At 34.1% G+C, this 72,089-nt stretch overlaps 3 protein-coding genes, 1 long non-coding RNA gene and 1 pseudogene across 4 annotated transcripts; 3 read left to right on the top strand and 2 right to left on the bottom strand.

The window, feature by feature from the left end:
- The window catches only part of LOC113705946 (two-pore potassium channel 1-like), a 1,121-nt pseudogene extending 192 nt beyond the window's left edge, over positions 1-929 (top strand).
- Positions 930-14,762: 13,833 nt separating this feature from the next.
- LOC113706498 (uncharacterized) lies at positions 14,763-20,627 on the top strand. The gene is made up of 3 exons (XM_027228411.2): positions 14,763-15,139; positions 20,023-20,172; positions 20,284-20,627. The coding sequence occupies exons 1-3, from the start codon at positions 14,909-14,911 to the stop codon at positions 20,359-20,361; spliced, it is 459 nt and encodes a 152-aa protein (XP_027084212.2). The 5' UTR covers positions 14,763-14,908; the 3' UTR covers positions 20,362-20,627.
- Positions 20,628-42,905: 22,278 nt separating this feature from the next.
- On the top strand, positions 42,906-43,510 carry LOC140013823 (uncharacterized). The gene is made up of 2 exons (XR_011820638.1): positions 42,906-43,254; positions 43,361-43,510. It is a non-coding gene; the product is annotated as an uncharacterized lncRNA (long non-coding RNA).
- Positions 43,511-44,879: 1,369 nt separating this feature from the next.
- LOC113706312 (uncharacterized) lies at positions 44,880-48,685 on the bottom strand. The gene is made up of 4 exons (XM_027228185.2): positions 47,159-48,685; positions 46,646-47,057; positions 45,597-46,549; positions 44,880-45,519 (listed from the first exon to the last, which is right to left on the bottom strand). The coding sequence occupies exons 1-3, from the start codon at positions 48,641-48,643 to the stop codon at positions 45,759-45,761; spliced, it is 2,688 nt and encodes an 895-aa protein (XP_027083986.2). The 5' UTR covers positions 48,644-48,685; the 3' UTR covers positions 44,880-45,519; positions 45,597-45,758.
- A 1,028-nt stretch (positions 48,686-49,713) lies between these two features.
- LOC113706522 (uncharacterized) lies at positions 49,714-53,689 on the bottom strand. Its single transcript, XM_027228444.2, has 5 exons — positions 53,353-53,689; positions 53,151-53,246; positions 52,435-52,560; positions 51,324-51,363; positions 49,714-50,103 (listed from the first exon to the last, which is right to left on the bottom strand). Exons 1-5 carry the CDS (start codon positions 53,506-53,508, stop codon positions 50,030-50,032), a joined length of 492 nt encoding a protein of 163 aa, XP_027084245.1. The 5' UTR covers positions 53,509-53,689; the 3' UTR covers positions 49,714-50,029.
- Between the last annotated feature and the right edge of the window lie 18,400 nt (positions 53,690-72,089).

Raw genomic sequence — 72,089 nt, 5'->3', positions numbered from 1 at the left:
AAGGTTAGCTACAAGTCTGCAATAGTATTTATCTTTTTGCTGGTGCTAATAGGAGTTGGGACAGCCTTCCTGACCATAGTTGAGAAACTAGACATTCTTGATGCCTTTTACTGCATCTGCTCTACCATCACAGCCCTTGGTTATGGGGATAAAAGTTTCTCAACCAAGGCTGGGCGTATTTTGGCAATTTTTTTGGATTTTAATGAGTACACTTTGTTTGGCTCAATTTTTCCTTTATATTGTTGAGCTGAACATTGAGAAAAGACAGAAGGAACTGGTTAGATGGGTCCTTACTAAGCCGGTGACTAACGTGGATCTTGAAGCTGCTGATCTTGATGACAATGGTATAGTTGGGTGAGTATATCTGCTGCCTAGAATTGATTCTGCAAACTCTTATTGCTGGTTCTTTTGTCATTGGGCTCCTTATTTACTAAGTTGTTGCCAGATATTAAGGGGCTTTATTTTCTGATTACTAATTACCTTTTCTTGCTTGTATGATAGTGCTGCTGAGTTTGTCATATACAAGCTCAAAGAGATGGGAAAGATCAGCCAAGAAGATATCTCAGTTGTGCTGAAAGAATTTGAATATCTTGACGTTGATCAGTCTGGAACTTTGTCAACCTCTGATATATCTCTTGCCCAATCATCTTAAAACTGCGATGTGATCTAATGATCCCTACAAACTTTGTGCACAGGTGGAACCAACTGAAGATTAATGGGGACTTCGTGGTTATGACTGAAGCTTGGAAGCTATTGCAAGTTCTTTCAACTTGTTAGAGATGAGAATCTTTTAGTTTGTGCACAAGAGAGTTTTTCAAGTTTATGCACATGAGAATCTTTTAGTACTTGTTAGGGATTTGCTATGTTAGTACTTGTTACCAACTTTTAGTTCAACAAATTATATTTGAGCATTGACTTTTGCTTTTAAATTACTATATGCATTCTGCTCTTTGGAATAATTTTACAAGTCCTTTGGGTTTCTGATTGACGGAATGTACAGTAGGGAGCACTATCTACAGGTTGCTTCTGTATCAAAAAAAAAGAAAAAAAACTCTTGGCAATTAAAAGTGTCAGCATAGCTCAACTTCTAAAGCAATATCCTAATATGGTACTACAACTATCTTAACACTTTCGATTATCAAAAAAAGGGATTTTGGTTGGTAGATGGGACGCTATAACAGCATAATTTTTCTGACACATTTGAATGCTACGAGCCTATCCCCACATTGGAAGGGACGACACTCATTCGATGTGTGAAGAAAGGTAAAGTGTTAGTTTAGATTATTTATACTGACACCTTTAAATGCCGTTAAAGGTCATTTTTGTTGTAGTGTATGTCCAGTATCTTAGTGTAATCCAAAGTGGAAAACAAAGTATCTTTGTATATATGGTAACCACTGTATCCAAAATCAAGCCTAGCTGCAAATTTGATGTCATAAGTTTTGAAAACTTCTTTGGCTCTACCCCCGTTAGAAACAAGATAAGAACTTGTTGCACCAACATGGATTAGCAGAGACGGACCATAGCGGGGAGCCAAGTCCTAGAAGGAGTTGTGTAATATAAAAGTGAGCAAATGTATATGTCCTGGTGTAGTAGTGGAAGCATAGATAATGAAGAGATTTCATGAACACGTTCCAAAGGAGAAATGCTACAAGAACAAATCCCAGACATGAATCAAACAAAGACAAAAAAAAATAATGAACAATTGGATAAAATCAACAATATTTGATTAATAGAAGTAAAGACTTGATACAATAAACTCTAGAGATATACCTATTTAAAAACTATAAGCACTAGTATGATAAGTTATTTAACTAATAAGAAACACCTAACACATCTACTTAGAATAGGAAACAAAATAACAACGGGAAAAAGGAACGTAAGATGAATATAGTAAAAATTGCCAATGATGATCGATGTCGAACATGGTATCGGAGTTGCTTTGGAGGCAATTCGCGGAGGTAAATACACTAGTAAGGCCGTATTTTTGCTAGCCCACTTTGTCACTAAAATTCTTTACACATGTAGCTTTTTCTCCTGCCTTCTTTTGCATACTTCTTTCTTGCTCCAACAATAATTATAATCATAACCCTACTAAACAAAAACAAAATTATAGAAAATTAACCTAATTGAAACCCTTAATCTAACTATTATTTATATAGATGAAGGACACAAGAAATAGGGGACCCTTGTTCCACATCATGGCTAATAACTGTTAAGGCTGGTGGACTTGCAAGAAATTCAGTAGCTCTTTTTTTTTAGTTCTCTTCATGAACGACCAATTAAATTGATAGATAACGAGAAGATGAAGAAAATGAAGATATGAAACTGGGCAGCCATGATCATAAGGTCTTTTTGAACTGCAAAATCAGATAATGATAGGCACCAATAAGTATATGTTTATACTGTTACAGGACAAGCTCACCTGTTTCTACAAAATCACCTAGTACAACTTCTCTATTGGCCTATCACATACATTTACCTTCTTAATTGATATGAAAATTTCTTATTAGTTGACAAAAAGACATTGATCAAATATTTAATGTATAATATATATATATATATATATATATATATATATATATATATATATATATATATAGACACACTAGTCAATCAATTTTGAAATTTGATAACTCTAGTTAGATGTCTTAGATGAAGTCGTCTATTGGACAAGGTTGGATGTTAAGAAATTAGTACAAAACAATGGGCTTGTTCCCGGTTTATTATTTTAACTAGTTATAGATTCTGATTTTATTTAATCATTTTTTATGATATTCTTGGTTACTTTTATATTCTAATTATAGATTTTTTAATCAGTAAAATGGTTAAAATCCATAACCATCTAAGGAGTCATTTTGCTGATTTTGATTATTTTCAATAATCAGTTTCTAAAATAAGATTTTGTAAAATCTAATACAACCAAGAACATAGCCAATATCTAGATCCAAAAATAATTATTTGATTGGCTTTAAATGAAGAATGATGCTTTGATCACATAGTTTTGATTTAGTAACATCTCCATTGTGTGTATATATACTAGTTGTAGTAAGATCTCATGCATTGTGTGAGGTTGCCAGACTAATGTGTTTGTTGGTGGGTATTATAAATCAGAAATAGTTAATTAACACGTAAGTAGTCTGGTTATATTTACAGTAGTCTCTAATAGGTTGATTGTATCACAGTGCTTGTGTATACATTTTTGTTTATGATACATTACTGGGTAGGCTAGTGAGGATTCAACATCAAATATTCTCAGCTTCAAACAAAAGACTATGCAATCTTTGGTACAAAGGTTAACATTACAAAATCTAGATTAATGTTCATTGGAAACCTATTGGTTGTTCTTTTTTCTTCATGTTATTTTTGGAAGCTTATTATCTGCATTGTGGCCTTGGTCTAGTTTTCTGTTCAGTTGCAACTTTATTAGTTCTACTGGATCCTCGTCGATTGGATGGTTGATTGTCATTAAAGTGGAGTCTTGCTTATATTGTAGTAATGTGAGTTGTTAAAGGTTGGTGCTTGTGATAAGAATGTTTCATTTGTTGAAAGTTGCAGTTGTAGTAATGGATCAAGGTTGGAAAAGCATCCTATTGTGTTATATCTTGAGATTATGGCATTACCAATGTTATGTGTCAATTTTCTCACATTAAGGGCCATGATACTGTTACTAAAGCTGTTGTTGATAGCTAATAACGTGTCTAATAACTATGTAGTAATACAATGGAGAACAATTATCTTCTTGACAGTTAATCTCATAAGAGATTCACAAAAAACAAATTCAAGGTATAGCCAATATTAAATAAACAGATAATAAACTTAACCGCTTAAATTGATTAAGCAAATACATAACCTCAATAATTATTTAATTCAAGTAAGAACAATAGTCTAATTCAATGTAACTACTTTTGCAACAAAAGACAAAAATAATAAAGATTAGAAAGCACTAACCTTTTATCCATTAGGCCCACTAAGTATTTAGACAGGAATGATGAACAAAGTTGAAACAAAAAACAAGGAAAAATAAGCCTTAAGAAGATATATATACACTTAATTATTATATTTGAAAAACAAATTTCGGACTATGTACATATCAATCCATGTGCTGAAACAAATAAAATAAAACAAGGGCAATTTAGAATCAAGCAAAATGCTAAAACCACCTAAACTCATTACCATACAAAAAAAAATACTGATAAATGGAAATTCAATGCCTTAAAAAAGAAAATTACTATGCAAAAACCACATGTAAGTAACATACAAACTTATATAATCAAAAACCAATTTTAGACTTCATATACACGAGTCTATGGTATTATTATTTCAAAATAAACAAAATCTAAAACAATCAAGTATCAAGGACTACTATCCTAGTTCATAAGAGAAGAAACATGATAACAACCATTATTTATAACTTTAATTAATAACAAAGCAATCCAGAAAAGATTCGACATTGATAGAGCCTTCATAAATCAAACTAAATATTATCACAAATGAACTTTTTGGGCAAGGGCAGCATTCTTCATCATACTTGACTTGAAAAATGAGAGAAAGGATGTCCACCAACATGCCTAGAAGATCTCTTGGGATGTAAAAATGTTATTTCTTTCAAAAATAAACTTATGGTAGCTGTAATAAATAGTCAAAGAAAAAATAGATAATCTTGAATTCCAGTTGCAAACAATCTATCCACTATATATTGTCGAGTTGGAATTTTACACATACAAAATAAAATGCAAAATAAACCTCAAATAAACATAGTACTTGAAATTCATGGACTCCACAACACCAATGTCCAATTGATTTGTGCATGAGCCACAATATTCTTTATATATTCATTATATATCGTAAGATTCTACATTATAAATCAACTAACATAAAGAAAGCAATATACAACTTAAAATGGCAAGCAAAGAACAATTGAGTAAGCACTTTTCCTTTTGAGTTGCTAGGATAGGATATGCAAAAAATGAAAATATGTTTTGAGAGACAAAGATCCCTTTGCCACCAGCAACAACTTAATTTCAACAGAAGTTATAAACCTACACATCTTTATCGGTCATAACTTATTCATTCTCACTATGACTTTAAAAACTACTATCTTATTGATTTGTTTCATGAGTCATTATTTAGTTAGTTGCAAAATACTTCAGGGAATAGTAGAAACTAATTGTCAGAAAAATTACTCCTAGTTCATACCAAAATAACATAATTATTTTCAATGAAACCAATACAATCAAGACTATATGAAGTCTTGACACAATTGCAAACATGTAAATAAACAAGAGAAAATAATAAAAGTAAACAAAAGAAATCAAGATCAAACTTGCTGTAAGAGTGCCCGTATTTCTTTTTTCTTCAACCTAGCTACTTAGGCTATAGACGATTCACCACCATCAACATCAAGCCTCAAATATTGCTGCCACATATTTTACCTATTAGAGAACCATTTCTGATTTTTGATACTTTAATTTTCACTATGAAGAGAGGTAATTTGAGGATATTTGATGCTTTAGTTTCAACCTTAGAGGTAAGTCGGGCATGATAAGTAGATGACAAACCAATTTTTAAATCAAATTTGAAATTAAGAATCAAAATTTTATTGCACATTTTTATGAGAGAGAGAAAGAGATAGAAATTGATTGAAATTTGAGAGAACATTTGCTGAGACAGCACAACTAAAGATAAGAAGAATCAGCACGGAAAATAAAAGGGAAATGGGGGAAGAAGAAGTGGGCATGAGAGTTGTAGTGGCAGAGAATCTCGATAAGCCCCCTCTATCAGTCTATCACTATGGTGGAGAGGACTGAGAAGTGACAGAAGAGACGAGCAGAACAACACAAAACCCAACTCAGTTAATAGTATAATTATAGGATAAGGGTACAACAGACACATAAGGGTAACATGATAACACCATCATCCATCTAATGTTTAACCTTTTAAGCACAACACACAATTTCCTCAACATAATAAAGATATGTGAAATTATAGGAATAAACACAAGGTGTCCATAGGGGATAAGAGTTACTGTTTACAATTCTAACTCCCCTTTTCTTTTTGTTGGAATATATTGGAATAGATCTTCCCACTAGAGACAAAGTCGTGGAGTACCTTTTTTAACTGGTCGTTCCAAAAGTATTACCGGCTACTAACTACTTTAGAAAGTTGAGAAAACACTACTAGTTTTTGGTCTGTGCATTAAGGTTATGTAATTTTTTTTGTTAATTTCCTTAATTAGAACTAATATACCTAATGTAGAAATATGAAATTAAGGTCAATGGATATAAGCAAAACCTTTTATTTTTGTTCACTAGAAAAAACAAAATCAACCTACAAGTTTAGTTTGTAAAAACTCATATTGTGCTTTATAATATACATACATATGCATAATATATAAAAAAAATTCCATTTTATGTGCCTTTTAAAAATACTTGTACTTTTTAATAAATCTTATAAAACATGTAATAAACTTTTATTTTTCGTTGATAGTACTTTAACTTTTGACAAGGCTTTAATTGTTTTGAATAAGATAATGACATATCACTTGAATCATCTACACACGAGTCGTGATTTATATCTTAATTTATATAAATATATACATATGAAAATAGTAAGATAATAAAATTTTAATCAATCTAATGTCATGTACAAGGATAAGGGATTAAAAAGTTATTAGTGCAGCATAATCTTTAAGCATTAAATTATATTTATTCATATTTTTAATTCAATGAATTTCAAATATATTCATAATATCTAAATATGAGTTTATGTTCGTAATTTTGTAGAACCCATATTTTTGCACCAAAATTTAAACTGTACTTTCAAAAAATCATATAATACACGTACATAAAATGATTCATATGATAAATGTCCTATAGTTTACTAATTATACCTACAAGTGTCGTGTTAGATTAGCCTACCTATTATTACAAAATAAAAGAACCCCAAATATGGCATGTGGAGCATAATTGGTGCTACTAGTACCACTTTTGAAGACATAGAGCTTTGGTAATTGTTAATTTCAAGTATAAAACCATACATACACACGTTTGTGTATATGTCGCAGCAAAAATAAACATGGTAATTGAAAATATATAAGAAACTAATGCTGATTGGCAGTAATAATTGAACTTATAAACTCTTTTTGTTTTTAAGAAAGACTCCAAATAAGAAATCCATGATTGAGCACTATTAATTTGATCCATCTTTGGTGAGGAATCTTTTCTATACTTGTCTTGTTTCTAAAGCTCTAAACCATACAAAAAAAAAAGCATATTCAACAATTCCATTTGTCAGTGGATTTCAAAACTTACCCTTTTTTTGGAAGTTGTTTCAAGCTTATTTACTGATAAAAATGTGAGGGTTACTACTAGTCCCACAGCAGGATATACTTGTAAAGAGTGAGCACGTTTCCCCCTCTAAATAGATGATTGTAGAAACCATCGAAGAAAATATTATGACAATAATAAAATTGACAATCATGAACCTTATTACCTCCCTCTTTATTTATATTGTTTTCCTATCCTATATACTTCATCACTCATTTTTTGAAGGTAAAAATGAAGTTTATTGACATAAATTTACTGTTGAATTAGAGCTTACATCATTGGTCTTTACAACTTGTAACATTGTTCTTTTTTGTTTAAGCTTCTTCTCTCTTTTTTGTATGATTCATGATATAAACATGACTGCATTGGCATGCTCTTTGCTTTTTAGCTAGTTAGGATTCAGATACTATGATACCCTGGCGGGACAAATGATGATACAACCACAAATTATTGAAATTATCACCTTATTTGAAATAATATATAAGCTTCATTTTTTTACCAAAAAAATCTTTGAAGTGGTCAAGTAAAAAAATTTGAATTAATCTTCTATACACTGATTGTATATTCACAATCATCATTGAATACATGACAACTAATTTAAATTTGAATTTGAATTTAAAATTCAATTTTTGCATATCTATCATGTATTCAACTGTGATAGCTTATGCACTATTAGTGTGTATAAGGTTAACTCAATGAAGCATATGGCAGATTCACGAGTTATTGACTCGAAACTGATTGTGACATTTTTGGCATAGCAAAATTCAAGTATGGATACTCGAGCCAAGATAAGTTTGACCTTGCAATTATATGTTGCTCTCCCTCCTGACCCTATAGTATACCCCTTCCTTAGTGGCTTATAGTATGTGTTTCTCAAAGTAAATTTGTTAGTATGTAATAGTCTATAGCCTTCTTCATGGCTAAGGAAACAAGCATTAATTTATTGATAGTTGCAATGGATCACAACAAAATATAGTCTAGTTGGTAAGACGTTTTATTTGTGGTCGATAGGTCACAGATTTGAATCATCAAAGGGTGTAAGTAGGGAAAACTCTATGATTAAAAAAGACTATAAAATAAAAGAAAAAAAAGGCTGCAAGGGGTGAAAACTCTAAAACTTTATCATAAAAAAAAGGGTTAAAAACAAAAAAGCCCCCTGTGATAAGCCTAATACACAGAAAAGCCCCCCATGGTTTCAAAATATACAACACGACCCCTCATGCTTTGAACTAAATTGTAAAGGTGACGGAATCCGTTAAACTTAACGGAAATGACTTATTGGAACCTAAAAAAAATTTTTTATACCTAATTTTTATCAAATATACCTATTCTACCCCTTAACTCTCAATTCTCTCTACTTAAAAAATAAAATAAATGATTTTTTTGAGCTGTCTTTTGTTTAATTATGTAAGGGTATTTTGGTCATTTTGACAATTTCCGTTAAGTTTAACGGATTCCGTCACCTTTACAATTTAGTTCAAAGCATGAGGGGCCGTGTTGTATATTTTGAAATCATGGGGAACTTTTCTGTGTATTAGACTTATCACAGGGGGCTTTTTTGTTTTTAACCCTAAAAAAAAAAGAAAGAAAAAGGGCTGCAGGCAATTGAAAAAAAAGGCTACAAGGGATTGAAAAAACAAAAAAGGCTACTAGGGAATGGAAACTCTATCATTAGGAAAAAGGTTTCAAGGGATGGAAAATTTTAAAACGGTATTGTAAAAAAACAAAAAGAAGAAAAAGGCTGCAAGGGATTGAAAACTCTAACACGACAAGATATTTTAAGCAGAGGACCAAGCCTATTCTTCTATGTTTAGCTTGTTTCATACTACATCAAAATCTAAGGGCTAAACAAGCGTGGCAATCACTCCATCAATATCAGTCAAAAAACCCAAAGATGCTCTAGGACATTGTCTTAATCCAGTAATCCACTATCAAATGGCAAGTTCTTGAAATTTTGGCCAAGAGTCCACTTCAAATTGATCATTATGTACTTGGGACTATGTTATGAATGAAACAGGTATAGGTCAAGTATCATCTAGAACCAATCTAGATCTGTTATGCTTTTCTTGAGTTTGAATCTAAATTCTTAAACACAAATCCTAACCATATCTAGATTGTTTGAGAGAATCATAAATTTGGGTATGATCTAATTTTGTATAATCCATTTCCAAATTTAGATCCAGACTCGAAATATATATTTAGACTTGAAACTGTCGATGATAATAAACCAAAAGGATTCATCTTGTGCTCTCATGTTTTTCTCCTTTTGGTTCTTAACACATAGCTTGTAGTTTTTCCTTTTATCATAATAATAATACAAAAACATATAGGCTATGTTAAGTAACATAATCTATTGAGTCTTTTTTCTTTGCTTTTGTTGATAATAATACATTTCAGTATAAATTGCCATTACATTAACACTCTTTTGAACTTTTTTATCTTTTACTTTTCACATAAACTTTTATTATTTCCTTGAAAATATAAACTAATACATAGCATGGGTCAGAATGCTAACATTGAAATATTTGCAACTACCATTATTCTTTTTGTCTACTTCATTTTCCTATTATGGCTGTTGAGGTTGAGGCTAGGGCTATAATAGATTATCGATTTTCACTTTGCTTTTCTAGATGCAAACACCTTCAAATATCATTTTCTTTTTTCTTTATTCTATTTTATTTTCATACTATGGCAATTTAAGTTAAGAATATTTTGAAATGAGAAACAAATTCAATGTCATGAGATTTTTTTCTCCTTCAACATTTACCTCTTAGATTTTATGGTTGAATATACATTCAACTATGATTTCATTGAGAGTTTGTCACCTTTTATTTTGAAATTTTATCAAAATAACTAAATCTAAAGCTTAAAATTGTGCTCTTTTAGAGGATGTTTGTGTTAAAAAAAAAAGGATATTTGTGTTTTTTGTAGCAAATTTGCTTTATTATAATGTGACAAAAACGAACATGCTTGGTCATACTTTTAAGTAACTCCCGGAGAAATTACGACTCTTGGATCACTAGAGTAAGAATATGTCCATCAAGTTATTACTACATTTATGAAAGTCCTAACCAGATCCTGCACAATACCAGTTCAATTTCCTAGAGCAATGGACAAGATGGTCTGGTAAGCAAGTAGACTATAATGTAAGTGCCCACCCCATTGTTTTTCATATGTCATTTAAGAATATTTTGAAGTTTTAAGGGCAGAATAGGATATAAGAAAGGATGTTTGCAAAATAGGAAAAATGATAGGCCACGATTTGGTCGTAGATTTGGCTAAGAGGCCGTAGTAAGGGGTTGAAGGAAAACAGGGTCTGGACATGGGAGAAGAGAGGGGAAGTTAGGAAGGGATGTCACGTAGTATATTAATGCCAAAAATACACTACTAAATAGTCAATGGTGAGTCATATTTTGTTGTTTAAGTAATAGACAAAATATGTCCTACAACCAATATATAGTGATGAAAGATTTGTACTTATACACTATCGGCAGTCCAGCTAGTACATGTGAAGCATGTAATACCTTCTTTTTATAAGTACAAGGGTTAAACTGTATGTAATTGGTAATAAAGTTGTTTAAATTCGATATTTTTCAATTTTTTTGACAAGATCAACATCAAATTACCATCCATAGTTTTTTTTGGAAATCTCAAAATAGTTAATTGGATTTCACTGGAGAACTAGTAATTCAATAAATATTTGAAACATCCAAAATTTTCTAAAGAATATTTAGTACTTAGTAATTTTATGCTATGTGCGTAGACTAAATTAAATTGAAAAATTGGATTTGTAGACCAAATTAATAGATTAGCTAATAATAGTACATTAATAGTTTATTAGTACTTAGTGCTCATCAATTATTACTTAGTTATCACTTATTAGTAATTTCGTATGTATATTAATATATCTAATTTTGTTATAACTAATTTAAAGATTTTGGCATTAATTGATTTCTCAAGAATCTAACTCAAAGTGTACTTTACAAATTATTTCAACAAATATCAAATATTAGATATATTTTTGTTTTATCAAATTCCAATTTATCTGAACTAAATCGGTTCAACGGTTTTCATTTTTGTTTTCCAAATTATGAACAACCCTACTTAGAATGGTCAAGAGGGAATGAAAAAGTTTGAGAGTTAGAATCAAGAAACTAATAAGTTAGAGATTAATGTCCACACCAACTAAACTAAATCAAAGAATGATTGGTTTATTGATTCTGGCTACAATAATCATATGTGTGGTAAAAAGGAAATGTTTTTTGATTTGGATGAGTCATTTCAAACTTTTGTGAGATTTGGAAATGATGAAATGGTGCCTATTCTTGGAAAGGGTAAAATTAAAATTATTCTACAAAACGGTTCCTCTAATTATGTCTCTGATATGGTTTATGTGCCAAGTTGTCATCATAATTTATTGAATTTGGGGTAGTTGTTAGAAAAAAAATATATGATCTGCATTTTAAATATCATGATGGTACAATTAGTAACGATAAATTGGGATTAATTTCCAAGGTAAAAATGAAGTAGTTCGTGGCATCTTTCTCTTAACTATGGAGATTTACCTTGCTTTGATCCTATGATTTTTGGTGATACTTGGTTGCGGTATTTGCATTTTAGACATTTGAATATTGCAAGTTTAAATTTTCTTGCAAAGAAGAAATTGATTTCGAGATTGCTTTTTATCAATTATCTTGAGAAGTAGTGTGAGTCTTGTATCTTGAGAAAGAAACACAGAGATCTTTTTCCTAAAAGCAAGGCTTGGAAGGCGAAGCGACCATTGGAGTTGATTCATTTAGATTTGTGCTCACTTGAAGTTCTTTCCATTGGTGGCAGTAGGTCTTTTATCACCTTTATTAATGATTTTAGCAAAAAGACTTGGGTGTATTTTTTGAAGAATAAATTTGATGCATGTGATGTGTTTAAAAGTTTCAAAATGTATGTGGAAAAGCAGAGTGGCTACAATATTAAAATCTTGACAACTGATAGGGGCACTGAGTTTCTTGTGTGTGATAATTATTTGGCAAACCATGATATTAAACATCAATTGACAGCTAGATATACTCCTCAACAAAATGGTATAGCTAAGAGGAAGAATAGAACTGTGATGGATATGGTTAGAGCTATGATTCATGCTAAAAATATGCCTAAAGCTTTTTGGGTGGAAGCTATTTCCTGTGCTATTTATATCTTAAACAGGTGTTCTATAAGAAACAATTTTGGGAAAACCCCACTGGAGGTTTGGAATGGTAAGAAACCAAATATCTCCCACTTAAAAAGTGTTTAGTTGTCTTGCCTATACCCATGTTCCAAATGCTTTGAGGAAGAAATTGGACGATATGATAGAAAGATGCATTTTCTTGTATATAGTAACGAGACTAGGAGATACAAGAAAGATGCATTTTCTACAACCCAGATACAGGAAAGGTGATTGTTAGTAGAGATATCACATTTGATGAGTAAGGATCTTGGAATTGGGCAAGAAAAGAGCCTGAGACATCACTAAAGAATCCACTTGTACCTCCATGTTTAGCAACAAGTTTGAGTAGACAGCTTGAAGAGTAGATTGCGCAGTCACACATTGATTCTTCAACTTCTACTGCACAACCTAAAACATCCAACCTGATAGAAAAGAAAAGAAGAGAAAAGACAAGTTAGAAAGGAAAAGAAAAGAAGAGAAATGATACAAGTTTCTTTTCAAGTTGTTTAATTGAGAGTTTAGAAAAGAAAAGAAGTAAGTAGTTTTTTTTTGTTTGGGAGTTGAAGACAAATGAAAAGAAATGACAGTTAAATAAGTTAGTTTACAAATATGCCTTTTCTATAAGTAGTAATCTTTAGGAAACTTGTTCATTTGCTTCCTTATCCATCTAAAATTATTGCTGGTAATAGATTTATTTTATGAGTCAATTAAGTAATAAATTGATAAAGTATTTAGTAGTAAATTTATTCCCAATCCATAATTCTCATGCCTTTAATGCTTAAGTCAAACAAAACTAATGTGACCCATAGAAAGTAAAATAAGAATGAAAGAAATTTGATCACTAACTTATGAAAGAAAAAGAGCCCTAAAAGGCCACCTACTTCTTTGACGGCACCAAAGAAGCAATTAAGTTCTTTAGAAAGGAGGAGAAAATGTGAGATGATGTTTTCTAGTGACTAGGTTTTGTTCAAAAGAGGGATTTATCGGGGATTAAATACTTTTGCATTACCTTTTTAAGGATAAATTTATCATATTTGAAAATTGCACTTAAATCATTCTCTTTCCTTTCATTTCAGCCCAATTTTGGGCAAAAAGTTTTTCGAGGGTGAGAGGAAAGTAAAATTGTGTCCAATCCTTTCTTTTCATCACTTCTACTCCCCCAACAACCAAAAGAGCAGGGCATTCGTCCAAATCCCTTCCTTTCTATTCAGTTCCTCCCTCCCAAACTAGCTGTTTTGAAAAACAATATGCTAGATGTCTTGGCTTACAGATGGACTTCAAGGAAAAATTTACAAAATAGCTCCATTGAGACTTTGAAAATTGTATCTTGGTGTGAAATAAATTATAATATGACTCTCAAAGATTCAAACTATGCATTTAGGCCCAATAAGTGAAGAAAATGTTGATTGGAGCTCCTATGAATTTAACAAATTGGTCCAAGAGGTCAATTGAACAAGAAGAAAAATAAAGGAAGGTCTAAAAATCAAGTTACATGCAAAGGTTCGATAGGACAAACTATCAGTAAAAAGTATAAACACATATTTCAATTTATTTTTATAATTTAGTAAAGTCCAGATTACCGGGCATCACACAAATTCACTTAATATTCCTTAGTTTTCTTCATATAATTACTATAATCATTAAGTAGTAAAGTCAATTTGCAACCTACAATATTAAAATTACACATAAATTAGCAAAAAAGTGCATTAAAGGTATATAAATCAAAAGTTTTCCAACAATAATAGTGTCTAATATTTTTAAATTACATGAAAAATAATAATAAAGCATGATCAGATCAAATATAATAATAATAATAATTGGTTGAGCTTTAATCAAGTTCAACCTATAAAGGTACAAACTCGACTTATTTTTTAATTGGGTCTCAGTTCTAGGTTGAGTTCTACCCGACCCAATTATAATAGGTTCAATCCTTTTTCTTTTGGGTTGAATGGGTCGAGCACCGATTGGCCAGGCTCTTTTCTTTCAGGCTGATTAGGTCGAGCTCCGGCCGACGCGGCCCTAAGGTGGATGTCGGGGACAGAATGCGTATCCTTCCAATGGTAAATGGGCTGATGCTGAATAAATCAAATCAGCTAGCCCACACTAAGAGTCGGGTCAGACATTAGATCATATATTGTGCAGTAGTTTCACGTTTTTAACCTTTTGCGCGTCGCGTGATTGGATCCAAAACACGGACGACAAAACCAGGTGCTTCTCATGTCACGCACAAGTGCCACAAGTCACAACACGCAAATACTAGTACATGATATTCTTCTTCGTCTTTTCTTCCTCTTCTTCTTCTCTTTTGGTTCTTTCCGTTTCAAATTAAACTCTTTTTTCTCTTTCCAATTCGGAAATCTTTTTATGAACTAAAAAAGAAATGGCAAGTGGGTGTTGTTGGGGTGGTGCAATAATTTCATGCCCAAAATCAGGTCCCAGGAATATTCTTGTAGATTTTGCATCAACAGGGAGCAGAAGAAGAAGAGTTGAATTGGGAAGTTATGCAAAAACAACGAAGCCCCGTTTTGTTGTGAGAGCTGCAATGGTGGATTCTTATGAGGGCTCTTCCAATTTCATTCAGCGCATGGAACGTGCCTGGTTAATCTCTCAGGTGAACTCCCCATCCCACTTTTTCCTCATTTGAATTTTTTCTTTTGTGAATAATTTTTGTGGGTTTTTGGATTCACCCTTTTTCATTTCTGTGGAGATGCTGAAGATTAGAACAAGATGTCAAATGGATGGTGCTTTTTTTTTTAATATATATAAATAAATTGCTCAGCTAGTCACGTCGATGAAGTAATTTTTTTTTTAAATCTCATTTAGCCATATGATTGATGAGTTTAGCTGGATAAGAGAATTTTTTCCAGGAAAGAGTTAATTTTATTATTGTTGTTTAGTAATTTTTGAAGCTCCAATTAGTTCGTGGTATAGATTTAGTTGTAGTATGAAGCTCTTAGCCTTTTTTTTTTCTTTTTTTTTTTTTGTGTAATTTTGTTGAATCATCATGAAATTTTCATTTTTCTGTTTCTTTTATTATTATTTTTTGTCTATTCATCATTCACAATATGTTTAATTTGCTACGGAAAGTTATGCTTGACAATGCTCTTTATCCTCATCTAGAAGGCACATTTGTATTTTTTTTTTGGGGGTGGGGATGGGGGGTGGGGTGTGATTGTTGTGTGTGGGTGGTGGGAGAAAATCTTTTGTGGAGTTATTGATTGGTTACTTTTGGGGGGAAGATCACATGCTTGTCAAAATTGAATGCATCACCGTATCCCTTCTAAAAAGGAGAGTTATCGATCGAGCAAATAGTTTTGATGGTAGAACTTCAAGAGTCAAAAGCAGAATATGTTCATCTGCTGTGCTTTTTCAGGTCATCTGATTGGAGCTCTGCTTTTTCTTCCTTATATTTCAAGTTTAATAATTCATCTGATCCTTTAGCTTGCTACAGATTACTGTCAATACAACTTTGACTTTGTTAAACTATATTGTTTGTGGAGCATTACATTGTATATTTGTAGTAGATGTTGTGAGAACTTCTCTGGAGGAACTGACTGATAGGATAGGAGTTATATATACTAACTTAAAGAATTATTTGTCTGGCAATTTAACTGTCAAAAGCAACTTAGTTTATATAGTTAGATTGTATTAACTCCCAATTGCTAAAGGCACTTTCATAAAGTGACTAATCCAGAGGTTAACATAACTTTATGGTTGCCAATCAAGTATTTTCTACTTCTAAAGGAATTGGCTGGTTTACTGTTATTCTTCTACACCAGCTCTCACACTTTCATAGATCAGAAAGTTACTTTCATGTTTTGTTGCCTTTCTTCATTTTGAGGTCAAATGACTTGGTAATATCAATCTGTTTTTATCTAAAAAAAAAAAATTACCTGCATGTTCGTCTTTTCTCTAGCTAGTCATAACTCATTTGTTTGCTGCTTGAATTCCTTTTTCTGAAGAGGAGCTTGGATCATTATTGAGGTGGATGAGTTTCATATAGAAGGGAATACAAAGCAACTGTGTTTCACTAATTGTGTGAGTTCCTGCTATTTGTGAAAATAAGGAGGTGAAAGGTAGTAAAGGGTTGAATTTCACATACATTTCCCACTTCTACTTAGAAGGAAGGAGTACAACTGTTCTGGGACAAATTATTTTGAGCATTTATGTATTGGTGGTAGCCAGGTTGTCATTAAAAACCTGAATGGAAAATAATTATGCAAGTTTGTGAGATGTACATTATAATTACATTACCCACTGTGCATTCTCATTGGAAGTTCACGTACTTGATGGGAGTTCAAGCTGTTTCCAAAGCTCACAAATTATGGTATTGACAGGAGTTAAAACTGCCAGGAAGAATTGTTTCTGGAAAAAGAAGAAGGGCCTGTCATTTATGCGGCTAATCTGCTTTCTCCCCTTAATAAGCATTATGTATCCCTTGTTGAATTATTAGGATCACATCTGTTCAGTCAAACTAGTAGAAACAGTGTTCAGTCTATTTCTATTCAGATTAGGAAGATTTGGAGGAACAGGTTACATCCACACAAGTGGTCAGTACTGGCTGTGAGAACTTGGTGGTGGAACATATGGGTTCAATCTATGAAAGGGTAATGTTGTAGGTTTTTCTTTGTGAAAATATATAGCTTTGGTGAAGGTGTAATTGCCAGACTTTAGTTTAATGTTGGGAAGAAGGTGGGCAAAGGTGTTGAAAGAAAGAACACTTTACAAGTTTGCAGTGAGAGTTACAAGAGTAGAATATTTTTTTAGGAGTTTCGATAAGCAACAGTCTGTATTTTTTGCATCCTTTTTGCTTCTTGCCTTGTAATTTGCATGAAAATAATACGTGTAATTAACAGATTTTCAACTCAGTACAATACAAATGAATCAGTCTTTAGTTGTTCATTGTTGGCAATGTTCACAGCAAAGAACCAAGTGATCGATAAAGTTAATTATTTGATGGTAACTTTCATGACATCATTGTTCATGTACAAATATCAATGAAATATACCGTGTGAAGAAGGTACAAAATCTATTAATTATGAGGCATATATCTGTCAACAAAGTATAATATGGATTTGACAATGTCCCAATATGTTGGGCGCAGCTATATTTAAGGTTTTAACACATCTTACATACCTGGATAGTTCCATTGAGGGCATTGGATTTGGGTGAAACAAAGGGCAGGGACATGGTTGAAGCAAGCTGATGACTCACGCTTATTAGCAATTCCTTGTTAAGGACCAGCAATAGATTGAGTTGTTCACATTTACTCATCTGGATGAACCTACAGATTATTGCCATTAGGAAAAGGCTGCATCTAAACATTGAACTAGCTGGTTATCTGTATAACGCATGCTGGTTTTGTTGGTAGGCTGTAAGAGTGATTTTGGCATTTCTGAACACTTTATGTGACCTCAAAACTGGTGTTGAGATTTGTGGTGAGATAATGAGGGAAAAGGATCATTTTTTAAGATGGAAGAATGCTGTATAACATAAAGTTGTGTAGCATATTCCATATAACCAAGTAAATTTGCACCTCAAAAGTACATGTATCTTATAAATGGTAGTGTTTAAAGAAGGGATATGTTCTCTCTCATTTCTTCTTCCTCTTTTGCTTATTGCAAGCATAAAGTGAGACAAGGTATGTGTGTCTCTCCAAAGGGAAAATTTTCATGGAATCTCCAGTTTTTGCCCCTTTTTGGATCAAAGTTGAGAGTTAGTATTGCTTAAAAGAAAAAGTGTTGAGTTAATATTATTTACATATAAAGGTAAGGTATTTTGAGCTTGCTTGCCTTACTATTTTCTAGTTGGATATTGTGTCCTTTGGAAAGAAAGAGTGTATGTAACATGAAATTTACAACTGTTAAGCTATGGAAACTTGCACTCTCTCCTGAATCAATACCTGGTTTTGACATTGTTTCAGGACTAAAGCTCAAACTGCCTTAGGCCCAACTGCCATTTTTTTCGTTTGTGAATGCTTTTTGCTGATAAAACTCCTTGTAGATAATTAGAGATGCTCATTCACTGGAATGTAGGTTACAATGAAAAATTACCATTTGGAAAAGAATCAAAACATTGTTCAGTAACCTTATACAGAGAAAGGTAATTTTCATTGATTTTGATTATTATAGCATCATAATGTAAACTGACTATTCCACCGATGTCTAACCATTGCGGTTTTTGCCTATTACTAGCATGGCACAGTAATTTGCATTTAGTAGCAAGAAAGTATCCTTACTTTTGCATTTCCATTTTTAACAGAAGATAGATTAGTAATTCGGGAGTTTGCCAGCTTGCTAGATGAATAAAGGCGGGTGCTGAGTGAGAATTCCCAATTTGCAATGAGTTTAATGCCTAGAGGTTCAGGAATGGAGCTGGTTGCTCGGAGTTTTCTCTACTCTGCAGCTAGACGAGGGTTTCTAGGTTGTGTATGAACCTCTGATAACCCCCAGGGTTTAAGTTTGTTCAGATGAGTACTCAAGAAAAAATGTAGCTTACTTTTCAGTAGGAATTGGAAGAGTAGGAGTCTTAGGGCTGTATCTAGGGTCAAAAAAGAGGTTTAACCGAAGCAGGAGTGCTAGTAGGAAAACATAATACATGAAAGAAGAGAATGCAATAAATGCAGAGTAGTTGGAATCTTGGGGCTCTATAGAGGCTCTAAAAATCAGGTCTGAAGATAGCAGTGCAAGTTTTTGAGATTGGGAGGAAAGATATGAGAGAGAGAGATATGCAGAGTAGTTGGAATCATGGGGCTCCTTTAGGGCTCAAGAAATCAGGTCTGAGCACAGCATTACCAGTGCTGCAGGCTTGAAGGAAAGATAAGAATGTGAGAGAGAATGGTTTTTTTTTTTTTTCCAGGTGTTTTGTTTTGGGGGGCGGGAGGATGATAAATATTCTTACTTTGTGCAGATTTTCTACCTTAACATGAATGCCATGCCCTGACTGCAAGTTTAAAACTCGCTCACTCCATAGGTGCTTAGCTTAGATGTTGCTTATCATGGTGACTTAAGTTTCATCATGTTTTCTATTCTGTTAGTAAACCTTCTGAAGCTGGAAAAGCTAATGTCACTTCCTCTAGCTGTAATAAATCTGCATCTTTTTTTTTTTTGGGTAGGTAAATAAAAGGTTTATTGGTAGCTTCCAAAGTCTAAGCATTGAATGGTCATTTTTCTTGCTCATATATTTAGCATAAAGATTGAGTAGGAATGGAATTTTTTGATATCAATCACATTGGCATGTCAGCTTGCAGATTAAAAATGTTAGAATGCTTTGGTCTGATTATGACAGAATCAATTGACAAACAACAAAGGAAACCCTTATTGTGAAAATTATTATATGACTCCAATTTTGTAGCAGATATTTTCATCGAGCATGACTCCTGATTTCTGGAGAAACTAGTCAATTTGATGTCTGTTCAATGGATTCTTTTAGTTATGCTGGAGTCCTTGTGTCTGTATTTGAGTTCTTGCCTGATACACCTACTCTCGCTTTCAGCAACCAAGGCCTGTGGCTTGCTCTTCTTGCAATTCGAATGGGCATGTAGACTGCAAGTGGTGCAATGGTACTGGTTTCTTCATTATTGGTGACAACATGTTGTGTCAAGTACCATCACGGAATACTAGCTGCGTTATCTGTGCAGGAAAGGTAATTTATGGATTCTGAGATCTGAATATGCTGACTTTTAGATAATGTAATTGTATTTTGTGCTTCCAAAATCAATTATCACCTTACAGAATGTTCATCCTCGTGTTTCAGGGTTCCATGCGCTGCTCTGATTGTAAAGGAACAGGCTATCGTGCGAAGTGGTTGGGGGAGCCTCCCATTGCCAAGTAGTATGGCTTGATTTTTGGCTGGTAAACAATGCAACAATGCTAAGCAGCTGTAGAAATGGCTGCTACCATTACAAGAATTCAGTATACTGGTTGGAAGATGGGTTTTAACAGGAATCTCATTTAACTTTTGATTCTTTCATAGAATACATGGCAGTTGACGGAAGGGCCTTAAATAATTTGACTATTGACTTTACAGTTTTAACAACATATATGTTTATAGGAATGAGTCCTATATATCTCATATGATGGTAATTACAGTTACTTTTACGTAGTGTTTTCTCTCCTCCCGTTCATTAGAGAAGAAAAAAACTATCTCTGTATATCATGTACATCAATAGAAGAAATTAAAGAACTTAAAATCTTCCCCTATTCTTGTTCATAATAAGCATATTTTTAATGGGATAATTTTTTTTTTTGTTTTTTTGGGGAGGGGGGGGGGGGCGTTGGGGTGTTCGTGACAGTGTATTATACTTTCCCTCGAATTTTCTTGGAAAAGATTTATTTCATACGCTACATTTATGTATCGATCTTTTTTTTAAATCAATTTAAAAAGAAGGATTATGTGCTCATAAATATATGCCATTTCAGTTTTGGCTGAAAAGTAATTGCTTGGGCGATCAAACCAGCCTTTTTCGGGCTTTGAGGTCAAATATAGTTGTGTGAAGCTATCATATATACATTCTAGGATTATACAAACAAACAACTCGATATTTTTCCCACAAACAAATCATAATAATGAATTTGCATCAATTCCATTTTGAATCATATCAAACACAAATATGTAATCGATAAAATAAAAGTTGTTATTCTTCAATAATTGTACGAGCTGATTGATAAGTCTTTTAGGAAACTAATTAATAACTCCGACACTGTTGATATTGAAACCAGGCGAAATTATCTGTTTATAAAGTAATTACTGAATAGATGGGGGCTCTATGAAAAAAAAGGAACAGAATAGATAGGGGAATAATATGGCACAAAAGCTACCGGGCGAATTTATAAGAATATTGTTAAAATTGAAAAAGTTCAAAAAATTGGGGGTATTCAGGAGGGGTTCTGGTTTAAGGGTCACCGCATTTTAGATAAGCGGCTATGAATAAAATTAGAATTAATTTATATTTATTTTTAGTTGCTGTAATTTTGTATAATTTCTTCAATTTTTTTTTTCCTCCAAGCTTTCGCTGCTCATCAGATGAGCGGCGAAAGGTTGCCGAAACTGACGATGACTTGACAGGACGTCTGGACTACTTTTTGACTTTTCTTACTTGAGATGTCAGGACTATTTTTTGACTTTTTCTGCTGAGGCCCAAATTATTTGCCTCATGCGGACAGGAGGCATTCAAAATTTTTTTTTTTATACTTTAAAAAGCTGACTTTTCCTACTCGACTTGCGGCGTCAATTTTTTTTTTAATTGACGCTGCAAATTTGATTTGCGGCATCAAACTTTTTTATTTTTTTCCACCGTTGTGATGTGATCAACGGACGTTGTCGGCCAAAATATTTTCTTTTAAAGTGAGAAGGCTTGATTTGCGCAAAAATTAATTTTTTTAACTGAAAAAGAATATTTTTAAAATAAAACTGCAAATCTCGATTGCGGCGACAGTTTTTCCACTATCAATACCACCTATCCAACATATCCAATAGTTGTCATTAGCGCTCTTATTATTTCTTTATAAAAAAAGCAAACGGCTATGCACTAATTTTTTTTTACAGTAAATTAATCAAAGTTCAGTATTTAGTCAAAAACAATTTGTAGTCAAAGTAGTACTACAATTATTTGTTTGTCGACAATAACTATTCTGCCTCATCTTTACGGATCGGATAACCTTAACTTTTCTCTCTTCGCTATATATTCACTTGAGAAAACTCACTTCTTTCACAACCATTCTCTTTCTAGTGTGGTTCTCATCTTCTTCTTCATCGTTTTCACAAATTTTTCTTAGATTTTTCTCTTTCTGGTGGTCCTCATCTCATATTTCTCCTAGATTTTCAAGGATAACTAATCGATTAAGGCGAGGATTCAGGAAAGCAACATTACAATTTGAGGGGTGGATCGAAAAGAAATTTTATAAAGAAACGATATATCATTGACAAGGTTAGTTTATTTAATAATTTTGTTAATAATAATTTTATAATATTTGCAGTTATGTTAAGTTCTGAATATTATGCTGCTTTACATTTATTTAATTTTCGAATGAGACATTTATTTATAGTTTGCAGTAGTCTTTTATTTATGGTTTGCAGTAGTCTTTTGTTTATGATTTATTTATGATTTGCAATAGTCTTTTATTTATGATTTATTTATGGTTTACTGTAGTCTTTTAGACGAATTAATAATGAATACTAATAGTAAAATATACTATTAAATGATTATTTGTTGATATTAATGGTCAGATGAATAAAAGGTGATAGTTTTTAAAATTTAATAGTCATTGACAGGAGAATTAATATTTACATTTAAGATGATTTAATAGTCAGATGATAAGGTTAGTCTTTTATGGTTATTAAAGAAGTTTTTTAAAGATTATTTGTTGACGGATTTTAGAAATAATTTTATAGAGGCAGTAGTCTTTTAGGCGAATGAAAAATAAAAGGTAAATAATGGTAAATGTTAAATAGTAAATAGTAAGTGGTAAATAATAAGTGGTAAATGGTAAATGGTAAATGTTAAATAGTAAATAGTAAATAATAAGTGGTAAATAATAAGTGATAAATGGTAAATGGTAAATGGTAAATGGTAAATGATAAATAGTAAAAAGTAAGTAGTATTGTAAAGGCAAATTTTTAAGAATATTGTCAAGATTGAAAAAGTTCAGAAAATTGGGGCTATGTGGGGGTGGGGGATTGCCAAATAAACGGTCGCCGCAATTGAGAGGTAAGGCTACTAATAAAAAGAGTTTTAATTTTCATTTATTTTGGTTCGATTTTTTTTTTAAAAAAAAACGCTTCGCTGCTCATGAAGCGGCGAAGCTTTTGTCTTTATGTGTCACCGCTCATCTGATGAGTGGCGATACATTCTTGTTTTTTTTTCGAAACATTCTTCCTACCTTTTATTATTTCATATGTAATTTTTAATAAGTTATTTAATTCATATGTAATTTTTAATAAGTTATTTAATTCATATGTAATTTTTAATAAGTTATTTAATGTTCAATAAAAGGCAGCGCGACCAATTTTTTTCCTACCATTTAAGTCCCGTAACCTTAAATACGTGTAATTAGGTTTTACGTTTTACATGAAATACTAATTTTCAAATTACAATGTAACACTTTTCAAATTAAAATTATTAAATCATACTACTAAAATTCTATTATAAACTAAAATTATCAACAATTTAAAATATGATATTAGAATAATGTTAAATTTATAAATTAAGATGATAATCGAGTATGCTATTAAATTACTAATTTTATTTACATAAGTCATATTTTTAAATTTTATAATATTATTATCGCAATCAATAATGATAAATAATACAATATTTATAGAATATAATAATTAGTATATAAACTTAAATAATAATAAATTAGGCTTAATTAGAGTTTAGGATTTAAATAATTGGTATGCTATTAAAAACACTCTAAAATTTACTTAAGTCATATTTTAAAAACTTTTAATGGTAATGCTAAATTGAATAATGATAAATAATGCAACATTAAACAATATTTATAGAATTTAATAATTACAATAAAATGAGAGTTTCGATAATTATTTGAAAAAAAATATTTTTAAAATCACCCATCAACGCGCCTTTTGCCCTTATCTCGCGGGGTGGTAGAACAATCACATTTTCAATGAATTCTCCCATGTGGTAGATCTCATCCTAATTGTAATTGTTCGGACCGGCGAGGTAGTGCATGAACTTGTTCAGGTGTTTAATCATCGTCATCATCAACAGAGGGATCGAATACCGGAGTTTGACCGCATCTAGAACAAGAACCATTTATAAGCGCTGTGAAAGAAGCACTAATGGAAACACTATCATCGTTCATATGCAAAGCAAGTGAGAAACCAGTCGAGATCCCTAGGAAATGGTGCATTTGGTCAAAATTATCCTGAAACTGAATTTTTGGACACATCGTTGTAGCAAATATTGTAAACGATGGTGCAGCAGTAAACGTATAACCAAATACAGGTATGGGAGTAGGTGTATCACTGAAATGACCTCCAAAAGCTGGCACAGTAGGAGGTGTGAAAAAAGCTTCATTATGAGAAAAGTGTGTGCCAATAGGTGGATCGTAACCGAATAGTGATGAAGTCTGCGTTATATCTTCGTCCGACACATGAATAGCATGTGTGGAGATGCTCCCTCAGCGACATCTAATTGCTTGTTTCCTACCATGGACTTCCTTAGATAGATGCTCGACAGACATCTGAAAAGGGCCAGCAGAAGAGGCAGATTGACCAACATTTTGACGGTCGAATGGACCAACTACTGTTTTATGTCCTAGATTCAGGTAATGTAATGCCCCAAATGCCTCCTCACAAATGGCTGTTAGTCCCACATGAGCACACTGCGTTGGATTTGCAGGATTGAGATACATCCCACAGATCGAACCGATCCGAGACATCGAATCAACCTAAAAAAAAGAGAAATTTGTATATTGTAGTCATATTATATGTTAATAAATAAACATGTAATGGAATTTGATTACATAAAAAGGGAAAGTGTTTAATAATTTACCAATTAGTCAAACTGTCCCCCATCTGGCCGATGAGCATCATCTACTGCTTGCCGCAAAATAGGAGATGCTATATAGCGTACAGTAATGTTCTGGTACCATACAATGTACTTATATGAAGGCATTAATGGATCGCTATGATATCCACCAACAAACGATTGAGCACAACGTTTCCAGTATTGCACCCAATGATTATGGTACTGGGCCCAATCCTTTCCGAAAAGGCTTGAGCGACCTAAAGAATGTAATTTCTTACCCATGTCTGTGTCAATGGAGGCAGGTATCGGTTGAAATAACCCAAATTGTCGCAGTATCCGTTGTGAAAAGTGAAATTCCACAACCTCCCAATATATCAACGAAACTATTGACTGCTATACGTGCTGTCCGGCTAAGCAATAAGTAGGGAGTTGTGCAATAAGGTCAGTAGAATATGACTCCCAAATAAACTATGATAATAAATTTGTTCAACTAAGTGCGATTGTAAATACATATTGAGAGTTTGCTATCAAAATTGTATATTAGTTTGAGTACCTCGTCGACTCCCATCTTGGTGAGTGCATCACGGAATAATGAGACAACATGCGATGACACGTATCTAGTCGTACGTTCTCTTGCCCAACGACTATCTCTAGAAAAATTATCACCTTGTACAACAGGAAACAAGACGGTCGGACGAATGTTGGGCATCCTCTCCCAGGCCCATAACTGTAAAAAAATATGAATTTTTCACTAAAAATCACTATTGCATTTAAATGAAATATGGACATGCAATGATTCCAAAATTATGCATGCAGTACCTGCAAAAGCATGTACGGGCCAGCTGTGCAGCTTGTGGTTGCGTAAGACGCTTTACACAGATGGGAATATAAACAAGTAAGTGTGGTGCTGTCCCAACTGAAATTACTCAATGCCTCTAGGTCTCGTAAGTAATCCAACCAGTGACAACTTACAACATTTTCACACGTGTCAGCAAATAATTGTCCAGCAAATAAGATCAAAATATAGCATCGAACATGCTGTCAAACAAATTCCTCCGGTGCATCGTCTAGAAGAGGCTGGTACAAAAAGTCAAATATTGGAACAAGTTTCAACCTTCTATCCTTAAAGTGTCGTGTCTCAAATCTAAAACCTAGAAACTCCTCGATTAATTGCTTCTTGTGTGTAATATTTCTATTTCGATCAACAAGTGTCACTGGTAATTCGTCGACACATAGACCCTATAATACCTCCACGTCCTGCAAAGTGACTGTAGCCTCACCAACAGGAAGATGAAATGTGCGGGCCTTTTGCCTCCATCGCTCAATAAGCATTGTAATCAACCCATGATCAATTTCCAAATAGCCTACTTGTACGATCCCCCAAAAACCTATTACACGAAGGTAATTTGCTATTCGAAAATTCAGCTGATTTCGTACAAGATTCCAAAAAAAATCGTCAGCTCGTTCTATATCGAGTTGACTCTCTTGCCCTAAAAACAAGGCCTTCGATCGATGTGTATCCTGCAAATATAATACGCCATCTTCGTGCGGACCATGTATAGGATCGAGACTCTATCTTGGCCAATGTGACATGTTTAGGATAATCTGCATAATCAAATATTTATTAATAGTCGACATACAGTCTCAATTTTATTAAATTGTACGTCAACAATAGACATACAGTCAAAAACTCGAGCGAACAACTAACATAACACATAATCAACGACTATACAACCTTTAACTAATTTTTCATCCCGTTCATGCTTTTACACATGAAAATGACTAGAATAAGGGCAATTAGAGACGTTGTGGTATGTTTGTGAACAGTGACTACAACGATGAGGCGCATCGGGACATCGACGATTCATTTGATTATGTATTCTAGCAATGGTCTTATGGTCGGGTCTCTTTTGTTTAATTCTTCCTACATCATAGTTAAGTCGCAACTTCGAAGGGACTCAATAAGCCGAATTCGGCAGAGATTGAAACTATCCTTGAAGGAAAGATTGTCAGGCTGAAAATATGTGCACGTGACTTACCAGATGATACGGATTTGTATCCGACCTATAACAAGTTGCAAATATGTGCGAGCATGGAAATCTAAGCTCAGCCCACTTGCCACATGTACACGTGTCATTCCTAAACTTGACAATCTATGCATTGCTACCCTTTCCATTATCGCGTAGACCAGTAGTAATGCAATATATTCTGCCTCTATGATCATATACTTGGATTGAGTGTGTTCTTGCTTTTAGTTCATTTTCCAAGAATGGCTTCCATATTTCTTTAAAAAAAAGCATACGTGGTGTTGAAGGCCAATTTCCGAATTAACGCAAAGAGTTCAACAATTTGATTAAAAGTGAACTGTACTCATGCTGTTATTGGTAATAATCGAGCATTGCACAATACATTATTGAAGCACTCAGCTACGTTCGTTGATGTGTGGCCCCACCGATATCCCCCATCATTGCATAATGTCCACTGTTCCAGTTTGACAGAACTGCCATTCAACCATTTATATGTCTCTTCGTTTAACAACCATATTTGTTCCATAAATGTATCGTATTTTTTGGCTTGATTTGCTTCTCTGGCAACCCACATAAGATCCTTCAATTTGGATAATGATAATTGACCGATGATTAAACTCATATTAAGTGGGCATTCATACTATGTATTTTCAATCTAATATTAAAAAATATGCATACCTTTGATTTCAAAATTTTTGCGCAAAGTTGTTCTGCACGTGTACTAAACAGTATCGGCGCACGACCATCGGTTCTTTCCACTCTGGCAAAGTATTTATAGCGTGTTTTATGCCCTTGTGTCTAATCGAAATAAAGCATATATTTTCCACCACACGCACACATGACGTCACAAATGCGACATGAACCATGTCCAACTCCGATTTGTCTTCTCGTCTACAAGTGCGAATGCAAGTGGTCATTGCCGATTGGAGGCATCAAAACCAACAGCAACTAATAATTTTGTTTTGTATGTGCCCTTTATAAATGTGCCGTCAATATAAATAACTAGTTTAAGGTATCGAAATGACTAGATCACTGGCCCAAATGTCCAAAAATACATAATGAAAGATGCTGCATCCAGCACTGTTTTGCGAATGGTGCTCCCACTCGACAACTGTTTCGGGATTGGCTTTCACCAATTCCTGCATGTACGTAGAGAGTGAGCTATAGATGTTGACCAATCACCATATACAATATCAATCGCATGTCGCCTAGCATACCATGCTTTTTTGTACGAAACATCCATATCAAAAGCACGTTTAATGCTCGTTTGTATTTCTTTGATGGCATACAATGGACCATTCTAGACATGGTGTATTATGTACTCGGGTACGAGTTTCGAACTCAAATGTCGGTGGTCATTCGAATTCGAAACTCGCACACACGTGCGTTCCTTCACAAATGTTACAATCTTCCACATGTTATGTGTGCATCTTTGAGTGGCTCTTAGCCACCAATTATATCGAAGCGAAGCACTATGGGACTTGCAGTGGACATACTAAGTGGTCGATTTACTTTCTCGCACTTTGTACTCCCTGTTGTGCTTGATCGACCAGAGTTTGACAGCTCTCTGCACGTCGTTCTTTGTTTCAAAAATCATTCCCAATCTAACTTTCTTTGTCTGCTCATCCCGCACATTGTACTCCGCAGAAACTCCCTTCTTAAAAGGATCAAAATTCAGTGAGGCTTCCACACCTTCAAGATCATTTAGATGGACCAGCGGATTGCCAGATTCTGGGAATTGGAATTGACAATCTACCTGTAAAACGTTCTTTTGAATTAGATGATTACACCATACTCGTTTGAATTAGAATTAGATGGATAATCCGAAACTCCTGAGTCAAGAATCACAAAGAGTCTACAATTGGTCAGGAATCATCTACACCATACCTTCAAGGTGCCCATAGGTCATTTACGTGCTCACTTTAAAGTCATTTAGATGAACCGACGGATTGCCGGATTCTTCATCCATTTGATCCTGCTCATCATCGTCTGAATCATCACCATCGGATTCCAGTTCCGTGTCTTGATCAACATTAACGCCTTCACTCTCCGGTATGATCGATAGAATTGTCGGATTGAAAATTTTCATTTGAGGCAATTCATCAAAAGAACGATTTACCATTCTTGCACTTTTAGTTACCTCAGTATGAAACATACTGTTTAACTCCTTTTCAAAATCATTCTTGACTAATGATGTTTGTCCACCATCATGGTCACTGTGAATATGACGGGTTCGTGGCACTACTTCCATATATATCTCACATGCCGTGTGTGGTGACATCGACTTCATATGATATAGCATATCAATGTCATCTTCACATTCCAATTGCACTCCAGCAAATATGTCTTGGCAAACAGTATTTCTAAACCATAAATTCAACTTGCAAATATTCTGATTTAATTGCATGTAGGTGTACACTGTATCCACCAATTCATCATAACTTATTTGATGTTTCACTAAAACGGCTTTTTTACACCGTGGAGGTTCATATGCGAATGATCTTCCGATCTCGTTTATTCTCCCTCCCCAATAAAATTGAAACACCAATGCAAGATCCATCGACATTTTTTCCTAATCTTACGAATATTTTTATGTCAACTTATTTCTTTTAACAACTTATCATGATTACTCATATTAATGCAATAAACGTTTTCATTGGTAATAGCACCACTAATAAAATAATCATCAATATCAAATGAATAAATAAAAATAAATTTATCAAACAAATAGTATTATTCACATTATTAGAGTAATGGTTTTCTTTAATTAATCATAGGTACTATTAGACTATGATTATAGTACTGTAATTTATATTTTTAAAACTATTAGTATTACTTACTGTTTATTATTCATATTAATATTACTAAACTACAGATTAATAGTATTGGTATTATTAATGTATCAGTTACTATCTCACTATCTCATATTGTATTATTGTTATTTTACTATATAATTTTAACCACTCACTATTTACTATTTACTATTTATTTTTTACTACTTACTATTCATTATTTACTATTTACTATTTACTATTTACCATTTACTATTTATCATTTACCATTTACATTACCACTTACCTTTTACCATTTATCATTTATCATATACCACTTATTATTTACTATTTACTATTTATTATTTAACATTTACCATTTACTATTTACCACTTACTATTTACTATTTACTATTTAACATTTACCATTATTTATCTTTTATTTCTCATTCGCCTAAAAGACTACTGCCTCTATAAAATTAATTTTAAAATCTGTCAACAAATAATCTTTAAAAAGCTTCTTTAATAACCAGAAAAGACTAACCTTATCATTTGACTATTAAATAATCTTAAATGTAAATGTTAATCCGTTTGTCAACGACTATTAAATCTTAAAAACTATCACCTTTTATTCATCTGACAATTAACGTCAACAAATAATCATTTAATAGTATATCTTATTGTTAGTATTCATTATTAATTTGTCTAAAAGACTACAGCAAACCATAAATAAATCATATTACAAATCATAAATAAATCATAAACAAAAGACTACTGCAAACCATAAATAAAAGACTACTGCAAACTATAAATAAATATCTCATTCAAAAATTAAATAAATGTAAAGCAGCATAATATTTAGAACTTAACATAACTGCAAATATTATAAAATTATTATTAACAAAATTATTAAATAAACTAACCTTGTCAATGATATATCGTTTCTTTATAAAATTTCTTTTCGATCCACCCTTCAAATTGTAATGTTGCTTTCCTGATTCCTCGCCTTAATCGATCAGTTATCCTTGAAAATCTAGGAGAAATATGAGATGAGGACCCCCAGAAAGAGAAAAATCTAAGAAAAATTTGTGAAAACGATGAAAAAGAAGATGAGGACTACACCAGAAAGAGAAAGGTTGTGAAGGAAGTGGGTTTTCTCAAGTTAACATATAGAGAATAGAGAAAAGTTAAGGGTATCCGTGAAGATGGGGCAGAATAGGTATTGTCGGCAAACAAATAATTGTAGTACTGCTTTGACTACAAATTGTTTTTGACTAAATACTGAACTTTGATTAGTTTACTTTAAAAAAAAAATTAGTGCATGGCCGTTAGCTTTTTTTATAAAGAAATAATAAGAGCATCAATGACAACCATTAGATATGTTGGGTAGGTGGTATTGACGGTGAAAAAACTGTTGCCGCAATCGAGATTTGAGGTTTTATTTTAAAAATATTCTTTTTCAGTTAAAAAAATTAATTTTTGCGCAAATCAAACCTTCTCACTTTAAAAGAAAATATTTTGGCCGACAATGTCCGTTGATCACATCACAACGGTGGAAAAAAAATAAAAAATTTTGACGCTGCAAATCAAATTTGCTGCGTCAATTAAAAAAAAAATTTGACGCCGCAAGTCGAGTAGGAAAAGTCAGCTTTTTAAAGTATAAAAAAAATTTGAATGCGTCCTGTCCGTATGAGGCAAATAATTTGGATCTCAGCAGGAAAAGTCAAAAAGTAGTCCTGACGTCTCAAGTAAAAAAAATCAAAAAGTAATCCTGACGTCCTGTCAAGTCGTCATCAGGCTTGTCGGTGTCAGTAACCTTTCGCCGCTCATCTGATGAGCAGCGAAAGCTTGGAGGAAAAAAATTGAAGAAATTATACAAAATTACAGCAACTAAAAATAAATATAAATTAATTCTAATTTTATTCATAGCCGCTTACCTAAAACGCAGCGACCCTTAAATCAGTACCCCCTCCCGAATACCCCAATTTTCTGAACTTTTTCAATTTTAACAATATTCTTAGAAATTTGCCTAATGTAAATGGTAAATGGTAAATGGTAAATGATAAATAATAAATAATAAATGATAAATAGTAAATAGTAAATAGTAAATAATAAATAGTAAGTAGTAAAAAGTAAATAATAAACAGTAAATAGTGAGTGGTTAAAATTATATAGTAAAAATAATAATAATACAATATGAGATAGTAAGATAGTAACTGTTACATTAATAATACCAGTACTATTAATCTATAGTTTAGTAATATTAATATGAATAATAAACAGTAAATAATAGTAGTAGTTTTAAAAATATAAGTTACAGTACTACAATCATAGTTTAATAGTACCTATGATTAATTAAAGAAAACCATTACTCTAATAATATGAATAATACTATTTGTTTGATAAATTTATTTTTATTTATTCATTTGATATTGATGATTATTTTATTAGTGGTGTTATTACCAATGAAAATGTTTATTGATTAATATTAGTAATCATGATAAGTTGTTAAAAGAAATAAGTTGACATAAAAATATTCGTAAGATTAGGAAAAAATGTCGATGGATCTTGCATTGGTGTTTCAATTTTATTGGGGAGGGAGAATAAACGAGATCGGAAGATCATTCGCATATGAACCTCCACGGTGTAAAAAAGCCGTTTTAGTGAAACATCAAATAAATTACGATGAATTGGTGGATACAGTGTACACCTACATGCAATTAGATCGGAATGTTTGCAAGTTGAATTTATGGTTTAGAAACGCTGTTTGCCAAGACATATTTGTTGGAGTGCAATTGGAATGCGAAAATGACATTGATACGCTATATCATATGAAGTCGATGTCACCACACACGACATGTGAGATATATGTAGAAGTAGAACCACGAACCTATCATATTCACAGTGACCATAATGGTGGACAAACATCATTAGTCAAGAATGATTTTGAAAAGGAGTCAAACAGTATGTTTTATACTGAGGTAACTGAAAGTGCAAGGATGGTAAATCATTCTTTTGATGAATTGTCTCAAATGAAAATTTTCAATCCAACAATTCTATCGACCATACCGGAGAGTGAAGGTGTTAACGTTGATCAAGACACAGAACCGGAACCCGACGGTGATAATTCAGACGATGATGAGCAGGATCAAATGGATGAAGAATTTGGCAATCCGTCGGTTCAATCGGCTGCCGGTCCGTCGACCTCATATCATATACCAGTCCATCTAAATGACCTTGAAGGTGTAGAAGCCTCATTGAATTTTGATCCTTTTAAGAATGGAGTTTCGGCGTACAATATGTTGGATGAGGGGATAAAGGAGCTTAGATTGGGAATGGTTGTTGAAACAAAGAACGATGTGTAGAGAGCTGTCAAACTCTGGACGATCAAGCACAACCGGGAGTACAAAGTGCAAGAAAATAAACCGACCATTTGGTATGTCCACTGCAAATTCCATAGTGCTTCGCTTCCATGTAATTGGCTGCTAAGAGCCACTCTAAGATACACACATAACATGTGGAAGATTATAACATTTGTGAAGAAACACACGTGTGTGCGAGTTTCGAATTCGAATGACCACCGACAGTTGAGTTCGAAACTTACAGCCGATACATAATACTCCACGTCCAGAATGGTCCGTTGTATGCCATCAAAAAAACACAAATGAGCATTAAACGTACTTTTGATACGGATGTTTCGTACAAAAAAGCATGGTATGCTAGGCGACATGCGATTGTTATTATGTATGGTGATTGGCCAACTTTTATAGCTGCGCTTCCTACGTACATGCAGGAATTGATGAAAACCAATCTCGGAACAGTTATCGAGTGGAACACCATCCGCAAAACAGTACTGGATGCAATATCTTTCATTACGTGTTTTGGGCATTTGAGCCGGTGATCGAGTCATTTCGATACCTTAAGCCAGTTATTTGTATTAACGGCACATTTATGAAGGGCACATACAAAGCAAAATTATTGGTTGCTGTTGATTTTGATGCTTCCAATCGGCAGTGACCACTTGTATTCGCACTTGTAGACGAGGAGACAAATCAGAGTTAGACATGGTTCATGTCGCATTTGCGACGTCATATGTGCCGTGACCTGGAAAATATGTGTTATTTTGATTAGACACAAGGGCATGACACACGTTATGAATACTTTGCCGGAGTAGAAAGAACCGATGCCCATGCACAGATACTGTTTAGTACACGTGCAGAGCAATTTTGCGCAAAAATTTTGAAATCAAAGATATGTATATTTTTTAATATTAGATTGGGAATACATAGTATGAATACCCACTAAATATGAGTTTAATCGTCGGTTAATTATCATTGTCCAGATTGAAGGATCTTATATGGGCTGCCGGAGCAGCAAATTAAGCCAAAAAATACGAGGCATTTATGGAACAAATATGGTTGTTAAACGAAGAGACGTATAAATGGTTGAATGGCGGTTCTGTCAAATCGGAACAGTGGGCATTATTGCAAGGATAGGGGATATCGATGGGACCACACATCGACGAACGTAACTGAGTACTTTAACAATGTATTACGTAATACTTGATTATTACCAATAACAGCATGCGTACAGTTCACTTTTAATCAAATTGTTGAACTCTTTACGTCGAAGCAAAAATTGGCCTTCAGCACCACGTATGCTTTTCCTAAAGAAATATGGAAGCCATTCTTGAAAAATAAACTAAAAGCAAGAACACACTCAATCCAAGTATATGATCATAGAGGCGGAATATATTGCGTTACCACTGGTCGACGCGATAATGGAAAGGGTGACAATGAGCAGATTGTCAAGTTTGGGAATGACACATGTACGTGTGGCAAGTGGGCTGAGCTTAGATTTTCATATTCGCACGTATTTGCAGCTTGTTATAGGTCGGGTTCAAATCCGTACCATCTGGTAGGTTACGTGCACGCATTTTTAGCCTGGCAATCTTTGCTTCAAGGACAGTTTCAACTTCTGTCAGATTCGATTTATTGGGTCCCTTCGGAGTTGCGACTTAACTATGATGTAGGAAGAATTAAACAAAGGAGACCCTGCCCTAATCCCATTGCTAGAATATATAACCAAATGGATCGTTGGTGTCCCGATGCGTCTCGTCGTTGTAGTCGCTGTTCACAGACAGGCCACAACGCCTCTAATTGCCCTTATTCTAGTCATTTTCATGTGTAAAAGCATGAACGGGATGAAAAATTAGTTAAAGGTTGTGTAGTCATTGATTATGTGTTATGTTAGTTGTTTGCTCGAGTTTTTGACTGTATGTCTATTGGTGACGTACAATTTAATAAAATTGAGACTGCATGTTGACTATTAATAAATATTTGATTGTATAGATTATCTTAAACATGTCACATTAACCTAGATAGACTCCCGATCCTATACAGGGTCCGCATGAAGATGGCGTATCATATTTGCAGGATACACATCAATCGAAGGTCGTATTTTTAGGGCAGGAGAGTCAGCTCGATATAGAACGAGCTGACGGTTTTTTTGGATCTTATACGAAATCAGTTGAATCCTCGAATAGCAAATTACCTTCGTGTAATAGGTTTTTAGGGGATTGTACAGGCAGGTTATTTTGAAATTGATCATGGGTTGATTACACGCTTATTGAGCGATGGAGGCAGGAGATCCACACATTTCATCTTCCTGTTAGTGAGGCCACAGTCATTGTATAGGTATTATGGGATCTACGTGTCGACGGATTACCAGTGACACTTATTGATTGAAATAGAAATATTGCACACAAAAAGCAATTAATCGAGGAGCTTCTAGGTTTTAGACTTGAGATATGACACTTTAAGGATGGAAGGTTAAAACTTGTTCCAATATTTGACTTTTTGTACGAGTCTCTTCCAAATCATGCACCGGAGGAATTAGTTTGACAGCATGTTCGATGCTACATTTTGATCTTATTTGCTGGACAATTATTTGCCGACACGTGTGGAAATGTTGTAAGTTGCCACTGGTTGGATTACTTACGAGACCTAGAGGTTTTGAGTAATTTCAGATGGGGCAACCACACTTTCTTGTTTATATTCCTGTCTGTGTAAAGCGTCTTACGCAACCACAAGCTGCATAGCTGGCCCGTACATGCTTTTGTAGGTACTGCATGCATAATTTTGGAATCATTGCATGTCCATATTTCATTTAAATGCAATAGTAATTTTTAGTGAAAAATTCATATTTTTTACACTTATGGGCCTGGGAGAGTATGCCCAACATTCGTCCGACCGTCTTGTTTCCTGCTGTACAAGGTGATAATTTTTCCAGAGATAGTCGTTGGGCAAGAGAACGTACGACTAGATACGTGTCATCGCATGTCGTCTCATTATTTCGTGATACACTCACCAAGATGGGAGTCGACGAGGTACTCAAACTAATATACAATTTTGATAGCAAACTCTCAATATGTATTTACAATCACACTTAGTTGAACAAATTTATTATCATAGTTTATCTGGGAGCCATATTCTACCGACCTTGTTGCACAGCTCCCCGCTTATTGCTCAGCCGGACAGCGCATATGGTGGTCAATAGTTCGGTTGATACATTGGGAGATTGTGAAATTTCACTTTTCACAACGGATACTACGACAATTTGAGTTATTTCAACCAATACCTGCCTCCGTTGACACAGACACGGATAAGAAATTACATTCTTTAGGTCGCTCAAGCCGTTCTGGAAAGGATTGGGCCCAGTACCATAGTCATTGGGTGCAATACTGGGAACGTTATGCTCAATCGGTTATTGTTGGATATCGTTGTGATCCATTAATGCCTTCAGATGAGTACATTGTTTGGTGCCAGAACATTACTGTACGCTATATAGCATCTCCTGTTTCACGGCAAGCAGTAGATGATACTCATCGGCCTGATGGGGGACAGTTTGACTACTTGGTAAATTATTAAACACTTTCCCTTTTTATGTACTCAAATCCCATTACATGTTTATTTATTAACATATAATATGACTACAATATATAAATTTTTCTTTTTTTAGGTTGATTCGATGTGTCGGATCTGTTCAATCTGTCGATGTATCTCGATTCTGCAAATCCAATGCAGTATGCTCATCCGGGACTAACAGCCATTCGTGAGGAGGCATTTGGGGCATTACAGCATCTAAATCTAGGATATAAAATGGTAGTTGGACCATTTGACCGTCAAGATATTGGTCAATCTGCCTCTTCTACTGCCCCTTTTCTGATGCCTGCCGAGCATCTACTTAGGGAAGTCCGTGGTAGAAAACAAGAAGTTAGACATCGCAGAGGGAACACCTCCCCGCATGTTATTCATGTGCCGGACGAAGATATAAGGCAGACTTCATCACTATTTGGTTACGATCCACATATTGGCACACTTTTCTTATAATGAAGCTTTTTTCACACCTCCTACTATGCCAACTTTTGGAGGTCATTTCAGCAACACACCTACTCCCATACTTATATTTGGCTATACGTTTGCTACTGCACCGTCGTCTACAATGATTACTACAACTATATGTCCAGAAATTCAGTTTCAGGATAATCTTGACCAAATGCACCATTTCCTAAGGACCTTGGCTGGTTTCTCACCTGCTTTGCATATGGACGACGACAGTGTTCCCATTAGTACTTCTTTCACAACGCCTATACATGGTTCTTGTCTTAGATGCGGTCAAACTCCGGTATTCGATCCCTCTGTTAATGATGACAATGAATAAACACCTGAACAAGTTCATGCACTACCTTGAAGGTCCGAACGATTACAATTAGGACAAGATCTACCACATGGGAGAATTCATTGGAAATGTGGTTGTTCTACCACTCCACGAGATAAGGACAAGAAGCACGTTGATGGGTGATTTAAAAAATATTAATTTTCAAATAATTATTGAAACTCTCATTTTATTGCTAATTATTACATTCTATAAATATTGTTTAATGTTGCATTATTTATCATTATTCAGTTTAGCATTACCATTAAAAGTTTTAAAAATATGACTTAGGTAAATTTTAGAGTGTTTTTAATAGCATACCAATTATTTAAATCCTAAATTCTAATTAAGCCTAATTTATTATTATTTAAGTTTATATACTAATTATTAAATTCTATAAATATTGTATTATGTATTATTTATCATTATTGATTGCGATAATAGTATTATAAAATTTAAAAATATGACTTAGGTAAATAAAATTAGTAATTTAGTAGCATACTCGATTATCATCTTAATTTATAAATTTAACATTATTCTAATATCATATTTTAAATTGTTGATAATTTTAGTTTATAATAGAATTTTAGTAATATGATTTAATAATTTTAATTTGAAAAGTGTTACATTGTAATTTGAAAATTAGTATTTCATGTAAAATGTAAAACCTAATTACACGTATTTAAGGTTACGGGCCTTAAATGGTAGGAAAAAAATTGGTCGCGCTGCCTTTTATTGAACATTAAATAACTTATTAAAAATTACATATGAAATAATAAAAGGTAGGAAGAATGTTTCGAAAAAAAAACAAGAATGTATCGCCGCTCATCTGATGAGTGGCGACACATAAAGACAAAAGCTTCGCCGCTCATTAGTTGAGCGGCGATGAATATGACCAAGATTCCTTTGAGTGGCGAAGCGTTTGAAAAAAAAATGAACCAAAATAAATGAAAATTAAAACTCTTTTTATTAGTAGCCTCACCTCTCAATTGCGGCGACCCCTTATTCAACAATCCCCCCCCCACATAACTCCAATTTTCTGAACTTTTTCAATTTTGACTATATTCTTAGAAATTCGCCAAAGCTATTGGGGTCAACAAAGTTTAGGGATTGCGCCGTAGAATTCTTCAAAGTTTTGAGAAACACAAATATAGTTTGTAACATTTCTAATTTGACCATATTACCCAAAAGTTTCCACAAAAGCATATCTAATCCCCAATATTGTTAACTAGTGGAAAAAAGATGGTGTTGAATGCTAACTATAATAGTCCTCTAAATGTTAGTTAAGATTATCAAAACAAATTGATTTCCATTGCTAATAAAAAATTCAACATTTTTTTATAACAAAAATTCAACATTTTTTTATAACAAAAATTTAACATTTTTTTTAAAAAAAATTTGAAACTATAATGAACATTAACATGGAAGAGAAAAATAGCTAAAGAATAGTATCTAATTGATATTAAGAGCTATACCTTATTTTATTCTATAAAGAAGTAACTCTCATGATTTGGGGGTAGAGTTAGATTGGGTGGTAAGATGGGAGGGGCTGTAAGTAAGAAGTCTTGGATTCAAGACCTTTCACTTAAAAAAAAAAATCACAAAAAAACTTTCACAATTTGAATTTTCCCTAATTTTTGCCAATAACTTCTTTGGTCAAAATTGAAAATATTACCAACCAAATAAGGTTTGGTTTTGTACTTTGCTTATTGCATGATGTAATATAGTGAAGTAGATAAATCGTGTTGGGTGCTTCCCGAGATCATTAGGCTTGAAGCCTCCTTTTACAAGCTTACAAGGTTATGTTTTGGTAAATTTGGAAACAAAAACAATAGATTTATCTTCTTTGAAACTTTAAGGGCCTCTTTTGTTATAGTGCCCAAACTTTATAGACTGATATTGCAATTCCGCAAATGGTGTATCAAACAATTTGCTTAAAATTTCTATAAAAACAGGATTACAGTAAGCACCAACTTCATATCATTATGTAAGTATTTGTAAGCAAAAAGTTTTAAATGACCCAAAACATATACTCCTTCCGTCCTAATTATTTTATCATATTTCGAGAATCCAATTTTTTAATAATAGTGATTTGATTGTGATGTTTGTACTTTTTTTCCAATCTTACTTCCACAAATTCAAATTTTGAATTTGAATTTTAGCATGCATATGATTAAAGAAAGGACTATATTGAAAAGAGAGACTAAAAAATTATTTGACTTTCTCAACATTACAAACGTTTTAAAACATTTTAAAATGAAAAGTATGACACTTTTAATAGGACGAAGAGAGTATCAAAATACATTTTTAGTAGTGTTTGCACCTAAAAATTTGAAATTGCTATTCTTCTAATGCTGTAAAGAACAATTTACTTAAAATTTCTATAGAAACTGGATTATGGTAACCACTAACTTCATATCATTATGCAATTATTTGTAAGCAAAAACTTTAAATGACACAGAATACATGTATACAAGTACATTTTTAGCATAGCGTTTGTACATGATTGCTCTTTTGACCAACTTTCAACATAGTTGGGGTGGCAAATAATTAAACTTCATGCTTAAGCAGAAGTTGCCTATCCCAACTTTTGACCATTCGTGATCTTTTAACTGCTAATTCTCAAGAATCTCATTCAGCAAATTACACTGAATTATTCCGATATTTTTGTTATTCATCAAGAAAATCATGTCAATTTTTTTTTTCAATTATAGACCAAAAAGGAGTAGATAATTACATCAAATCCCAAAAGCAAATCTTCTACCCTATAAAGTTTTTTTTTTATCAATAATCCAAAAATATATACCATGTAAGAATTAAAGTTTAAATTTTTCATGAATAAACTAGGGTCAATTGCTATATGCTCTCTAAAGAAGTAAGGGCAAATGGAAAATCAGTATAGTTTATTGGCGCATATGGCAATCAACAATCTAAATTAGTCTTAAATTATAATATCATTTTGTATATCCTAAAAGAGCAATATGGTCTTTTTTATCATTTTAGGAAAATTCCTTCGAATATCCTCTAAATTTCCTTAATTCTGTTCAAATCCCCTTACCTCTTCCCTGCTTTTTAAATCTCACCCCTCTCTGGAAAAAATGTTAAAAAATTCCTTACTTCCAAATTTGTGCTTCTATATAATAAGCCTTGACTGAATTTCTTACAATCTTGTTTTTTATGGAACCCTCCATTAATTGAACAGCAAGTTTATAAATTACTAGAACAACTAAAAATTTTTCTAAAGTTTCACCAATCATCCGAAACTAAGTGAATGTTTAAAATAATAGAAAGAATTATCATCCATGAAAAACTCACTTCTTATGGATATCATCTTTTAGTTGCTTGAAGGGTTTCCAATTGAAACATTATGAACTTTTAATGCTTCTCAACGGATGTTTGTTTAATACCTATTTTACATAATTTTTATTGTTAGCTAGTGGCTATTGTTCTTGGAGGACTCATCTAATTATATTGTTATTTGAATTACTTTCAGAAATTGGATGAGTTTTCAATTGAACTACTTATGCAGTTGATGGGGGCACTCCTTTTGTCCATTCTCAAGGAAGTTGTGAATTTATTTCTGAAAGTAATTGCACTACTCTGGGCAGCCAAGTATGTGATGATTTTTGTGCAGCCAAGATTTTTGCCGATAACCAGTCAGATGGGAAGGGGTCACAGATAACTAGTCAGGAATGGATGGAGTCCGAAATGGCTAATGCAACTGAAGAGGAAAAGGTCAAAGCAACAATAGGTGAGATGGGAGTCACCAAAGCTAGGAGTTGTTAAGATTAACACAGATGTAGCCATATCAACTCAAATGGTAAGAACAGGGAAAGGAATTACAGCAAGTAACTAGACTAGTAAAATAATGAAAGCAAGTGGGTACAATGGAATGCAAGAGCAGAAATGCTATTGAGGAAGAAGCTCTAGCAGTAAGAGCTGCGCTTATGATGGCCAAAGATGCACGATGGACTAAAATAGAAGTCCAATCAGACTGCAAATCTGTGGTGGACAAAATCAATGCAAGCAATGTTTAAGACATTAACATTGCAACAGTCCTGAAGGATATTGAGGAGATGAAGAAAGAATTCGAACAGTGCAACTTTCCTTTTGTGTACAGTGTAGGGAATGTATGTAGCCATACACTATCTCAATATGCAATCAAGCTAGTAAATGATGTAGAATGGGACAATGAGTTCCCAGTATGACTAATGGACATAGCAAAGAACGATATGAAGGGGTGATTCTCTTTGTAACTAAATCTTGTATTATCAAGTGTTAATATATAAAAGTACTGTTACCATTTGTGAAAAGAAAAAAAACAGTTTGGTGCTGATAAATTATTAATTAGTACTTGTGGATCCAAATTTGGTAGAAGTTGGTGTGATTGTACTTACAAATGCTAGAAGTGGGCGAGAATGAATATTAGCTTTTTTTTCCAACAAAAAATAAAAGGAAAGACCAATATCCTTTGCAGGTATCAATTCATGTCATTGCTAGGATAATATATTGCTGTAGTAATAGACAAAATCAAATTTTGTGAAAAAGTGCAATATTGATCAGTTTCTCATGTAGAGTAGACGTTAGACCAGTTTTACCAAGAATCTCTCATCAATCCAACTTGTGGTTCTTTGATATGACACAAGGCTAGACAGAAGGTGCTCACTTCAATTTGTTGACAGCAAAAGTACTGGATACACATTGAACAGGGATGCAACCTGCATATTTGATGCGATGGTAATCTGCATACAAGTCCAAAGGTTTTTCTCACGCCTTGTTCATGAGAAAAAAAAAAACCACAGAAACAAACTATGCCTCCTTTCCCAAAACCAACCAAGATTTAAGAAACCATTTCTCCTGGTATAAGTGTATTGCACGCATTCTACACAAAGACATTCGTAATTGGAAATATGCTAAGCCAGTCAATGTTCTTTGTTATTTCGTCAAAAAATCAACATATCATGCAAATCAAGCACATTTCAAGTAGCACTGGCACATTGATACAAGAGCAATGGAAGACCAAAAGACTTCCAAGTTGAGAGTGGGAAATAGAGACAATTATGTTTCAAAATCATATTTTGCTGCTTACTTTACAGGAAAAGAAGAACACTAGGGAAAGAATAAGCGCTAGAAAATACTATGTCACCACTAAATAGTGCAGGCATATATGTCCAAGGAACTAAAATGCATACAAATTCAAGGGGTTAATTCCACTTTGTCCCCTCAAACTTTGGGCGATTACCCACTTCAGTCCCTTAACTTCAAAATGGGACACTTAAATCCCTAAACTTATGAATTGCTCCCAGTTAAGGAAAATTGTTGACAGAATCCTGATTGCCGTTGGTGGTTGAAGAGCGTGGTAAACACTGTCCTTTGACTGAGGGCAACAATGAAAATTCACAAAAAATCACATATATAGATTAAAAAAAAATGGTGAAATATGGAGGGAAAGTTTCCCTCCATGCTACCCACTTCAGATGGATAATGTAGACCCGATCCAAATCATAAAAGGGCACTTCAGGTCGGTATGCTGAGAGACCCAAGCTGTCATTCTGCTATCCACAGGGCAGGAAGAAGAAAAGGAGAACCCAACGCATGGTTCAACAAACAAAGAGAAATGGTGAGGCAATTTTGTGATTGTGGAAAGCAAACATTGATGATGACATCATGGACTGCCATGAACCCAGGAAGAAGGTTTTGTCGATGTGCCAAGTACAGAGTAAGGGAAATTAGGGTTTTGTGCTTATACTTGTTTTTTATTTTGGGTTTGTATGAATTGCAGCCACCTAATCTTGTCTGCAAACATAATGTTCTTGTCAAACTAGGAACAAGGAGGCTGCATATACTGGGATTGGGTTGATCCTGAGATGTGTCAAAGGTCAAAAGAAATAATACCTGGACTGCTAAGGTCGATGAACAAGATGGAAGCTGAGTTGGATAGGTTGAAAGAAAATTCAAGGTGCCAACAATCGAAAGTAAGGAAGCTAAGGATGTACTTGATTATCCACTGGGTTGCCATTGTCATGTGGTTGTTTTTGTTCAAATCTGGGGGAGAAGGTCCAAAATGAGTTGTAGAAGAAGCAACCGCTTATGCCGGACTGCCCGTTTTGTTTGCTCAAATATGGGACCACCTTTGTCTGTCATTGCTAAGTAGTAGACCTTTTGAGTGGTGCAGGAAGGAAATTCTTGCTTTTGCTGACTATGTAATTACCAGCACTTTCAGAATTCCGCTTGCGGGTTTCAGCGTTTTATGCTGTCGGGATGTTAACCATTTTGCTTGTGAACATGTGCCACATTGCTTTGAATTTTTGTGACAGGTGAAAGCTTTGTCTGATGAATGTATTTGTGAAATGACCTGAGTGGTGGTAGATGGGTTAATTGGGTTGGTCGCGTTACCCAATTATTTATATCCATAAGTAAAATTTTAAGATTCGCATACCCATCTATTCATGGCCGGTATGGGTAAATGTAGTTCAATGGAAATGTCAAAAAACGAGTTTGACAACCCAATTGCTCGTTTACAACCTATTTATTCTAACTTTTTACAAATTCGTCTAAATTAATTTTGAAAACTTAACTGCCAATTTATACAACCCTTTTTTTTAACTGTCATTAATTTAAATATTGACTTATAATGCCCAAAAAGCCTAATTACCAATTTTTTCTTCTCGCTATCAAATATAATATTAACCCGCATGCGAGGTAACAATGAAATAGTAAAAAGACAGAAACCCGCTTGCGGGTTTCAGCGTTATTATGCAGGCGGGATTTTAACCTGCTTGCTTGTGAACATGTACCACATTGCTTTGAATTTTTGTGACAGGACGAAAGCTTTGTCTGATGAATGTATTTGTGAAATGACCTGAGTGGTGGTAGATGGGTTAATTGGGTCGGTTGCGTTATCCAATTATTTTTATACATATTTTTATCCTAATTACCAATTTTTTCTTCTCGCCATAAAATATAACATTAACCCGCATGCGAGGTAACGTTGAAGTAGGAAAAACACAGAATCCCGCTTGCGGGTTTCAGCGTTATTATACAGTCGGGATTTTAACCATCTTGCTTGTGAACATGTACCACATTGTTTTGAATTTTTGTGACTGGTGAAAGCTTTGTCTGATGAATGTATTTGTGAAATGACCTGAGTGGTGGTAGATGGGTTTTAAATGTATTGTATCAAATTTAGGGATATAGTGGACCTGCTATGTCCCATAATTGTGAACGTTGGACCTGCTATGTAATCAGAATTTGTTGTTTAGGGATTTTAGTGTCCCAATTTGTAAAGTTTATTGCAAGTAATCTATGTCACATTAACAACAGCAATCAACTCAGAACATAAAATTTTCAGCAAAAACCTTTGATCATTCAACAAATCATCCAATACATAATAGCAATACCAGGAATGACAAAAATTCCACATTAACAGCCTCTGAATTTCACCCATCTGGACTAGCAAGACAAAGGCTATATGAGTTCCACAACAGAGGCTACCAAAAACAGAGGCTAACAAAAATTCCATATTAACAAAAAAATTCTTAGTTCCAATGGACTATATGAGTTGAACAAAAGTTCGCCACATCTGGACTAGCAAAACAGAGGCTTTTACTGCCCAATTTGATTGTATCTGCAAAATAAAAAAGGCTATATGCCTGTACAATTCTTGAGTTGGTTTGTCCAGCATCAGTTAGTTCATGCTTGAAGGCTATTTGGCCTATTGCTGCAATTTTCCCAACTTAACAGATTGGTTTCCATCCCCATGGAGCTGCACATTTTCAATTCCAAGTGACTCCTTCGCATGTCCCGCAGCTGTCTGTAATGTAGACAGGTTAACACACAAATTACCTTGCCATGTGAATTGTGCTGGCTTAAGTCCACTGCTGGAATGAGAGGCTGTCCCCAAGTCCACGTATGAGTGTGGTGCTCTCATCGTTACTCCGTGGCTGTGGGAATAAAGTTTGCGACCATCAGCTTTGGAGCTTAACTGCAAACAAGCACATAACATGAATCAATAAGACATGACACCCATAAATAAAGACCTGATGTATGGAGACCACTTACATGAGTTGTTGTAGGACTCTTTTCCACATGCCCAGAACTATTTTGAGCATGATTATATGGGTTTTCCAGATCATCAGACCGTATTTTTACAGTTTTGAATCCCAAGTCTCCAGTCATGTCCAGTGAGCTCCTAAAGGTCCATTGCCTCAACTTACAACTATTCTATGAGTGACCATGCTTACGACAAAATGAGCATTTTCTTCCTTTCTTTGTCACTGGTTCTTGTGCCCCTTGTTTTGGCTGATTGGCATCCAAATTTTGAGATGGACCTGTGTGACTCTGTTGCGTACTTACTCCAAGTATGTCAACGGTCACATCACTTGGACAAGCCTCGTTAGTACTTGGCTGCATAGATGGGCCTGTATCTCCAATATCACTGTTCTCCTTTGCTGAACTTGTAGTTGTCCCCTCAGTGGTTTGCTTATTTTTATCCGGACATCCTCTTTTGTTATGTCCGTATTTTTTGCAGCGGCTGCAGCTCATCATGGTGCCAACCTTGCTAACCTTGTGAGGTTTAGTTTGATTGACACAGCTGTCCCGTCTGTCTTCTTCTGAAGCCTTTTTTCTCATTTTCTTTGGCCTTCTAGCAAATCTTCTATAAGTCGGAGACTTCATTGCTGGAAGGTCTATGTGCTCCCACAAATTAGGACCATTGATTGGATTAAGTACAGGTTCATAACTTTGTAGATACGTGATCTTCAAGTAGGTGTTGGAAACATGCTTCTCTGGTGCTTCATGTCTCCTGTTGATGGCAGCTACAGCATGGCCACATGGTATTCCCCTTAATTGCCACTTTCTACATGAACAGGTTTTGGCAGCCATGTCAACAATATACTGCTCCCCAAATGGACAGCTTATCTGATACTTCATTGTCCCAGCATATGACGCTATGCACATACACTGCTCTTGCTTAGCCTTTTCCAATATCTCAAATATTGCTGGACAAAGAAGACCTGAATACAAAATGAAAACAATAAATTGGTCATAAATTTCTCAAAGAAATTATGAACTGACCTTAATACTAGTAAATAAATAAAATGTGTCTTAACCTTCGTGCTTGGACATTGCTTCCCTGTTCCTCTCCATCCTCTTCAGCAGGTACAAATAAATGGTTTGCAGCATGGATATGATTGGTAGTGACCTGGCCTTTAAAATTACTGCATTAAAGGACTCACACATATTATTCACCAAAATATCACAATCCAATCCACATCTAAAATGGGCTCTACACCAAGTTTTGGGATCTTTTTCATCAAGCCAAGAATGCGCAGCTGCAGATTCTTGCCCCAACTGTTCCATTTCGACTTTCCAGTGGGTAACATAAGAAGCTTTTGCGCATTTCCAAAGTCTTTCTTTTAAGGCCAGGCCTCTATGAATCTGTTTGAAATTGGTGTATAGATGTTGCACACAACACCTGTGCTCAGCTTGTGGCATTTTGTCTCTAACTGCCTGAACTAGTCCCTGTACACGTTTGAATACAACTTGGCTTAAATAAAAAGTTGTACCTGAGTTATTAAATAAAAAGTTGCTGTATAAATAAGTGCTAATACAATTTATCATACCTTTTGCTTGTCAGTCATGACACACCAATTACTGGAATCTGATATTTCCAAATCTTGTACAAGCAATCCCAAAAACCAGCTCCAATTGTCATAATTTTCCACTCTAACAACTGACAAAGCTAGTGGAAACATTTTATTATCCCCATCCATACCCACGGCTGTAAGTAGTTGTCCACCATATGTATCCTTTAAGAAGCACCCATCCAACCCAATCCAATGCCTACAGCCCTTTAGAAATCCTCTCTTCAATGGCTCTAAGCACATGTAAAGCCTTTTGAATCTGACAATCCCATCCTCATCCTCATCCGTCTCAACGAACACTGTCGATCCAGGATTTGCTCTCCTCAATTCACCACAGAAGTCCTCTAACAATGCATACTGTTTTTCATGACTGCCTTCAATTATGTCTCTTACTTTTTTCATTGTCCTATAGCCTTGTTTAAGACTGAAATCTACATTTAATTCTTCAGTCACCCTAGTCATGAGCTCCTGGACTGTCATGGATGGTGTTTTTCTCACCTCATCTACAAACAACCTGGTAGCTAGTTTTGATGTCATGTTTCTATTATGGAAGACACGTCCACAGGTGTGCTCCTTGCTAAGTGTCTTGATCTGGAAAGTGTTTTCACCTTGCATTTTTGAGCCAAAAATTTGCCATTCACAGCCTCTGCATTTCACCCGTACCCTATATGTGTCATTTTTTATGAATTGGACATCCCTTCCCTCCATAATAGCCTGGATTCTAACAGCCAACCTAAAAATAACAACTGATGAAAACCTCTGGCCTACCTTAAATCTTGGACTTCTCATTTCAGTTTTCTCATTAAAAACTGAAAATTTAGGCTTCTTATTTCTCTTACGACCATCTTCGTCTTCGGATTCACTCTCACTCTTCAACTCTCTAGAACAATCTGTTTCATATTCTGACTGCATATCCTCCACATTAAACATGTCAGGCTCATCACAAATATTTACTTCGTCAACAGCTTCTCCTTCCCTACTTGCTCTCTTCTTTCTTCTGTCTTTGCTGGTAGAAGGTCCAACTTCAGGAGCTCCTTTATGCACGCCAAATTGTTGTCCAATCTTTAAGGCTTCATCAAATAAAACATCCTCCTCAACTTGCCCCGTATAATCTGGATCATCGAACTTGTCATCAGCCTGCATATCATCATTAGCCTGCACATTATTATCAGCCTGCACATCAGTCTCATCAGCTTGGATATCATTATCAGTTGCCATTTGTGCTTCTTCCCCTGCATTATCTCTCTTGTTGTCCTCTTCTTGTTGCAAATTATGACTTTTGGAATCAAAATTCTCATGACTGTTTGTAGCAACTTCATTACTGTTGTCATCAGCCACATTTTTCCTTCTGTTGTCCATATCATTGAAGTCAACTTCTTCCAGTATTGCTATGTCACTGTCCATTTCAGATGTTTCTTTATCTTTTGTATCCTGCTTAGCAGAAGTTTTGTGGCCTTCAGGCATGTCTACATACTCTGTTTTTTGAGTTTGAAACCTCACTGGATTATCATCAGTGCCAACTTCTAGATAAACCTCTGCCACTCTATTCAGTGGCAATGTGTTTACTAGAAGATCACAATCCCAATCACACATGCAAAAATATAGTCCAGTCTCAAGCGGCATACCAGGAATCCTACCATACCACCCAAAACGAGCATCTTTCGGGTATCCTAGTCTTACTGCACATTCATCAAGCACTTGTAGTGACCATTTTTCAGCATTACAGTTGTCTATATAGTCTACCCTTCCTCCCACGTATTCTTTGCTGGGAGAGCTTCTGAACTCACCCTGATGGTGTATCGCCAAGGAAAATGAGTTGGGCAAAATGTCATTTGGACCACACTCTGGTTAAATAAAAAAATAAATCTTTAATAATTAACCCATTAATTATTAACAACATTTTTAGCATTTGGGACCACAATGTCTTCAACAGAAGGAACATTAGGGTTCCCACAACACTCACTTTTCAGTAAAATATGCAGACCCACTAACAGTACCATCAAAAATATATAATGCCTTGGACATGCATTCCACAACCATCCAAAACCCTAACTTTTCAACAATCCTTATGGCTTTAAAACGTTTTTCTACTGCTACCGTAAATTCTTACCCAAATTCCAATTATTAAATTCAATTAAAGTACACAAAAAACTCTAAAATATTTTTCTCATACCAGTACTTGTCTTCTCTTTTGCTTTCCATTGTTTCGCTGCGGACGCGGACGCTTTTTCTCTCACATTGACTCGCTTTCTTCCCATTCTTGCAATCTTCAGTGTTTTTCAGCAACAATCATTCGGATTTTTACACACTTTGGTTTTACCCCTCCTCTCTATTTTTTCATCCAAGACAGAGGAAAGAAACGACCACTCTCTGACTGTTTCGCACTTTCCCTTCTCTGGAATTTGTCTTTGTTTGTCCTTAATTTACGACCCAAATTTACGTTTATGTCCTTATCATTTTCAGTAACAATATTCCCCCATCTTCATTAACGGAGAGTGTTTGCCACGCACTTCGACCACCAACGACAATCAGGATTCTGTCAACAATTTTCCTTAACTGGGAGCAATTCATAAGTTTAGGGATTTAAGTGTCCCATTTTGAAGTTAAGGGACTGAAGTGGGTAATCGCCCAAAGTTTGAGGGGACAAAGTGGAATTAACCCCAAATTCAAGTATCACTGCAACAGCTTTACCAACTTCAGAGGTTAATGAACTGGCTTCGACTAGCTTGGGAACAATGACTAGTCAAAATCTTTAATTATGTACCAATAAAATTCAAAAAAAAAAAGAAAAGAAAAGAAAAGAACACACATACACACACTCGCATGCGTGCGCACAAACAAACAAAATCTTCAGTTGCCTGGAACGATTGCTGAGAAGAGCAGATGGTTTATGTCTTCAGGACCTGACTCCTGCTTCTCATCACCTGCAACATTGAGATTCATTCGCAAAATTAGAGATCTCTTCATATGACACTGAAGTTAATGACATTCCATCATGTTGAGATTACTATTTCCCTGTGGTTTATGAAACCATGTACACATGCTTACCAGTTGGAACATTTTTCAAGATTATTAGAAATAAATTCGGCAATATAAACAGTATTACATTCATTGCAGAGGGAATCTGCACATGAAGAAACTATATCCTGCAAGATAAATGAAACTATAACTTGCTTGGTAATTGCTTTTGCACATAGCAGTTTATATTTTATCCCGACTCATATAGGTCAAATCCATCAAGGCAGAATCTTTTCTTTGTTGATGATATTCCTCACATACAAGCTGAAGTAAGCCATAGAGCCCTTCAATATCTAGCTGGTAGCCCTTTTGACAAAACATTGAAGCTCCAGATAGCATACTTACTTTTTGAAGATAACTGAACTCCTAACAAGCATGCCAAAATCAAATAATAAGGGATCGGTTCACTATTAAGCATCGTAAGAAATGGTCCAAAAATTTTGACCCAATGAATTTTATTGTACACTAGATAATTTGAGCATTGTAATTGCCAACTTACAACAGCACATGAAATATAGCCAACCAGATGAAATAAACCCCTACACAATCTATTTACATCAAGATTGAGATTGAGCCACTTTAGGTCTAGTGATGTTCCCCCACCCACGCCTGTTTCCTTGCATGCTGGTTCCCAGTTTACTGGTCAATCACTCTAATAGCAGATGAAGCTAATTAAATTTGTATAGCAGATTTTAGGCAAGTTAAAGGACTTCTTCTCAGGCTTGATGTACCAAGTTACAGTTTGGTAAGGTATTTAGGGCAACGATTAGAAATCATCAGAAAGAAGAAAAGGAGACAGAGAACTGTGGGTGCCAACGCAATAAAAATCTAGGAATTGGAGGACCATTATCATTTTAAATGTTTTCATAACAGAAATAGCATCAGACTAGATTTGTCGTTGATTGCCCCAAGAGTAAACATAATAGGGTATGATTCCCCTGCATAAGTATTTTGACTGCCTTGTCATGCTTTTAACACCTTACTGGTTGTGAAAAGTCAAAACTGTCAAACCATTTTAGTATGTGCTATCTCTGAGAGACTATGGTATGAGCTATCATGGATGTAACCTTTTTGTTTTTCTCCTTTCTTTCCAGGATAAGTGAAAATGGCATAGACAATACATCACCTGTTCTTGATCTCACTTGAACTGTCCACTCCTCAATTATCTGCAGATTATGAATCAGAAAACATAAGGGCCACGAAATTTCTGATAGAAACTAAAAGCAGATAACGCAATATGAGGCAGATGGAAGCATGGCATAAAGCTTTTGCTCCCTTGGTGCTCTACATGACAAACCTTGCCTTCGATAAAATTTTGGTTGCTTGCTGGCAAATGGTGCAAGATCTTTAGACACCATTTGGAAATCACAACCTTCAGGTTGTAAAGTATAGAACTCACAGATTTTGTTATTTTTCCTCAGTTTTAAGTGATGAGAAGGTCTAGTTCTGATCAATTTGTGCCGAAGGGATATTAACGAACTTTCTCATAGACTTAAGCTCTGATTTGAAGAGGAAAGGAAGGATTGCTTTCTTATATTGCTATTCTTACATGGATAATATAGCATAAAATGAAAAATGACACAAATTGATGCAGACCCAAAGCATAGCAAGGATAAACATAGATGACAAATAGTTTTGTTCTTACAAGTTTGAATAACATCAATGTATACTAACACCCAGAGATAAAGCCATGTCTATTAGGTATATACTTACCTGGGGCCATAGACTATGTCCATGCAGGTATTCATTGTCTATTATTATCCTCTGAACTTCCAGAAGAAGAATAAGACAAGGAGAAAACATAACGATCTACTATTTTGTGGGAGAAAAGGAGAAACAAGAGAAAAACATAAAGGATTATGTTTTCTCACCTTTACTTCTACAGTAAAATAAAAATCCCTTTTGATGGGTTCAAATTTGAAAGTCAAACTAGTGAAGAAGAAAATATTCCTGATTGTTCTGGTTCATGATTTCTCGTTACTATTTTCCGTGAACACCAACACAAGTCAAGAATTTTATTTCCTTCATACTCATGTTGTAAAGTGGAGTTCAAAGAAGAAATAAATAAAAACCGAAACAAGATAACCAAGATAGGGAAGAATGATTTAATCCCTTTTGCATGAAGATCCACAGTATCAAAAAGCAAGTAAGTTTACATGTGTGGGAAGATTAAAGTGTTGACATACCATTGCAAAGAATAGAAGCTGCACTAAATTTCTGCCGCAATGACATCTTACCTGATTGAAGTTTGTGTATGCAGAATCATTAGAATCATCAGTAACTGGAACCCCTGTTGACGCTTGAAGCCTCTGCAGTAATGACCTGTTTCCAACCAAGATTACCCTGGCTTTGTCAATTAAATCCTGAAAATGTAAGGGAAGGAAAATATTACGACTTCAGAAGAGCACCCAAAAGTCTGAATAAAGTTCTTGCATCAGTCCAATCACAACCAACGCGAATAATACTCTCTCAAAAAAATGTGAAACTGTCAAACCAATTTAAAACATTTGGATTCCAACAGCAAACTTCATTGGTTTCCCTTCCACCTTCTTTCTCTTAGAACCTTGAAAGCTGAAATAGGGCCGGTCAAAAGTTCAATTTCTTGACCTAATACCCACATTATCTTAACTCTGCTCAAACCATACCTTCTAGTCATTTATGATTCCAAAATTATATAAAAATCCCATTTTCAAACAAGATTTCCTCACTTAAACTCAACAAGTCAATATCATAATCTGATTTTGAAGACCTATTCTGCATCCCAAAAAAGTTTAATAATTATAATTATTCTAGAAAAATACAATGCCACCTAGAAATCCAGATTTCCATTCATCTGCATCATAAACAAGTATAAAACCAACCCTACAAAATCTACTCAACGACAGAAAAAAAACTCCCAAATGAAAAAACAAATACACAAATAAATAACCAAAATTTTAAAAAGGAATACTACCTGCTTGGCTGCAAGAAGTTCACGACACTGCTCATTAAGGGATGATACCTCCTCCTGAATTTTCTTGATTCTGGCCACAAGCTTCATTGGGTTTGCCTAAAAGCCAAAAAAAACCCACAAATAAAGAGTAAACTTGAAGTTCATAAAAGTAAATTCGATAGGAAATGTGAAAAGGGTTTGGAGGGTTTTCAAGAAAACTTACATTATCGGGGTAGATTTGCTTGAACTCCTTGTCAAGTCTGTCATGGAGCATGGCGAGATCATTGTTGGCTTTATTGAAAAGATTGAACAGCCCATCTACTGCTTCATGGTGCTGATGTTTTTCATTCTGCTCATCATAATCATACCCCATCTCCATTCTCTTGTCAATTCCCCTCTCTACAACTCATCTACGCTTCAAAATGATGGCAGCGAGCGGGGAAATTGCAAAAGAATTTTTGAGGTAAGGATGGGGCGGGACCGCGGGAAATATCCAATCCCTAACGGTGCTGATTTTGCTCAAATTTTAAATTTTAAAACAATATCCTATCTTGACAATAATAAAACCTTTGTAAATAATTAATACTAACTTAATGATAACTTTGTATGTTTTCAAATTTGCCTTTATCTCTATTTATATCATATATAAAAGTGTAGGGAGGTTTTTGGTATAAACAAAAAGTTGTCATCGTATGATTTTTCTAAATTATCTTTTAACGATAGTTACTTATGCCTCTCATTTTATAACTGCTATCTGCCAAATAATAGTCTGTTTGTATATTTTATTTATGTAAATGTCAATTTTCTATATGTATTATAAAAATATAAACCAAATCTCATAAAAAATAATTTCAATAAATATCTTTAAAAAATTTTAAATATTTATTTATTATTGCACACGCATTGAGTGTATTTTAAGCCCTAGTATATATAAAATGGAATTGGTGTTTGTTTGGTGGATAAATTTCTTTTGATCTTTTGAGCGGCACTTTAGGCAATACATTAGTAGTGTACAAGTCATTAAGGTTAGAGTACCAGCATGGTATGCATTGTGGTGTGTGCATTGCCCACATACCCTTAGTGGGGTGATACTCACACTGTGAATGTGTAGTTATGGGGCGGTTGTTTCAGTTTTACTCTTCAAAGTAGCCCTTAGCAATGCAGTTAAGGCAAAGAGGTTCTTCTATGGATTTGTAATTGCTAATTGAGCTTGTGCAAATACTTCGACAGGTTAATTGAATAATTGAAGCACGTGTACGCTCACATGAATGCATTGAGAACAAGATTAATTCAGTGCTTGATGGTGGAAATGTAACTGCAAACCTTTTCCCTTTTGAACATTTACAAAATCAATTGAGTTGCTTTAAAGAGTTGGATGATTAGAGTGAGCAGTTAAGGCTTCTTTAATATAATACTGGCTCCATTTGGATTAGTTGTTTTTGGAGGTGTTTTTTAAAAACTTTATATGAAAACTTTTACTGTAGATGCTTTGTGAGATTGTTTTTAGAGGTATTTTTAAAATATATTTTTGAGTATTTTTATAATTTATAATTTTTTTGGATTTTTTAAAAATATATACTGGCTCTGTTTCTATATATTAATAATTATTTATTTCAATTTTGTTTTATAATATGTATATTAATATATATATTTAATATACATATATAAATATATATATGTAAATATATATATTAATATACATATTATAAAATAAAATTGAAATATATATATATTTATATAAATATATTTTAAACAAAATATTTATATTTATATATAATATATTTATTTATTTCAATTGATATAATATATATAATATACATATTAATATACATAATTGAAATATACATATTAATATTAATATAATATATATATAAAATAATATACATAATAGAAATATACATATTAATATATATTAATATACATATTATAAAACAAAATTGAAATAAGTATATTTATAAATTTATATAAATATATAACAATAAATATATTTATATAAATATAAATATAAATATATTTATAAATATCTATAAATATATTTTAAACAAAAATTAATATTTACTACATAAATATATAATATTTATTTCAATTGATATAATATATATAATATACATATTAATATAGATAATTGAAATATACATATTAATATATATTAATATACATATTATAAAACAAAATTGAAATAAATATATTTATAAATTTGAATAAATAAATATATTTATATTTACATAAATATATATATTTGTTTATAACTATATATAAATATATTTTAAACAAAATATTAATATTTATATATAAATATATATATTTATTTCAATTGATATAATATATATAATTTACATAGTTAAATATACATATTAATATTACTTTAATTTATATATATAATATAATATACATAATTGAAATATACATATTAATATATATTAATATACATATTATAAAAAAATTGAAATAAATATATTTATAAATTGAAATAAATATATTTATAAATTTATATAAATATATAAATATATTTTAAACAAAATATTAATATTTATAAATGAATATATATATTTATTTCATTTGATATAATATATATAATATACATATTAATATACTTAATTGAAATATACATATTAATATACATATTATAAAACAAAATTGAAATAAAAAATATTATATATAAATAAATAAATATTAATATATATATAATATAAAACGAAATGTATATTTGGAGTTGTTTTTAATATATTGTTTGGATATGATATTTTTGGAGTTATTTTTGTTTGTGTATTACTGTAGCATTGTAGATAAAAAAATTATTTTTTAAAAAATGCTGAATCCAAACAGAGCCAATAATGGATGGAAGATGAGGGACCTCTTGGAAAGCATCTCTGAACTGAAACTGAAAGCCTTTTGCTCTTTTGAAGCTTTTGTTAAGTAGTTTCTTAGGAACCTACAATAATGGAGACAATGTATGGTTGGATGAGTTGCTTAAGCTTCATATTACCAAGGTAGTGTCTGAAGAGGTAAGGTTTCTTTTTGTGTTTTTCAGGTAGATATTGTGTGTGTATATCCAATTTTCCAATGAAACATTTACCATATTGTGGAATTTGCAATTACATTTGTAACTCTATTTTTGAATTTACATGTTTGCCAGTGACTTAAGTTCAAGTGTGAGGCAAGGGGTTTGTCCAGTAGCAGATTTGTCATTAAGGTATTTTCTAAAATAATTGTTCCAATTAATGCATCAATTGGTATTCATGCATTGGCTACAATGCAAAATGGTCTATACCACCTATTTACCAAAGAAGCCACCAAGCATCTAACCAAATGTTAGAGCTCTACCTAAAGCCATGCTGCCCTAGCTATGATTGTGAGAGCACGAAAATACTAACGTAAAATTTTTTTTTTCATTTCTTGTTTAAAATTTAGTGCACATTGTATTTTCGTTTCTTATTATTGATTGACTTATATGTTCAATTGCTCCTTTTAATTTACAAATAAATAGGTATACCATAGGAAATTGCATCACCTACCCTATAAAACATTAGTACAAGATAGAATGAAGGATTTATTGTGGGAAAATAGCATGACAAATTTAAATTTAAAAAAACAACAAACATATGAATGACACTTGTTTTCACACTTATCCTAATGCATGCGCACTAGTAATACCTAAAAGAATCAAAGTGTTGCATTCCTTCCATAAGTTGGCTGAGAGAGAGAGAGTTAGAAAGAAACCACAATTCTTCCTCTTCCATTGCTTGCCAAAAACCGAGAAAAACCACAAGAGTAAACTAGAAGCTTCTCTTACTTTCTTCAACCATGAGCATCGGTCAAGAAACAAGAAAAACTTTCACTCATCTTGGCTAAGAAAACCGAGAGAGAAAAGGCAGAAACTTCCAACCCAAATCCGTAGGGAAACAAGAGGTAAATTGCTAAGTTCTTCTTTATTTTCCTTCTACCATTGGTTACAAATGTCTAAGATTGAATTAGAACCAAGAAAAGAGAATTTTAGCTAAAGAAAAGTTCATCCAAACTTGGAAATCTCTGGACAAAGTGCTGGTTGACAACCCAGAGGATAAAGCTGCCATTTTTTCAGTTATTTTCTTCAAAATTTTGTTGAATTTTTTCTAAATGTACTTTATATACCTCCTATCTCTCTCTTTATGACATGCATGTAGTGTTTTGCTTGAATATAAGCGAGACAAGTGTTAATTTTTGAAGGAATCTTGCTGAAATTTCTATTTACGTTGATGCTTGAAGGCCGATGGAGTGAAGCTGAGAATTTGCAGCTTTAACTCCAAAATTTTGTTGGTTTTGTTCAAGAACTCACTTCGTATACCATTTACCTCTTTTATCTAAACATGCATGTGGTATTTGTTGAGTTAAAAGTAAGAAAGGATGATTTTGGAAGAAACGTCAAAGCTGGAAAATTCTATTTGAACCATGGAGAATGAACTCAATTTTTTTTTCAATTTTGTTCCAGAAATTTGTTGAGTTTTACTAAGAATTCACTCCCTATGCCATTTACTTCATTTATCTTGACATGCATGTATTATATAATCGGTTTATGTAAGAAATAAACACTAAATGTAAGTTTGAAGAAAAATTGGGATTATTTTATAAATATATAAAGTTTAACAAAATACTAAGTACTAAATCATGACTCAAAATCGTGATTTTTGAAGAAATTTAAATAAGTTAAACTTGTTAATTAGATTAAAATAGAAAATACACAAATTAGTAAATTAGAATAAGAATTTGAGAAAATTTAGTAACTATAAATACTTATGTTGGATTTCAGGAGTTGAGTTTAATCAAGAACTCCACCCCAAAGACAACACGTGATTTGAATCTAAATCAATGAGTGTTCCTACTGTAATTTATGACTAAATGATTTTAATGGACACTTCATGTATGCTTGACTGGTTTATGATTGTTAAAATTAAAATGGAAGGTTTGGATGTCTTATAATGAATCCATTGAATACATAAAGGTGCTGGAAGGGGTCTACTTTATTGCCCTTGTTTCAAGTGAAATTGAAAAGTTATTGTTCCAAAAGTTATATTACTTGTGCATGTATTGTAGGTTGAGTGTGTACTTTACCATATCGGCTGAACTAGACCCTAACACCCATTGCCAGACGACCTATTCAAGCCGACAACAAGTTTAGTTGGGTAGGCTAGCAGCCTTGGTTGCCAGATCCTTGGGTGCAACCTGGTTGATCCATGGGAGATTTATGGGCTTTTCGGTATGTAAAATCGTGGTATACTCGAATATTACATTACATTGTAACTAGTGATTATTGAATTGTTTATTGAATGAAGTAGATCGTTGGACAATTGACGGTGGATTGTGCGATGATAGTGAATTGGCTCCCATAGTGAACTCGTATCCTTTTAATGAATTGTGATATTTTATTTTAAAGTTGCTAATGCAACTTATGAATTTTGTTTTACTATTATTAACTGATATGTTGGTTGACAAATAGTTGTTATTGCCTGTTTGGAACCTTACTGGGCATAAGTTTATCTGTTAGTTGTTTTCTTTATAGGGACGACAGGTAAGAGAGACGAGGAATAGTTGACTTAAGTCTCGAAATTTTGATTTGTAATAGACTAGACATGTAGTGGTGATCTAAGTTTATAATTTGAACTCCTTTTCCTTTTGAGATGTAAATAGGATTATATGAATCTTTTGTATTAGTTAATATGTTTTGGAAAGTTAGCGAAGTGAGTCCTGACAAGAGTTAGACAGGCGATCCGCTAAATTCTAGGGGAGGTGGGGTCATCACAAGTGGTATTGAAGTCTAAGATTGAAATGATCTGGGAAATTGTGGAATTATATAATCATAGTAAGTTAAAGGTTTAATTGGGGGGGGGAGAATGTTGAATACAAGATTCTAGGGGAAAATCTAATTGAGAGCCTAATTTAACTTGTGATTGTAGGAAATGGAAGGAAATTGCAGACATAGAGTGCCTCAGAATTCTCAACGGACCCTCTTGTTTCAGGAGGGACCTGGTGCGCCATTTCGGTAGTACGTCCCAGGACGTAGGATGACTAGTCGATGTGATTGTTAGAGAATCTACTCGTATCCCGATCAAGTGGTACTTGCCATAGTGGATGAAAGGCAGAGGTTTGGGAGGGCAAATGAGGAGGCTCATACAAGAATCCAAGAGATGAGGAGAATTGTGAGAATGCAAAATGGTAGAATCCGAGAGTTGGAGTCTAATGTGACAGGGGAGCAGGAACAAACCAATGCTTTGCTTGAATAGCTATAGGAAACAAACGATCATCTCACTAGGATCCTAAGATAGGTTTGAGATAGGACTGAAGGAATTTTGGCTGAATGTGAAGTTATAATTGAGGAAGTCATGGAGGAAAGCATGAGAGATGTGAACTTAGACCAAGAAGTCCAAAGAAAAGAAATCCCTAGAGTTGAAGATGGGGCAGAATCAACTGAAGAGATCGGATCTACTAGCTCCGTTATGGATTTAGTAGTCTTATGTTAGGTTAAAACTTTTGTACCGCTAGTCGGGATGGTTGGGAAGGAACTTTTGTATATTTTGTTGTGGTATCATGTGCATTTGTGTTGTTTGAGGTTCCTTTTCAATTGTTCTTGAACTTGCTATGTATTGTGATTGGCTTCACTTGTGACAATTTGAATGGTTATGTATTTGGCATTATTGTGATGTATTTGGTGCTATTGTGACATAATAAGGAAATAAATGTGCATTCAATAATATTGTAAGTATTATTATTTGTGTGCATAACTAGTCATTATTCATTCATGAAGAGAACGATTGTACGTTGATATGGAGTCTAGGGAGTAACGATGTCGGGATAGGCCTAGACAACACCAAGAACAAAGGGAGGAGCAAGAAGCCTCGACTGCTTTAACCCACGAAGCAAGGGTTGATATAGGAATTAGATAGCCATGGCTTTAAATCATATGACGAACCTTATAGAAAGGTTAGCAACTCAATAGGATCGACAACCAAGACCCAGACCTGCACAACAGCCTAGAAATCGTGAGATAGGGAAAGATAAAGCTTTAGAGCATTTTCAGAAATTTTCTTCACCTAAATTTTTAGGGGGTTGTGACCTCGAAGTGACTGAGAATTAGCTCAAAAGTATGATAAATATTTTTGCTGCTCTAAGGTATTTGGAGGAAAGGCAAGTGACAATTGTGATATTTCAGTGTGAGGGAGTGGCTCGTTCTTGGTGGAATGTTATAAAACAAGGTGGGAAAGGAAGCGAGTCCCTTGGACTTGGGCGAACTTCACTCAAGAGTTTAACAAAAAGTTCATTCCTCCTTTTATTCATGAGAAGTGAGAGGATGAATTCCTACGATTTCGGTAGGGAACAATGAGTGTCGATGAGTATGAGGTACAGTTTACTAAATTGTCAAATTTTGTCCCGAAATTAGTCGCCATTGAGCAAAAGAGAAAATGATGGTTCATTCAAAGACTGAATTTAGAAATCCAGGAAGCCTTAGCCACGGTCCAAGTAAACACCTTCGCTAAGGCTCTAGACAAAACCCAATCAGTTGAAAGTACAAAGTCTCAACTTAAAATCTTTCAAGCACAAAAGAGGGGGTATGGCAAGTACCTCTGGAAAATCAAGAGAAGGCATCCCATCACCTAAATTTGGAAAAGAAGCAAGTGGAGAGAGATTCCCACTATAGGCTCAAGGATAATAGGAGGAGTCCAACTAAGAGGGGCCCCACTAGGAAGAGCTCAATCGCAAGGAGAACAGTTTGGAGGAGCCTCGAGGGGAAACCAGATATCGATATCCTACCTAGTTTGAGGATACTACGAAAAGACTAATCACTCGAAGAATGACTGTTGGAGAAAGGGGCGAAAGTGCTTATTTTGTAAGAGTGTCGATCATCAAATTAGAAATTGTCGTAAATAGCCCCCTAAGCACAATAATGCTCCATAACCCGATAGAACTACCTCTAGATAGTCTACCAAAGGTGAGAACAAGCCAAGGACGCCAGTTAGGGTGTATGCCATAAATAGAAAATATAATCCGGAATCCTCCGAAGTGGTTAAAGGTACGATCCCTGTAATTTATTTCTTGGTCAGAATTTTGATTGATCCTGGTTCTACTGATTCATTTGTGACTCTTGATTTTATGTGTGGGATTAATTTGAAACTTGAAAAATTATCACACGATTTAGAAGTTAGAATGCTTACGGGTGAACATTGCTTGTTTACTGATACCATTTATAAAAATTGTGAGATATGGATTGGAAAGAGAACTTTTGACAGATCTTATAACCCTACCCATTCAGAGTTATGATGTCATTTTAGGTATGGATTGTTTAGTCAGGTATCATGCCCATTTGAATTGTAGAACTAAAGTAGTTGAATTTTGTATATTTGGGGAAGCAACCCTAAGGTTGGATGTGAATGGTAGATTGGCTTCCTTTGCCCTTATTTCGGAGATCCAAGTTAGAAAATTGTTGAGTAAAGGGGCACAAGACAATCTTACCTATTTAATTAACACCTCAGAGGATAAGATGAAGGTTGAGGATGTGTTAATGGTAAGGGACTGTCCGGATGTTTTTCTTGAAAAATTAGTATCATTACCTCTTGAGAGAGAGGTAGAATTTAAAATTGAATTAATGCCTGAAACAAACCCAATTTTCAAGACACCTTATCATATAGCACTAGTAGAACTTAAGGAGTTAAAAATATAGTTACAAGATTTATTGAAACGGAATTTTATATGGCCAAGTGTATCCCTATGGGGAGAGCCAGAATTGTTTCTCAAAAAGAAATATGGAGAGTTGAGACTAGGCATAGATTATTGGAGGTTAAATAATGTTACAGTTAAAAATAAATATGCCTTGCCATATATTGGCGAGTTATTTGATCAATTTCAAAGAATTGTGGTATTTTCTGAGATAGATTTTAGGTACGGATATCATCAACTGCGAATTAAGAAGGAAGATATACCCAAAACGGCCTTTAATACTTGATATGGACATTATGAGTTTATAGTGATGCCTTTTGGACTAACTACTGCCCTAACAGCATTCATAGATCTAATGCATTGAATTTTTAGGCCATACTTGGATTAATCTGTAGTGATTTTTATCGATGATATTTTGGTATATTCGAAAACTTGAGAAGAATATAAGCAGCATCCGAGGGTAGTATAAGAAACTTTAAGGAAGTATCAGCTGAATGCTAAACTCAATAAATGTGAATTTTAGTTAGAAAATGTATCATTTCTAGGGCATATCATTTCTAAGGAATGAATCACTATGGATCCGGTTAAAGTAGAGGCCATTATCAACTGAAACAGTCAGAAAATCCTACTAAAATTCGTAGTTTCTTGGATTTAGCGGAATACTATCGTCTGTTTATTCAGAACTTTTCTAAGATTGCAGGACCTCTAACCAAGTTGACCTAGAAACATGTTAAGTTTTTAGGGGATGTCAAGTGCGAGACTAATTTTCAAGAATTCAAGAAACGGTTGACTATGGCACTTGTTTTAGTACTATCAAATGGAAAAGATAGTTTTGCAATATATACAAATGCATCTTGAGAAGGATTAAGGTGTGGATTAATGCAAGAAAAAAAAGTAATTGTATATGCCTCTCGAAAACTAAAACTCTATGAACAAAACTATCCAATGCATAACTTGGAATTAGCTACTATCGTGTTTGCTCTGAAAAAGTGAAGAAATTACTTGTATGGAGTGACCTTTGAAATATATACGGATTACAAGAGTTTCAAGTACTTATTTTCTCAAAATGATTTGAATTTGCACTAATAATGGGGCTAATTGCTCTGGTTATTGCCGGAAAAAAAAGTCAAAACAATGCTGTTCTGACAACATTGTAGTCTATGCCTGTTGGAAAAATTCTTTTTTTTTTTTTTTTTTAAAAAGTCAGCCCGACAGCTATGGAAATTTGTTAAGAAAAGCTGCAGGCTGTCGATTCTTAACTTTTCCTTTAAAAAAAAAAAACTTGCAGGCTGCCGGGCTTACTTGGCCTTTTTTAAAAAATAATTGATTTAACAAATTTATCTTGACCTTTTTTCTTATGTTTGAACTTTAAAAAAAAAAAAATTAACCACAAAGGCTACCAGGCTTCAAGCTCGGTAGCATAAGTTTTTAATTTTAAAAAAAAAAATTAAGCTACAGGCTGCTGGGCTTAGTAAGCCCGGCAGCGTGCAAGTTTAAAAAAAAAAAAAAGTTAAGCTGCAGACAGCCTGCAGCTTTTCTTAACAAATTTCTAGTAGCTGCTAAGCAAGTTAGCCTGGCAACCAAACCTTTTTTAAAAAAAGAAAGAATTCTCTTGCCTACTGGATTGAGTCAGCCCAGTAGGCATAGTTTATACTGCTATATTGTCAGAGCAACGTTGTTTTGGCTTTTTTTTCGGCAATAATCTGAGCAATTAGCCTAATAATGGTGGATGGAATTTTCAGATAATTATAAATGTACTATTAATTACCATCCTGGAAAGATCAATGTAATGACTCATATTCTTAGTAGAAAAGTTCAAAGGGCAGGAATGATGGTTAAAGAATGGAGCTTGCTAGAGGAAATTAGCAGGTGGAATCCTTGCCTTGACTGTCAAAAAGTGATTCTTGAAAATATTACCGTACAATTCTCACTCCTGGAACGTATTAAGGATACAAAAAAGCAAAACCCTACATTGTGAAAATGGCAAGAGAAGGTCTGGGAGGACAGTTACCCGACTATAGTATAAGACCTGAAGGAGTAGTAAGATTCCAGAATCAGATAGTTATATCAAAAGATGAAGGGTTAAAATGGGAGATACTAGAGGAAACTCACTGATCCAGGTATACGGTGCACCTCAACAGTAATAAGATGTACCAAGATTTGAAATGGTTATACTGTTGGGATAATATGTAGAAAGAGATTACTCAGTATATTCAAACATGTCTCACCTGTTAACAAGTTAAAGTAAAGCATAAAAAACTAGCAGGATTATTACAACCCTTAGAAATACCGATGTGGAAATGAGAGCATGTCACTATGAATTTTGTATTAGGATTGCCATGCACCCAAAGAGGTCATGATGGAATTTGGATTGTAGTTGATCAGTTAACCAAATCGACATACTTCTTGCCCATGAACATGAGATACTCCCTTGAGAAATTAGCCAAATTATATTTAGATGAGATCGTTAAACTACATGATATACTTGTAAGTATAGTTTCGGGTAGAGATCCTCAATTTGTATCTCGATTATGGCAATAAATCAAGACCACTTTGGGTACTAAATTGAGTTTTAGTACAATATATCATCCACATACCGATGGATAGTCTGAAAGAACTATTTAGACTTTTAAAAATATGTTAAGGTCGTGTGCGATGGATTTTGAAGGAAATTGGGATCAACATATGACACTAATTGAGTTTGTCTATGATAACAGCTACTATTCTTCTATCCAAATGGCACCCTACGAGGCTCTTTATGGGAGAAAATGCTGATCTCTGATTTATTTGGATGAAATAGGGGAAAGAAAAATTATGAGCATGAACATGGATTGAGAAGGCATATGAGAAAGTAAAGTTGATTCGCCAAAGAATTCGAACCGCTCAGAGTCGACAAAAGAGTTACGCTGACAATCGCAGGAAGGATTTAAAGTTTGAAGTTGGAAATGGAATATTCCTTAAAGTTACACCACTAAAGGGAAGCATTAAAGTTGGACAAGGGAAAAAACTCAAATGAGTCGGTAAAATGGCATTTCAATTGGAGTTACCTGCCAAGCTAGTCAAGATCCATGATGTGTTACATGTCTCGATATTAAAGAAATATCATCCCGACCCTACTCATGTACTCTAACCTGAAAATGTTGAAATGGATGAATTTTTATCTTATGAAAAATAGCCTATACAGCTCTTGGAGTGAAAAGTGAAGGCATTAAGAAACAAGCAAATTCTCTTAGTCAAGATTTATGAAAATATCACGGATCAGAAGAAGCAACCTAGGAGTTGGAAGAAGAGGTGCAAAAGAAATATTCAGAACTTTTTACAAGAATAGGTGAGAATTTCGAGAACGAAATTCTTTTAAGGGGAAGAAAGTGTAAGAGCACGAAAATATTAACGTAAAAAATATTTTTGTGCCTTATTTAAAACTTAGTGTAAGTTGCATTTTCTCTTCTTATTATTGATTGACTTATAAGTTCAATTGCTCCTTTTAGCTAATGAATAAATAGGTATACTTTAAGAAATTGTATCACTACCCTGTAAAACATTAGTACAAGGTAGAATGAAGGATTTATTGTGGGAAATAGCATGGTAAATTTAAAATTTAAAAAAAAGCAAACATATGAATGACACTTGTCTTTACATGCATCCTAATGCATGCATACTACTAACACCTAAAAGAATCAAAGTGTTACATTCCTTCCATAAGTTGGCCGAGAGAAAGAGTTAGAAAGAAACGACAATTCTTCATCTTCCTTTGCTTGCCAAAAATTAAGAGAAACCACAAGGGTAAACTAGAAGCTTCTCTTACTTTCTTCAACCATTGATGAGAGCATGTGATCCAATAGTTCAAGTTCAAGTGAAGGTTGAAGTGGATTCGGATGCGCCTCTTTAGTTGACTGTTTTATTAAGTATTTTAGTTTGTTATTTTATTGGTAATTTAATAATAATATGTACGGCCAGCTTAAGTTCAATAGTGCCAAAATTAGTTTTTTCTAGTTGATTTAGAATTAGTTTAGGTAGTTCGAAGTAGTTCAGGATTCTAGGGTTTTCCTATTTTTATTTGGATTTGTGTCTTTGTAACCTAGAAAAAGGCAACGTTATTTCATTAATAATGTTTGAACATTTTAGTCCAAAAAATTATGTGAGAGTTTCTCTCTTAACTTTTCGTAACTACCTTTAAACATCTTAGAAGAGCTCTAAGTGTTTGTTTTGGCTTATCAAACAAGAATCACACTTGTTTGTGGTGCCTTCTATCAAAGCTTGGTTCACTGACTCGTTAGGTTGTGGGTTAAAATTGTATCAAGAAGTTTGCACCTCCGAGTTTAGATTGGGTCATAGATTTTCCGTTGTCAAATTTGAATATCACCATCACAATCCAGACTTGTTGAACACGAGTTTTGTTATGCAATAGAGATCGTATTAACCTTGAGCATTAGCCAAGAAAGAAGGAAAACTTTCACTCATCTAACCTGTAGACACCAAATTTTTGGTGTAATTTCATTTACTGTTTATTTTTAGTTTTTTATTTGTCGTGTTAGTTTTATTCGATTTTTAGTTTTTAGTTTTTAGTTTATAGTTTATTTTTAAGTTTTTAGCATAGAATTTCTTGGAAAAAAAAGAGAAAAAGGAAAAATGAATGAAAAAAAGAGAAAAAGGAAAATCATGAAAAAATGAAAAAAAGAAAAATCATAAAGAAAAAGTAAAAAAAGAAAAGAAAAGCGTTCAAAAAATATGTTGTAGTTGTTTCAGATTTAGTTTCATTATTTAAAAATGAAAAAATGATGAAAAATTGAAAAATGAAAAAAAAGGAAAAAAAAAGAAAGGAAAAAGAGGAAAATCTTAGCTTTTTATCTTTTGGTTATTAATTTTATACATTTTATATAAGTTTAAGTTTGTTTGAATTATTATTTTTTTTTTATTGTTATTTATATTATACTTAAAAAAAAAAAAAGGATTACACGACAGCAAGCTGCGTTTTTTCGCAGCTTGCAAAGAAAGGTTCGGGCAGCCCTTAGCTGCAAATATAGAAGAGTTTGCTGAGGGTTTTAGGGACCTGGTGTTCCCCTATAAAAAGAAAAGAGACGGCAAGAAAGAGGGGAGTTTTTTGATGACGGCTGGAATCGGGGAGATAGAAACACAGCAAAAGGAAAAGGGAGAGCGGCTGGGGTTTGGAAATAGGAAGAGGAACCAGAAACCAGAAAAACAAGCAAGAAAAAGCTGCTGAGAGGCTTCGGGTAGAAAAGGAAAGCTTGGGCTAGAGAAAAGGCAAAAGCTTAGGGAGCTAAAAGGGTCGGACGAGAGAAACAAAGGAGGGGTAGTAACGACTGAAAAAAACACAGCCGAGAGGAGAATTCTTGGAGAAGGTGACGGCTGCAAGAGAGGTTGATTGTGGCGGCTGATTAAAAAAGGGGAAAGGAGTTCAAAAGGAGGCAGGAGAGAGCTATGGGAGTGGACGGGAGAAACACAAGGAAAAAACGAGAGAGTCGGGGGCTGAAGAAAAGAAACAAGAACATGAAAATTTCTGGAAAATTTTCGGTATCGGGTTGATCTAGCAGCCCTCTTTGGATCCATATCCCCGCTTCGATTCTAACCCTTTCAACTAGTTTTTCATTTCTGCACTATATACAGCTGTGGGGGAACAACTTCTCTGTTGAAAATTCCCTCATAAAACACCATTAGCGCCTCTGAATTTGAGCTCCAACTCACGGAATTAACAACCTTGGAACATCGGCGACGAAGTTTGCAACTTCATTTCTGGAATCAGTGCGACCTCTTGGAGGGTTTCCATGATCATTCTACTTTGAAAAATGGTTCAAGGTAACCTTAGACTCTTTCTTGGGTATTAATACAATTTCTTTATGAGGATCCGAGACTGAAATGAAGGATTTCCGTGAGATTTTTTGCTTTTGGTTTGATGAACTTGTTCTCTGGCTCTTATCTCATGTCGATTTTTGATGACTCTCTGGTTGTGGTTCTTTTTATGTTTGTGCAAATTCTGATGTTAGATTCAAATAAAGGTTATGCATTTTGCTATTGTAGAAGATGATTTTGCATGATTTGTTTGTTTGGTAATGAAACCAGAAAATTGCAGAAAATTTCTTGCCAAAAGCTCGCGTGTTTAGATGATTGAACCTCTATGTTTTTTCGCTGATTAAGATCAAAGCCTAATGCCTGGTTCAGATTTTTCCTACACACTTGCATACTTGCACTGAAAACTCGAAAAGCTTCATGTTCCTTATGTTTCGCTGTCTTTCTTCCCAGAATAGCCCACTGGCTGAGTCTTGCCGCACGATTCATTATCTAATATTCCTAATTTTGCTGCTTGGCTGAAAAGCTAGCCGTGTTTATATGAGAAAGTTGCGTCTGATGAGCACTATAAGTGTAGTTAATCATAGCTGGAAAATTGCAGCAGTTCTTGTTCCTCAAAGTCAGCGTGTTGTCCAGATCTTTTTTTTTATTTTTATTTTCTTGAGTTCAAAAACCTGTTTGACCTTTCCTCTATCTTTGTTTCAAGCCTTTGCATTTTGTTTTTTTTTTGATTGAGTGAAGATGTGCTTGAGTTATTTGCATGAATATAGATTCGGCCAAATAAGTAGGGAATTGAATGAGATTGCATAGCCGCAAGTTTGCAGAATGTTACTTCGCATGAAATGTTTCCAGTTTTTTTGGCTTTGTTAAGGGATATCCAGCCATGTTTAATTGGAGTAATCCAAGGCTATTGAATGAATCTGTTTTTGCTGAAATGGTGGAATCCTGTGCATGAAAATATGCATCAAAGCCTTGCCGTAAGTCTCATTAGTTGTTGAAGCTTTGCTGTCCAATGTTTTCTTACGTTACTTGCATGACATGTGCATAAAAATCTTTCAATAATTGCACTTTGACCCTTTGGTTTCTAACTAATGCCAATTTGACCCAACCAATTGAATAAGGTCTTCAATTCGGTCCTTGGCAGCTTTAGTTTTTGCAATTTCATTGTTTGTCTGCTTCAATTAACTACCATGCTTTGTTTCAATTGCGCTTAAGTCATGACTTTAGGGACTTTATGATCAAGTGAGCTTTGTTTTGCACATTTCTTTTAATTTTTTCTTAAATAAAGTGGTACCTTGACCTTTTTATTGTTTTGAAGCTATTTTTATTTCATTTGATTACCATCGAGGGGGAGGTATAATTTCTTTTATCTTTTTTGTCTCTCCTATGTGATCCAACGTGCTACGTGAGAATTGCATGTCTACTTGCTTTACTAGTTTTTCCTTAATTCTTTTATTTCATTTACTCTTGCTTTTCATTCTTTTAATGGGGTATGTGTACACCTCTTGGCTTGTAATAGATAGGGCTGTGGCGAGCAATTTGGTCCATTTTCCCTTTCCCCTTTTGTTTTAGTTAGTGAATGTAATAGGTTCATTAGCTTGGTTGCATGCCTACGTGTTAAGTGTTAATTTGCGTTGTTAGGGCCTTGCATCTAGTCGAGCATGCTAAATGTTATGTGCTATGTGTTTATGAGTGTTTGGCATGTCTACTCGCTTTTCATAGCCATGAATGAATGTGATGGATGAATGTACGTTTCCGCTAGTCCAACGCTAGTCGGAATTCATAGAATGGGCTAGTCCAACGCTAGACCCTTAGGGATTTCCCCTCGTTAGTACATGTTTGCATGTTCATTACATGTCATGCATTCTTTTTAGTTTTATCATTTTGCATGCCCCTCGAACCCCTTTTCCCTCCATTTTAGGATTTTTGCATTTCATGCTAGTTATAGGGTTCATTTGCTTAAGAGTCCCCTTAAATATGGGATATAGACGAGTGTGGCTTTTTCTAAACCTTAGCTCGCTTGTATTCCCTCTATAAAAGGGCAAATTGAGTCACGATTTAGGTCTCCCCGTACCCAATATGTATACATTCCCTAGGATCATGCATCCACTCTACCATTTTATACTCTTATCACACTTTCATCTTGCACATGTGCACCTTTATATTTTCACTTGCACACGAGCACTTTTGTCATTACTTGCACACATGCACTCCATATTATCATTTCACATACCGCACCTTGCCCACTCACGTGCACACTCTCAATTACACATTATTGTCTTTTATTACTTTTTCAAACTCATGCCTTCACATTGCATACATGCATTCCATTCATTTGCATCCCACTCGCATTATTCGTGACTTCTTCAAAGGATCGTCATTGGGTTTCACAATTAATGTGATTGGCACCACTCAACCTTTGAAGAGAAATTTCCCCCAATACCCCTAGGTCTAGGGTTTGCATTCATGTAGTGCATCCAAATGTAATAAATTCTTTGGTTAAAACAAGAAAATCTTTGATTAAATCACGCAACTAGCCTTGGCTAGGTCGAAGGGGTGCCTTGGATTTTTATCCTTGCCTTCCCCTTCGTCAAATGTGACTCCCGAACCTTTTTCGTTGGTTTACGTGGATTAGGAGTCGTTTAAAAGGGGTTTCTTACTACCTTTTCCTATTTTTCTTTAAAAAATTCATTTTTAGGTGACTTGGTACACCTTAACTCGTTACCAAGTGGCGACTCCGATTTTGATTTCAAAAACCCTTTTTAAACTACATTTTGGGTCAAATCGTCGTATTCTCAAAACCCCATTTAGACCCATTTTTCTTTTAAATCACAATTCATTTTTTTCAATCACAAAAACACATTTTTTAAACCATTTTATTTATTTATCAAAAAATGGGGCGCGACAGTTGGCGACTCCACTGGGGACATTCGAGAGTCCGAGCAAATTTGATTTAATCAACCTTTTTCTTCTTTTAACCTTTTCATGTATCACATTTGGGTGTTTTAGGGTTGCATTTTTTTTCCTTTTTAGGATTTTGCATCACTCGCGTCTCAAATTACTCCCTCGCTCACGAATGTATGATTGGTTGATTGGATGTATGTTTACTTACTTATCTCGCCCTTGCATTGCATTTGGGGGGGTGTGTGTCACCTTTAGAGTCTCGCGTGGTTCTCAACCCTTTCCCTCAAAATAGGGAGCACTTCATACGTGCACGTTTATTTATTGTTATCCCATTTTATTTTATTTTTCGTGGGCGCTATCCCACACTGCCTTGTAGGATTAGGATTGATTGCCTTGGGTAGGCGGATGGTGTGCACTGCGCCCATAGCGCTACCTAAGGGATCACTCGAGCCACCGATCGAAGGCCTTGGGAGTGATGACCCTTTGCCTTTAGGTCTGAAGGCTTGGGAGCCGAAACCTTATCGAGTCTAGTTGCATTAGTAAGCCCTAGCCTCATGCATCCATGTTAGAATTTTCCTAAGGTTAGAATCGGCCTCACCCTCTTTTAAGCACATTAGGCACGAGGGAAGGGGTTCCACCCCTTTTACTTGTTTTTATTTGTATTTCTTATTCTTAATTGCTCCCAATATGTTATGTGTACTATCAATTGTACTAACCATTCTTTTGTTTTCTTGGATTGCATTCATGTACCCTAGCAATAAGAGGCCTCTGTGGCACTCTTTAGTGACCTACCCATTAGATAACTCAAATGTTTAAATTTCAGTCATTGCACTTAATTTTTAATAAATACATTTAATTTTAGACCCTTTTCCCCCCGATGTATTATTTATGTCCTTTAGGCCATATTTGTCACATATTTACATCGCTTTAATAAATGGCATCATGCATAAACCATAGAAAGGGAATGCCACATAGGGAATCCCGTGATTAGGAATAAGCCACCTTGTGTCTCGGATACTTAATCCAGGGAGACTTGCACGTTTACATTTTGAACCATCCAAAGGGGTAGTGCACAAGATAAGGTAGGATCCGATCATTTTCATAGAGTGATCCTTGGAATATGAGCATCTAATAATCACTTTTTGGCCATTTTATCAAAAAATTGGTAAAAATCCCTTGCGTGAAGGACATTAATTTGAAGAAATTCACAAATGATTCCTCCTATTGATACGATAAGTGAATTGAGGCCAAAATTTGATTTTAGAAGGTCATAGACTAATGTATCTCAATAATTTTGAAATAAACAATGGCCGGACAAGTCAACCAATCCATTTTGTCGATTCATTCGATAAATCGTCAATTCATTTGATCAATTTACCCTTTTTAGGGTCATTTGACCAATTTACCCTTTTTAGGATCATCCGGTCGATTTTGAATAAATCGTCAATTCATTTGACCAATTTACCCTTTTAGGGCGATCTGGTCAATTTTGAATAAATTCTCAATTTCATTCAATTCATTTGACCAAGTTCCTTTTTTTAGGATGATCCGGTCAATTTTGAGTAA

Source organism: Coffea arabica, chromosome 8c (assembly GCF_036785885.1).
Source record: "Coffea arabica cultivar ET-39 chromosome 8c, Coffea Arabica ET-39 HiFi, whole genome shotgun sequence".
Lineage (NCBI taxonomy): Eukaryota > Viridiplantae > Streptophyta > Magnoliopsida > Gentianales > Rubiaceae > Coffea > Coffea arabica.
Note: the sequence above shows the minus strand (reverse complement) of the source record. Positions and strands in the feature narration are given on the sequence as shown.

Bases quoted from the DNA above. Each gene is read 5' to 3' on its own strand.
- LOC113706498 (XM_027228411.2), top strand. From the start codon at position 14,909: ATGGCAAGTGGGTGTTGTTGGGGTGGTGCAATAATTTCATGCCCAAAA. The intron at 15,140-20,022 runs GTGAACTCCCCA...TCTCGCTTTCAG, and splicing joins GTGCCTGGTTAATCTCTCAG to CAACCAAGGCCTGTGGCTTG. The intron at 20,173-20,283 runs GTAATTTATGGA...CTCGTGTTTCAG, and splicing joins GCGTTATCTGTGCAGGAAAG to GGTTCCATGCGCTGCTCTGA.
- LOC113706312 (XM_027228185.2), bottom strand. From the start codon at position 48,643: ATGCCTGAAGGCCACAAAACTTCTGCTAAGCAGGATACAAAAGATAAA. The intron at 47,058-47,158 runs GTATGATAAATT...AAACGTGTACAG, and splicing joins TCATGACTGACAAGCAAAAG to GGACTAGTTCAGGCAGTTAG. The intron at 46,550-46,645 runs GTTAAGACACAT...TTTTGTATTCAG, and splicing joins AGCAATGTCCAAGCACGAAG to GTCTTCTTTGTCCAGCAATA.
- LOC113706522 (XM_027228444.2), bottom strand. From the start codon at position 53,508: ATGGAGATGGGGTATGATTATGATGAGCAGAATGAAAAACATCAGCAC. The intron at 51,364-52,434 runs GTAAGATGTCAT...CATAATCTGCAG, and splicing joins CATACACAAACTTCAATCAG to ATAATTGAGGAGTGGACAGT. The intron at 50,104-51,323 runs GTGATGTATTGT...TCAATGTTGCAG, and splicing joins TCAAGTGAGATCAAGAACAG to GTGATGAGAAGCAGGAGTCA.